This window comes from Hyperolius riggenbachi, chromosome 5, assembly GCF_040937935.1.
Source record: "Hyperolius riggenbachi isolate aHypRig1 chromosome 5, aHypRig1.pri, whole genome shotgun sequence".
Classification (NCBI taxonomy): Eukaryota; Metazoa; Chordata; class Amphibia; order Anura; family Hyperoliidae; genus Hyperolius; species Hyperolius riggenbachi.
In genome coordinates this window covers 373,475,947-373,548,035 of record NC_090650.1, presented here as the reverse complement: position 1 = coordinate 373,548,035, position 72,089 = coordinate 373,475,947, and the positions used below count along the sequence as shown (strand labels likewise).

Genomic DNA, 72,089 nt, shown 5'->3' with positions numbered 1-72,089 from the left:
ATGCAGCCCAAACTGCAGAGGCTTTCTACCAAGGTCTGTTTGCATATGGCGGATGGGGCAGCATAAACTGCATAGCAGGTAGGTGTCTGTAGGTGTATTGTTGTCATTTGAAGACCAGTGTATTTTGCTTCTGTTTTATACAACATAATCCTTTTTTATGCATACAGAATATTATTCATTCTGAAATTATGCATCCTGCAACTATAGATTTCTAGGAAATAGAAATCTATCCAGACAGGTTTTAATGATCGCTGTGTAGAGTGGGCTTGTGCAGGGCCACCATTAGCAGGCCATGATAAGCATGCCCCAGAGGTGTAGCTGGAGCAGGCTTTCTCAACAAGTGTTCCTTGAGTACTCTGCAGGGGTTCCTTGGCATTTTACCCCATCATGGGGGAAGTATAATAGAGAACATTATAATAGGGGGTACTGTAAAAAGAAGCACTACATTGGGTGTTAGAATTATGATGAGCACTCTAATAAAAACACTAGGATAAGGAGTCCGTATAATGAGGGGCATTGTAATAGGGGTCAGTGAAATAAACAGCCACACATACTTTTAAAGACCATGCCTCCTGACAAATAAATGCAGGGGTTCCCTGTGATCCAAAAATAGTTTTCAGGGGTTCCTTTAGATCCCAAAATTATTTGCAGGGTTCCTCCATGGTTAAAAGGTTGAGAAGGGTTGAGCTACAGAGTGGCAAAGGGGAACAAATGTCCCCCGGCAGAGCAATGTGGAGGCGCTCAGCTACTGCTGCTGGTTTGCCTGTTCCAGGGGCGCTTCTAGCCATCTTGGCACTCCAGGCGAGAAAACCTGTGGTGCCCCCCCATGGTGCCCCGACACGCTCCCCCATCCTTCCCCTTGTGGTGCCTCCCTTTGAAAATAATCGTGATGCGGCTGCGTTTCACTGGAAAATAATCGTAATTCAGCTGCCGCCCTGCTCTGCATGCCACAGACCCCACGGGCTGAGTCCTAGGTTTGAACATTGGTTAGGGCAAAATCTGCATGGAGTTACTATCTTCCCCAGGAATTCATTTAGGCACTTCATATTCCCCAACATCCCTAAAACACACTAACAAGTCAACTGGTTTCCCCCAAAACAATCCTATATTGAGAATATTAGACTTTAACTATGGTGGGATTAGATTGTGAGCTCCTCTGAGGACAGTCAGTGACATGACTATGTACTGTGTAATGTGCTGCAGAAGATGTCACTGCTATATAAATGAATAATAATAATAATAATATAGTAGGACATTAGACTATGACTATGGCAGAATTAGAGTGTTGGCTCCTCTGAGGACAGTCAGTGACATGGCTATGTACTCTGTAATGTGCTATGGAAGATGTCAGTGCTATATAAATACATAATAATTATATAGTAGGACATTAGACTATGACTATGGTAGGATTAGAGTGTGAGCTCCTCTGAGGACAGTCTGTGACATGACTATGTACTCTGTAAAGTGCTGCAGAATATGTCAGTGCTATATAAATACATAATAATAATAATAATATGGTAGGACATTACACTATGACTATGGTAGGATTAGAGTGTGAGCTCCTCTGAGGACAGTCAGTGGCATGACTATGTACTCTCTGATGTGCTGCAGAAGATATCAGTGCCATATAAATATACAGTATAGTAATAATATGGTAGGACATTAGACTATGACTATGGTAGGATTAGATTGTGAGATCCCCTGAGGACAGTCAGGGGCAGGACTGTGTACTCTGTAATGTGCTGCAGAAGAAGTCAGTGCTATATAAATACATAATAATAATATGGTAGGACATTAACTATGACTATGGTAGGTTTAGACTGTGAGCTCCTCTGAGCACAGTCAGTGACATGACTATGTACTCTGTAATGTGCTGCAGAAGATGTCACTGCTATATAAATACATAATATGGTAGGACATTAGACTATGGCTAAGGTAGGATTACACTGTGAGCTCCTCTGAGGACAGTCAGTGACATGACTATGTACTCTGTAATGTGCTGCAGAAGATGTCACTGCTATATAAATACATAATATGGTAGGACATTAGACTATGGCTATGGTAGGATTACACTGTGAGCTCCTCTGAGGACAGTCAGTGACATGACTATGTACTCTGTAATGTGCTGCAGAAGATGTCACTGCTATATAAATACATAATATGGTAGGACATTAGACTATGGCTATGGTAGGATTACACTGTGAGCTCCTCTGAGGACAGTCAGTGACATGACTATGCACTCTGTAATGTGCTGCAGAAGATGTCACTGCTATATAAATACATAATATGGTAGGACATTAGACTATGGCTATGGTAGGATTAGATTGTGAGCTCCTCTGAGGACAGTCAGTGACATGACTATGTACTCTGTAAAGTGCTGCAGGAGATGTCAGTGCTATAAAAAAAAAACGTAACTATCACTTGTATATGAACAATTATCCATTATTGTACCTTTGTAAGAACCTTATAAACCACTGGGAGATCTACTGTACAATTACCAGCATTTCTTTGTGAAGATGAACTATAATTCCATACATGACACATACATAATCACAGTAGGACATGCTGGTACCTGTAGTTCCCCAGTGTGCACTGCAGTCTATGATTTGGTCAAAGAATAGGCAGCCTGATCAGCATCTTATACAGCAAGTCACTCTATTCACATCCTGATGACCTGCTGTCCCGCTGTGCTTCCCCCTGCCCCCCCCCCCCCCCCCGAGCTGCAGCCAGAATTTAACCTTTTGTGTGCTCAATCAGTGACTAAAGCTTTTCATTTAGCTAGTAGTCCTGCTATTCACACGGTACCTTATCAGTCTGGAAGCCATCACATTCAGGTGATAGGGTCCGGTGAGGAAATACAAATGTCCCTAGTGCTGCAAAGTCAGTGCCCAGTAACGTAACTGTCTGGGGATTGATTTTCTCTAGCTGGAGCTCTGCACTCCTGGCATGTCTTGCATGCCTTGTTATTACCTCCTCCAAGGCTCCAACAGACATGCTCTTCTGCTGTGTTTACTTTTCCTCTTTGGCACAGGGAGGGGCGGGAGCCTCCAGCAGTCACACAGACACTCTAGATCTGGCGATAACACTAACATTAGGAAATGCCATACAACATGTTGTAGACAAAAGGTTTGTAGATTCCTTATTTGAGGCTGAGCAGCAAAGACTTTCGTTAGAACTTTTTATCTCCGTTCCCTAATTTTTCAGTCTCTAAGGACAGGAAAAATAAACTTTTTCTTCCCTCAAAGCGCCTGCAATAAATCTGGCGCTCTAGGCAATTAGCTGGTCAGCTGGTCTCTAGGAGCGCCTCTGGCCTGTTCCTATAGGCGGGATTAGTGCACACTGCTGGAGTTGTTGCATTAACTCATCTCTCCAATCCACGGGCCGCATATACTTCCTGTTTACGGTAACAGTGCCTCCTATGATGACATCACAGGGGGCGCTGTTACTGTGATAGGGGATACCCATAAACAGGAAGTATATGCAGCATGTGGATTGGAGAAGTGAGTTCATGTAACAGCTCCAGATGTGTACACTCCCCCGGTCCGCTATCTGGGTACAGTGGGGGTCTCTGGTTACCTAAAGGGGGGGAAGGGGCCTCATGAGCTAACTAAAGTTGGGAACTCTGGCTATCTAAAGTGGTCAGCTCTCTGGCTACCTAGGGGGGAATTCTCTTGCTACCTAAAGGAGGAAACTCTCGGGCTACCTAAAGGGGAGGGCCTCTCTAGCTACCTATAGGGGAGAACTCTGTGACTACCTAAAGAAGAGGTTCTAAACCTACCTAAATGGGGGCTTTCTAACCAACTAAATAGGGATGCTTAATCAGGGGCTCTCTGGCTACCTAAAGGGAGGGCTCCCTGGCTCCCTACATGGTGGCCTCCATGACGTCACCCACATTCTGATACATGGTCATGCCCATTTTGTGCTCGACAACTCCCAGGGAGAGCATAAACTGTTTTTGTCCCCATACACTAAAAACCCTAGCTACACCTTTGGCAGGCCCTGGACTGTAATTTGTATGGGGAAGAAGGGCGCTCAAGAGGGACCTAAAGTGTACATATATGGGGCCCTAAAAATTGTCATAGCTTTTGATGGCGGTCAATAGCCTGCACCTATGGCCTTTATTTATAGAAGTTGGAGAACAGTGGAAAGCTTGTGTGATCCCGAAAACTTGAACTCCATTATTTTTAAAATGATCTCCTAACAGGTGGCAAAGCTTTACATCCCTTACTCATGCAATATTTATCATAGTGAGAAATACTGTTCACGCACGAGTGTGCGTAAGAGGGCACTTGCGCGTGCGCAGTACGGAGAGGCCCGTCTTTGGAAGCCCGAGTGCTTCCGAACACACCCAAAGCAAACCCAATGCGGAAGAGAGCAGTTCACGACCGAACGGTTGTGGACTGCTAATGGGGGAGCCTGCGGGAAAACGAGGACACTGGGAGGAGAACAGGAATGCTCTATAGGACCCAGATCCTTCCCTCTCCTTAGGTGAGTATCTGTTTTTTATTTATAAATTTGCTTTACGCTCCCTTTAAAATATGTTTTATTGGTAAGGCATCAAAATATCTCCTGTGAGAAATCTCAAAAGAAAAGTTAATTGAATAGGGGTACTTGTTGCTGTTGAAAAAAACCTATAATACACATTAAAAAAATCAGTCATTGCAGAAAAGTAAGTCCTACTAATTTAATGAATCATTCTTCTCAGTATTCCACTTCAGCTTGATAATGTTCATGCCAAAGTCAAAGGTTTTAAGCATAACAATGTAATCCTTACAACCCACCTAGATTATACAATCCATCTGTGCCTGCGTAGTAGAATGGACCTGATCGGGCTTGGCAATTTCTGCTGGAGCCCATCTAGAAGCAGCTGCTGTGGTTGCACCCACCTCTTCCGGGGTCACAGCACTGGATCCCCTCTAGTTAAGAGAACAGGGGAAGCTTTTTTAGGATCCAGAGACTTCCCTCTCCTGAGGTAAGTACCGACCAGGGGCACTTTTTTCCCTTCAGGTGCACTTTAATACTGCATTTATAATATGATACATCAAAAAGCTTTGAATTTTTATCTTTCCACATTTACCAGTTTTAAGTAAGTAAAGATCCACCTTTTTTGTCCCAATTCAGATGTGCTTTAAAGTATGGTAATTAATTAAATTGACCAGTATGTGTTTAATAATAAATATTTGTAAAATCAATTTTTTAAAGAGACACTGAAGCGAAAAAAAAATTATGATATTATGATTTGTATGTGTAGTACAGTAAGAAATAAAACATTAAGATCAGATACATCAGTCTAATTGTTTCCAGTACAGAAAGAGTTGAGAAACTCCAGTTGTTATCTCTATGCAAACAAGCCATTAAGCTCTCCGACTAAGTTAGTCGTGGAGAGGGCTGTTATCTGACTTTTATTATCTCAACTGTTCCTGGACTGTATACAGTGATAGTGCAAATCTGCAGATTTGCACTATCACTGTATATAAGTTCAGCACTCCTTGTCTTTCCCCAGCAATTCATTACCTTCTGTGAAGGGTGTTGGTATTACTACTGTGTAGACCTATACAACTGCGGACCACGAACACGACCGTGGATCCCTGCAGTGTTATATATTGCCTGTAGACACTTTGCCCACTTGGGTTTTACTGTGTGCCCCAATTTGAATGGAAATAGCTACACCTTGCACCGGGTTTCACATAATTGCCAGTGTGAGCCAGGTAGCAGGGGGGGATCACTCAGCAAAGACCTCCCAGAAACGGAGCACATAATATACTGACCACTGATTGGCAGATTTTGGAGTATGGCGTCTTATTATTGACCATACCCATTCTATTGGTATCTGACCTCTCATGTGTCAGTACTATCTGTTACTTTCAAACATTACTCACTCACCTATAGTCGTGCAATAACGACAGGTGGTTGAGAGTGACTGGATTCTTGTCACTTTTAAGTACATTATAGGTCAAGTCCGATTGGACACGAGTTTGTAATATAATTCACCTGTACTGCACTCGGTTTAGTGTTCTTTGCAATAATAATAACTGACTGAAAGACCCCGCTAGTGCTTGCCAGTAGGCCGGCTTGTCAGGGGTTGGAGTTCAGCAGCCGTACCGCTTGGGGGAAGAAGGTGTTCTTCCTTCAGGTGGTTTTGCATGGTATAGACCTGTAGCACGGCCCAGTGGGAGGAGCTTGAAGTACCGGCTGCCAGGGTGGGAGGGGTCACGGGAGATCGCTGTGGCCCTCTTTTTCTTCCTGGCGGGGTGGAAGAGATCAAGAGGTGGAAGAGGAGTCCCGATGATTCTCTCTGTGTCAGTTATGACTCTCTGCAGTTTCTGTTTATCGCTGGCCGTTGCGCCTGTGTACCAGACTATGACTGAGGAGCAGAGGATGGATTCTATAGTGGCAGTGTAGCAGCTGGTCAGCAGCTCCCTGGGCATGCCAAATCTCTTCAGTTGGTGAAGGAAGAACAGCCTCTGCTGGGATTTCTTCTGAATTTTGGTGGTATTCTACTCCCACTTCAGGTTGTTAGTAAAAGTCGTGTCGAGGAACCTCACAGATGTCACCCTAGAAACTTCGGTTCCCCCAATGAGGACAGGGGTAAGGGTTCCTCCTGAAGTCTATGACTAGCTCAACAGTATTTGCGGCGTTGAGTACTAGGTTATTGTCTATGCACCAGTTGCAGATTTTCTCGACTTTACTGCGGTACTCATGCTCTCCGTTGCTGCCAATTAGGCCGATGATGGTGGTGTCATCTGCAAATTTGATGACTTTCACAGAGTCCGTGGATGATGTGCAATTGTTGGTATAGAGGGAGAACAATAGTGGTGACAATACACAGCCTTGTGGAGCCCCTGTGTTGGTGATTCTGACGCTGGAGTAGCAGTTGTCGAGTTTCACCTGTTGCGTTCTGTTTGTCAGGAAGTCCTTGATCCATGTTCGAAGGGTGCGATCTACTCCGAGCTGCGTCAGGTTAGTGAGCAGGCTGTCTGGGCAGATCGTGTTGAACGCTGAGCTAAAATCCAGGAACAGGATCCTAGCGTAGGAGGCAGGGTTTTCCAGGTGCTCAGTAATGCATGCCAGGCTGGCATTGATGGCGTCCTCCACGGATCTGTTAGCTCTATAAGCAAATTGGAGCTGGTCGAGGGGGGCATCCGTGTGTCTCTTCAGGGGGGCAAGAACCAGCCGCTCTAGCAGCTTCATGATGTTGGAAGTTAGGGCCACTGGTTGGAAGTTGTTGTGCTCAGTGCTGCCGGGTTTTTTGGGGACCGGTACATTAGTGAACCGCTTGAAACAGGAGGGGACTATGCCGTCTGATAATGACCACTCGAATAAGGAGGAGAGCACAGGATCTAACTGTTCGGCACAGGTTCTCAGGCAGATCGACGACACTCCATCCGGGCCAGAGGACTTCCTGGGGTTCAGCTTATGGAGGTACCGGAGCACCTCTAATTCATGGACAGCAGCAGGAGCCAGGGCGCCGAGTTCACCTGAGGGAGGGGTCACCTTAGCCATGGCTGTTTGGACCATGTGCTGGTCCGGTTGTTGCTCGAACCTGCAGTAGAACTCATTGAGCTCCTCCGCCAGCCAAAGGCTCGGGGTCGCAGGCTGAGGTACGGGTTTGAAGTTCGTGGCTGCTCTCATGCCCTTCCATACCTCCCGTGTATTGTTTGATTGGAGGAAGAGCCCCAGTTTGTCGGAGTAGGCCCTCTTTGCTGATCGCAGTTCTCTTTTCAGGGCATACCTGGCCTCTCTGTAATTCTCAGGGGAGCCAGACCTGTGCGCTTCCTCCTTGCGTTTCCGAAGTCGGCGGAGCTTGTCGTTAAACCAAGGCTTGTTGTTGGGGAAGACCCTGAACGTCTTGGATGGAACACACGCTTCTTCGCAGAAGCTAATGTAGGAGGTGACATTTTTGGCCCACTCATCAAGAGAGGGAGCCTCCAGGGTCTTCCAGTCGGTGGTATCAAAGCAAGCTTGGAGTTCCAGTTTTGCCTCTGCTGTCCATTTTTTGATGGTTTTGACGGTGGGCTTGGAGGTCTCCAGGAGCCTCCTGTAAGTGGGGATCAGGTGGATTGTGTTATGGTCGGAGTTTCCTAGAGGGGCTCTTTTAATGGCCTTGTATGCGTTCTTGTGGACCGTGTAGCAGTGGTCCAGGGTGTTACAGTTCCTGGTAGGGCAGGTTATGTGCTGCTTGTAGAGGGGCAACTCGTGTCGTAGGTTCGCCTTGTTAAAGTCGCCCAGGATGATAAACAGAGCCTCAGGGAGGGATGTTTCCCACCGCGAGATGCAGTCACTGAGGGCTTGCAGAGTAGTCTTGGAGCATGCGTAGGGAGGGATGTAGACCCCAACGAGGACAAGGGAAGAGAACTCCCTGGGGGAGTATTTAGGCCTGCAGTTTATCGCCAGAAACTCAACATCTGGGGTGCAGGTCTTGTTGAGAGTGGTGATGTTGGAGCACCAGGAGGTGTTGATGTAAAAGCAGATACCCCCACCTCTCATTTTCCCAGAGAGGGCTGCGTCGCGGTCAGCTCTTAGGAGGTTGTAGCCTGGTACATGTAGAGAGTTGTCGGGGATGTTGTCGCACAGCCAGGTCTCAGTGAAACGGAGAACAGGGGTATTCTTGCTGATCTGGGGTTTGCTACCGAGTAGGAGGAGCAGCTCGTCCAGTTTGTTGGGGAGTGAGCAGACATTTGGAAGTAGGATGGCGGGGACGGGAGTGCGTAGTCCTTTTTTTTTTTAGTCGGACCTGCGCCCCAGCCCTCCTACCTCTGTGACGGCGTTTGTTCGGTGCTCGCTTGGGAACGAGGTAATTGATGTGGGCGGTGACAGCATCCCACAGGGGGGGAGCCCTGTGGAGGCTTGGGGCTGTCAGGGGGTTCCCATTTGAGGAGGGCCTCTCTGGATAGAGTGGCAGTGTTTTGTGACCGATCAGAGCCCATGGCCCAAGTACCGCAAGTACCACAGTAGGTACGGGTGGCTCAGTAGATTGTAGGGAGCAGGCAGCACGGGATATGGTCCAGGTAGGTGTTGTGCAGCAGATGGCACAGCGCAGTATGGGGCAAAAGTAGGTGGTATTGAGCAGGTAGCGCAGTGTATGGCCCAGGTGGATGGTAGGAGGCACAAATAGGTGGTATGGAGCGGGCAGCAAAGTATGTTGCACCAAGGATGGTATGGAACGGGCAGCTGGCACCGTATGCAGCGCGGCACGGTAAATGGCACAGTAGATGGTATGGGGCAGGCAGCACCGCACAGTGTATGGCCCAAGTAGGTAGTATGGAATGGAGCCAACCGCACAGCGCAGTACAAGGCGCACGTAGATGATATGGAGCGGGCACAGTAGATGTTATGGGGCGGGCAACTCAGCACAGTAAGTGGCCCAGGTAGGTGGTATGGGGCGGTCAGTGCAGCACAGCATGTGGCCCAAGTAGATGGTAAGGAGCAGGTAGCACACACAGCACAGTATCAGGCCAGGGTAGATGGTATGGGGCAGGCAGCACAGCTCAGTATGAGGCACAAGTAGATTGTGAGGGGTAGGCAGCACAGCGGGATGGTATGGCGGGCAGCGCGGCACAGCACAGCACGGATGGCACAGTAGATAGTAGGGAGCAGGCAGCACAGCACAGAATATGGCCCAGGTAGGTGGTATGTAGATGGTGTGGAGCAGGTAGCATAGCACAGTATATGGCCAGGGTAGATGGTATGGAGCAGGCAGCACAGCACAGTGTAAGGCCCAGCGCAGCACAGAGGGATGGTATGGCAGGCAGCATGGCTCAGCAGGATGGCACAGTAGGTTGTAAGGAGCAGGCAGCACAGCACAGTATGAGGTACAGGTAGATTGTATGGAGCAGGCAGCGGGCTGAGCAAGGACAGTATAGTATAGTGGGTCTCAGACCCAGTAGTGAGGATACCAGCAGTGGGACTCACCATTGGAGAGAAGTCACGAGCAGCCACAAGCCAGAGGATCTACAGCTGCTGGAGGTGTGTGGTTCCGGGGGCCACGGGTCCTGGAGACTGGAGCCTGTAGGGCAGTGGTGTGCAGGCACGTGGGATCAGCGGAGGAGACTGCCACAGGAAGAGAAGGGCAGGCCGGGCCCTGCCTAGAGTTGCGGTGCAGTGGCGATACCGGGGACCCGAGGCGGGGCCACGTGGAGTGAGGGCGTCAGGTGATCAGCCGGAGCAGGAGTTGCAGCGGTGGCGTCCGGGGACCCGAAGCAGAGGGCCGGTGTTCCAACATTTTTGCATACCCGACAGAATAGCATACATATGCTACTGAGCATGTGCAAAGTCATTCAGGGCATACATTAACCCCATATTACCCATCAGCAGCATTAACCTTTTCAACCCCAGTTAGCTGCCTGTGTGCTGATGTGCAATCTCCACTATCCAAGTGGACATAGAGTTAGAATAAAAAGTTGTCCGAGCGAAACGAGGACCGAGCCCGCAGCCCAGCGAGCGAAGCGAGCGGGCAAGGGGACACTGATTCTACTAACAAGGGGTATATCACTTTAAATGTATGCTATTCTGTCAATGTATGCTAGTTAGTTGGAACACCGTCGAGGGACCACGTGGTGTAATGGCGCCGGGTGAGCAGCCGGAGGCAGGAGCTGCAGCGGTGGTCAGGAGCTGGGATGTTTCCGATGCGGCAGGAGCAGACGTCCGCAGACTGCAAAGCAGCAGCAGGTGAAGAGCGGTGGCAGCAGTCGAGTGGAGCTGAGGGCCGGTGTGGGACCCCGTGGTGTGGTGTAGAGATGGGAAGTTCGGATCTTTTCAATGATCCGGATGATCCGAATCTCGGATCATTTTACAAGGGAAGCATTCGGGGGGTGAAATGACTAGCAGGGCAGGAGAAGGAGAGGGGGGTGGACACACAGAGAAGGGGAGAAGATGGACAGAGGGCAGGGAGTGGACAGAGAAGGGAGGAGGGACGAGCAGAGAGCAGAAATGTTTGCTTGCACACAATACCCACATGCTGCAATCATATGCTTTACATGTATTTCATCTATATGTTTATCTGTATACCTTGAATGGAAAGTCGCACAGTGAAAGAAAGCAATTCCCAAAGCATTCCCAGAAGATAAGTGCAGCTGTTTAGAGCGAGTGCAGGAGGATCATATTACGCTGCAATCACAGTGCCTGCAAAGTTACTGAGCTGTGCTGAGCTGAGCCAAAAGCTTCCAATGTGTTCACTGTGCACAACTACGGAACAGACAGCCTGTATTGAGCAGCACGTTATAGCCAGTATGTGTGCTCTACACATATCTAGCAGTGGCACCGATGTCCCCTCTCTCTCATCTACCTGTCTCCCTGCAAGGCTGCCTCCCCTCCAACAGAGCGATCCATCTCAGCTCTGCTTCCAGGACCCCGCTGCCCGCTGAGAGGGGGCGTGTCGCTCCTGGCCCCGCCCCTTTTGCGATCCAAATCACTCATTTTTGATAATTCGGATGATTCGACTCACAAAATAGATTCGGATCAAAGATCCGAATCGTTCATGATCTGGACATCACTAGTGTGGTGAGCAGCGTGCAGGCATCAGGTGAGTAGCAGCCAGAGACTGCTACCCTAACTACAGAACTAAAAACTAACTAAACTAACTACAACAACTGAAGCACAAAACAGAAAACAGTCCAATGGAGCTGGAACTATGAAAAAAACTACATAATTACAGGAGCCATGTGACCGAGGTGACCTGCGGGGGCGCCTTCTTGGTCGGTCAGAATGACATATAGTTTAACAAGTGTTTCATTACTATTTTCCAGTTTAATTAATAAACCGGGTTATTTTCTTAAACTAGTCCTAAGATTAACTTTCCCAACCTCATCAACTGGTTTGGTCAGCACTGCATTTTACATACACAAAAGAGTGTTTAATGAATAAGCCAAGTTACTCTTTTAAGTAGTTCTGAGCTAAATTTTCATTTCCCCATCACTTGGCATTGTTACTAAAACTAATAGCAAGATGATAAGATCACAGGCCTCTGTCCCGACAGATGGAAAGGTTCATTTGAAAAGGTGTTTGGGCTTTTTTGACAGTGTGAGTTTTCTGGTGGGCGGTATTGTCGGTGCTGGGATATTTGTCTCACCTAAAGCAGTCCTGGAATACTCTCAGCTTAATGTCGGGGTAGCACTGTGCATCTGGGCAGCTTGTGGAGTGGTGAGCACCATGTTCAGCCTTTGCTATGCAGAGTTGGGTTCAGCACTGCCGTTCTCAGGAGGTGAATATTACCACGTCAAGAGAGGACTTGGATCTCTGCCAGCCTTTATCACTGTCTGGACTTTGCTGTTTTTTACCTCACCAGCATCCAATGCCGCAAGAGCTCTGACGCTTGCAGAGTACATCAGCCGCCCAATTTTTGCCGACTGTCCCCCGCCTGACCTTTTCAAGAAATCTTTAGCTATTGGCGTTCTTTTGGCATTGGGTGTCATAAACTATAAAAGTGTAAAGATGGCCGCCTGGGTGCAGATAATATTTACAGTTCTTAAAATGATGTCGTTATTCTTCATTATTGCTTATGGACTCTTTGAGTTGGGAACTAATCCAGATGCTTCAAAACCCTTCCAAGATGCATTTAGTTCAGACGTCCCAAATGCAGCCCAAACTGCAGAGGCTTTCTACCAAGGTCTGTTTGCATATGGCGGATGGAACAGCATAAATTGCATAGCAGGTAGGTGTCTGTAGGTGTATTGTTGTCATTTGAAGGCCAGTGTATTTTGCTTCAGATTTATACAACTTGATCCTTTTTTATACATACAGAATATTGTTAATTCTGAAATTATGCATCCTGCAACTATAGATTTCTAGGAAATATACTGTAAATCTATCCAGACTGGTTTTAAAGATTGCTCTATGGGGTGGACTTATGCAGGGCCACCATTAGAGAGCCCTGATCAGCAGGCCCCAGAGGTGTAGCTAGGGGGTGGCAAAGGGGAACAAATGTCCCCTGGCGCAGCAATGTGGGGGCACTCAGTGACTGCTGCTGGTTTGCCTGTTTCTAGAGGCGGGATTAGTGCACACAGCTGGAGTTGTTGCATTAACTCATCTCTCCAATCCACAGGCTACATATACTTCCTGTTGTGATGACAGGGGATGTTGTTACTGTGATACGGGATGCCCAGAGTTAATGTAACAGCTCCAGATGCGTACACTCCCCCGCCCGCTATCTGGGTAAAGTGGGGGTCTCTGGCTACCTAAAGGGGGGGGGGGGGGCTCATGAGCTACCTAAAGGTGGGAACTCTGGCTACGTAAAGGTGGGAATTCTCTGGGTATGTAAAGGGGTCAGCTCTCTGGCTACCTAAAGGGGGGAATTATCTTGCTACCTAAAGGAGGGAACCTAAAGGGGAGGTTCTCTACCTACCTAAATGGGGGCTTTCAATCCACCTAAACAGGGGCTCTCTGGCTACCTACAGGAAAGCTCCCTGGCTACCTACATGGTGGCTTCCATGACCACGTCCATATTCTGATACATGGTTATGCTCATTTTTTGCACGACAACTCCTGGGGATAGCATAAACTGTTTTTGTCCCCAGACGCTAAAAATCCTGGCTGCACCTCTGGCAGGCCCTGGGCTGTAATTTGTATGGGAGGGCTCAAGAGGGACCTAAAGTGTACATAGCATGGGGCACTAAAAATTAACATGGCTTTTGATGGAGGTCAATGGCCTGCACCTATAGCCTTTATTTATAGAGTTGGAGAGCGGTGGAAAGCTTGTGTGATCCCGAAAACTTGAACTGCATTATTTTTAAAATTATCTCCTAGCAGGTGGCAAAGCTTTACATCCCCACGGCAGAACAAGGTATCCCCCCCCCCCCCCCCCCAAAAAAAATAAATAAAAAAATCCGAGGCAAAATTCCATGACTTTCCAGATCATAGATTTTGATGCCCGGGTGAGGCAGAGCTTTGCGCTGTAGCTCTGCCTCCAGTGCAGTCAATCTCCGCAGATCTCCACTTCTCCCTGCCCCTCTCAGTGAAAGAAGACTGAGAGGGGCAGGGAGAGGCGGAGATTGAATGGAGCAGAGGCAGAGCTACTGTGCAAAGCTCTGCCTCCTCCGGGAAAAAAGGGAGAATTTTGCCCCCGGGGTTTCAGGGGGGTTAAATACACCGTTCTGCCGTGGGAATGTTGCAAATCAGCTTTAATTTTAATGCTTAACATAAGTGGGCAATAGAAAGAGCTAATTTATTTGGCTTCAGACTCTTTTTAAAGGAGTCATCAGGGGAAATATGCTAAAATAAGTGGTACTTACCAGGGGCTTCCTCCAGCTCCAAGCTCCCAGGACGTCCCTCGCCGCAGCTCTGCCCACAGCCGTTCGCCGCAGGTCCGTCCCGGTCCCCGGCGATGACGTCGTTGCTCTGTGCTGCGCCTATCGTCGCTGTCAATCACCGCCACGTGGGCCGGAGCGGACTGCACAGGCGCAATACTACCCTGATGACTCCTTTAAGGCAGTGACATTCTGCCCAGCAACCACCAGAGCCTGGTCATACTAAGCTGAAGGGTTGATTTTGGCAATCATTCAGCTTACTAAAGTAAACCTGAAGTGAAAATAAACTGTAGTGCAACACAATCCGAATGTCGGTACAAGGGAATACATTATTCACACTAGGTCCACAGGACTGAGCCCTATACAGTAAGTACTTATGCGTATATTATGCAGATTCAAATATAACTTTTATTTGTAGCACATTGTCCTGGCTCAGGACACAGGGTAGATAAAGAAGGGGGTCATTGGTGGCTGATGGTGTAATGGTTAAGGGCTCTGCCTCTGACACAGGAGACCAGGGTTCGAATCTCGGCTCTGCCTGTTTAGTAAGCCAGCACCTATTCAGTAGGAGACCTTAGGCGAGTCTCCCTAACACTGCTACTGTCTATAGAGCGCGTCCTAGTGGCTGCAGCTCTGGCGCTTTAAGTCCGCCAGGAGAAATGCGCAATATAAATGTTATTTGTCTTGTCTTATCCCCCCACTGCTCCATTCATCTATTAGTATGGATGGGGTATAGCTCTCCCTTTTCACAAGGGTTACCCTCGTTCCATCAGAGGCAGCTTAGCAATGAAACTTTTTAACACAAGGATGCTTCATTCTTACTTTTTGTATACTTTTTTTTAGTACTGTATGGATGAACAGCCTCATACTTGTGGTGTAAATCTTAACAGTGTGACCCAAGTGAGCACAGACACAGAGTGACCCAAGTGGCAGTAATTTGGGTGCCGAATTGTCTTACCCACAGTCCACGGTGGGCTTGGAGGAGGAATAATAATTAACGCCGCCGGGACTTTAACAGTAGTGGAGTGAGCTATTTTTCAACTTCATCCTGCACCCATATTTCCTGACGCCTTAATTACGTGTACACGTCTAGTTCAGTCTCTTGATGCAAAATCTAAAGGAGTATTTTCTGGTAAATGCTTTAGAGCAGTGTTTCTCAACATTTTATAAGTGTGTACCCCTTTTAAAACCCTGTACTCATCGAGTACCCCTTAGCATAGTAAGCATGATCACAAGTACCCCTTGATAAGTACATGATAATTGGTTCTAAACAATGTGCAAGCATTTATTATTGCTTTTAATAAGCTAAAATACTAATTTGGTGTTGTTTAAATAAGAATTATAATTTTCTATATCTCTAAATTTGTTATTCTTGGTTAAGTATATCAAGCCCGAGTACCCCCTGGACCCATCAGAAGTACCCCCTGGGGTACGCGTACCGCATGTTGAGAACCTAGGCTTTAGAGGATGCATTTGCTCAAGGAGCTTACTACCATATATGGTGTGAGTGTCTAAAAGCCAAGAGATTGTGGATAAAGGTTTATCAGCGGATTTATACAATGGTAGGATTCTCCACGCAAAGACCTGGTTTAGGTCCTCTTATGGAAAAAAATAGAGGGCATGACAAAGGCCCAGGAATAACTTTTATTTTAGTTTTCAGTTTTACTGCAGAAAAACGAAAATAATGACCACTTGGAAGCAACCATTTTTAATATTCAAACACAGTAAAAATAGATTAGGACAATATACAGTATATTCTTTGAGAAACTGAAAGCTATTATGAATGACACAATGAACAAATTCCAAAAGGCTTGGTCTCCACCAATTGAAAACTATTTTGGGAACATTGAAGGGAAGCAGGAAATGTGGGTGCTGGTGGATAGTGACATCCTTTTTTCTACTATCCTACAAGTTCCTAAACCTATCGTAGTGTGCTCTGGCTTACTGCAGCACTTTCTACTATCGCCGTCTCTGTAATAAATCAACGTATCTTTCCCCTGTCGGATTTGTCGCCCTGTGTCTGGAAGGTTGCCAACTCTTCAGTGTTGTTGATCTGTTATGCACGCCCCCCCCCCCCTCCAGGCCCCTTCTATGCATACTCCTGTGTGTGTTATTTACATTAGGCAGTGTCTCTGCTCTCTTGTCAGTGAGAGAAGAGAGCTGCCTTTTACAAGCTGGATACAGTGGGTTGCAAAAGTATTCGGCCCCCTTGAAGTTTTACACATTTTGTCATATTACTGCCACAAACATGAATCAATTTTATTGGAATTCCACATGAAAGACCAACACAAAGTGGTGTACACATGAGAAGTGGAACGAAAATCATGTATGATTCCAAACATTTTTACAAATAAATAACTGCAAAGTGGTGTGTGCATAATTATTCGGCCCCCTTTGATCTGAGTGCAGTCAGTTGCCTATAGACATTGCCTGATGGGTGCTAATGACTAAATAGTGTGCACCTGTGTGTAATCTAATGTCAGTACAAATACAGCTGCTCTGTGAGGGCCTCAGAGGTTGTCTAAGAGAATATTCGGAGCAACAACACCTTGAAGTCCAAAGAACACACAAGACTGGTCCAAGACAGGTCAGGGATCAAGTTATTGAGAAATTTAAAGCAGGCTTAGGCTACAAAAAGATTTCCAAAGCCTTGAACACCCCAAGGAGCACTGTTCAAGCGATCATTCAGAAATAAGAGGAGTATGGCACAACTGTAAACCTACCAAGACAAGGCCATCCACCTAAACTCACAGGCCGAACAAGGAGAGCACTGATCAGAAATGCAGTCAAGAGGTCCATGGTGACTCTGGACGAGCTGCAGAGATCTACAGCTCAGGTGGGAGACTCTGTCCATAGGACAACTATTAGTCATGCACTGTACAAAGTTGGCCTTAATGGAAGAGTGGCAAGAAGAAAGGCATTGTTAAAAGAAAGCATACGAAGTCCCGTTTGCAGTTTGCCACAAGTCATGTGGGGGGCACAGCAACCTTGTGGAAGAAGGTGCTCTGGTCAGATGAGACCAAAATTGAACTTTTTGGCCAAAATGCAAAACGCTATGTGTGGCGGAAAACTAACACTGCACATCACTCTAACCACACCATCCCCACTGTCAAATATGGTAGTGGCAGCATCATGCTAGGGGGGTGCATCTCTTCAGCAGGGACAGGGAAGCTGGTCAGAGTTGATGGGAAGATGGATGGAGCCAAATACATGGCAAACTTGGAAGAAAACTTCTTGGAGACTGCAAAAGACTTGAGACTGGAGTGGAGGTTCACCTTCCAGCAGGACAATGACCCTAAAGCCAGGGCAACAATGGAATGGTTTAAAACAAAACATACCTATGTGTTAGAATGGCCCAGTCAAAGTCCTAGATCTAAATCCAATCGAGAATCTGTGGCAAGATCTGAAAACTGCTGTTCACAAATGCTGTCCATCTAATCTGACTGAGCTGGAGCTGTTTTGCAAAGAAGAATGGGCAAGGATTTCAGTCTCTAGATGTGCAAAGCTGGTAGAGACATACCCTAAAAGACTGGCAGTTGTAATTGCAGCAAAAGGTGGTTCTACAAAGTATTGACTCAGGGGGCCGAATAATTACGCACACCCCACTTTGCAGTTATTTATTTGTAAAAAATGTTTTGAATGATGTATGATTTTCGATCCACTTCTCACATGTACACTTTGTATTGGTCTTTCATGTGGAAATCCAATAAAATTGATGCATGTTTGTGGCAGTAATGTGACAAAATGTGGAAAACTTCAAGGGGGACGAATACTTTTGAAACCCACTGTAAATCGTCCTCTGTTAGGCTGTGAAAGGAGCTGACTGGGCTGTCACATACTGAGGAATTACAGACACTGGCAGAGCTGTCTGCAGGAAGAAACAATTAGCCTTTCACTCTTCAGTGGATGAGAGCTGCAGGGGAAAAGAAGGTAAACACACAAATAATCTCTTGAGATTCAAAAGGAGGGCTGTATACAGCTTGCTTATGTATGGATGTATTTTCTATGTGTGGACATACTGTACATCAACCTACTTCCTGTTTTGGTGGCCATTTTGTTTGTTTATAAACAAACTTTTTAAAACTGTTTTTGACTACTTTTAATGCGGCGGGGAGCGGCAAAATTGTGACAGAGGGGAATAGGAGATGTCCCCTAATGAACTGGTATGTTTACTTTTGTGTGATTTTAATAATACAGATTCTCTTTAAGCCCCCCATAGGCACTAATGCAAATATTGTTAATACGGCGCCAAAGCAGAAACTCGAGTGCCAGATAAATATCGTTTTCAACATTAGAACATTAAAGTTTTTGAAATAAGTTATGGTTTTGAAACTTGCAACGTTATAGTTTTTGTCATATTATGTTGTTTGTGTGTACAAATTTTACGTTCTCAAATACGTTATTGTTTCTACATTTGTAAGGATGTTTGTGCAGGGGGGTGGTTAGAGTTAAGGTCCGTACACAATAGTCCGGCGTGTGTACAGTCTGTCGGCGGACTGATACGGCTGTTTCTGAGCGATCCGCCCTGCCGTATCAGTCCGCCGACAGACTGTACACACGCCGGACTATCGCTGGAACGCCCACCCAGCGGGAGGTGACGACAGACCCGTCGTTGCCTCCAGTCCGGCGTGTGTACGGACCTTTAGGCACCACCAGGGGGAGGTCTCAGGGTTAGACACCCCCAGGAGGGTCTTAGGTTCAGGCATCACCAGGGGGGTCTTAGGGTTTGGCACCACCAGGAGGGTTTTAGGGTTAAGCACCACCATAGGAGGGTCTTAGGCTGGATCTGCACTATAAGCACTTTTCTGAGCGCTTGTGATTGTTGAGTGCTTTCTGAGCACTTTTTAAAAATCACTCCCATTCACTTTCATTAAAATCGCTGTAAAAATCACGTAAATATCGCCGCGATCGCCCAAGTGCATATGCAGCAATTTTTACGTTATTTTTACAATTTCTCACTACCGAAGTTGTGTACAGGTAAACAATGTTATTCACACTTTGCCATGCAGGCTTGACCTTTATGTACAATACAGTTTATTAAACCGTTTCCCTGTTAGACATGCAAGTGTGTTTTATACATATATACAGACTCAGGGACTGGCTGGACCTAGCAAACTGACACATTCATTGATATGTAGCATTTGGCAATGCACCGGTTTGTTGGTGATGATCCATTAGTGGAATGGGCCTGCGAGGGTCTTTGCTGATCCCCCCCACAATTAGTATTATAGTGGGGTGTAGCTAGCTCGCAGTTGATCCACCCTTTATGGTCCCCCAAAAGATTGCCACCAGTGCAGTTGCTAACAATGTGTGGTCAGATGTGACCGCTAGGTAGAAAAATACATGTGTGCATGCGTTATACGTCAGCACATATACACTGTTGCGTGTCTAAAATTATATCAAAACGTCCCCATTATATCAAAACGTCCCCATAGGGGACATGATTTCCTTCACAGAAGGTGGCTGGGTGGAATGGTGGTCACCATCAGGGTGTTAGCAGTGAAATAGATTGAAGCAATAAAAGTGCCACTTGAGTGGCACTTTTATTGCTTCAATCTATTTCACTGCTAACACCCTGATGGTGACCACCATTCCACCCAGCCACCTTCTGTGAAGGAAATCATGTCCCCTATGGGGACGTTTTGATATAATTTTAGACACGCAACAGTGTATATGTGCTGACGTATAACGCATGCACACATGTATTTTTCTACCTAGCGGTCACATCTGACCACACATTGTTAGCAACTGCACTGGTGGCAATCTTTGGGGGGACCATAAAGGGTGGATCAACTGCGAGCTAGCTACACCCCACTATAATACTAATTGTGGGGGGGATCAGCAAAGACCCTCGCAGGCCCATTCCACTAATGGATCATCACCAACAAACCGGTGCATTGCCAAATGCTACATATCAATGAATGTGTCAGTTTGCTAGGTCCAGCCAGTCCCTGAGTCTGTATATATGTATAAAACACACTTGCATGTCTAACAGGGAAACGGTTTAATAAACTGTATTGTACATAAAGGTCAAGCCTGCATGGCAAAGTGTGAATAACGTTATTTTTACCGCAATTTTAATGAAAATGTATGGGAGTGATTTTTAAAAGCTCTCAGAAAGTGCTCAACAATCACAAGCGCTCAGCAAGCGCTTATAGTGTGGATCCAGCCATAGGGTTAGGCACCACCGGAAGGGTCTTAGGGTTAGGCACCACCTAGGGATGGTTCTGTGTGAGAGTAGGGTTAGGTTAAGCTGTATTTTTGAATAATGAAACGGTTTTTAAAGTAAATATCTTTTCGTTTTCATTTCCTTTCTGTTTTACAATGATACGTATCGTTTACATGTTTTCGGCTTCACTTTGCACCCAGTTGAAAACAATCTTTATCGTTTATTACAATTTTGTTATCCACCAGCGCTCATTTTTCCTTGCGCCTCTATTTCATGCACTCCATTGAAGACCCTGGGATGATTTATATTGTTGATTCTCCCCATATAGTTAATGAGGAATGATGCCCCCCCCCCCCCACATCCCCGGGTGGCAGCCGGCCGCTCTCTTCTTCTCTTACTCTTTACGGTTCTTCATCTTTTCACTCTTCATAAGTGATCTCCTATTCTATTGAAGCCTGATTCAAAAGGTGTCAACTCTATTGGCCTTGGGAACCCTTCCCGTCTTAAACTACATGAAATTGGGTAGATAAGGATAAACACACTTACTTTTGTTTCCTTGATATGAAAGTGACTAAAATATGCCTTCTGTTCTCAGGATAGCAGATGCAAATGGCGCTACCTCTAGCTTTCCCCGTTGCACCCACGATAATGAAAATTCATATGCTATGCACTAAGTGTATCTACAACTTCACGCCATAATCCAATAGACCTCATGTTCCAAAATTCAGGGGACTGAAAGTCAGCAATTTCTGTGTAACTATATTACAGACAGCAAGGTGGTGTAGTGGTAAGCACTCTCGCCTTTCTGCACTGGATCACCAGTTTGAATCCCAACCAGGGCACCATGTGCATGAAATACAGTAATATGGAGGCGTCCCAGTATACAAACTTCTGAATTCTCAGAAGGAAACACCACTGCTGTGCCAGGCAATATCCTTAGACTCCACAAATAAGCAGTAAAGAAATGATGCCACAGTGCTAGGTGATCTAACTTTCAGGCATATAGTAGATGCATTCCACCTCCAGAGATCCCTCTTGTTACAACTCCAGAGTCCAGACCTGCTAGTGTAGGCTCAGTGCACAAAGAGATAAAGAGGGATACTGTCAGTGGATTGATTTAAAATTCCTCTTTATAATTAGGCATAAAAACATCAGCCCAAATACAGCAAGGTCCACTTACATCTGGAGGGTCCTATGCCAGTTAGGACCCTCTCCAGTACAAACACTTCCCACCCTTGTGGTACTCAATAGGATACTTGTGTACATAGCTTTGCCCGCTCTTATCCCTGGGATAGGCATAGGACCCTCCGGATCTCTGGAGGTGGAATGCATCTACTATATGTCTGAAAGTTGGATCACCTAGCGCCGTAGCATCATTCGTTTATCATCTGCATTGTGAGGGATCAGCTGCAAATGGTGAGTACTCAGCGGGAGATACCAGCACAGACAGGTGTATTTTCCAAAACAACCAATAGTTTATTGGACAGCAGGCTTCTTAGACAGCAGTCTTTTGGCAGTTTGTAAAGTACAGTTCAAATGAAAACAAAATGCCAGTCCAGGCCAGCAGCTTACATTCAGCTTTCCATATCAGGAACTAGTGTTGGGCGAACAGTGTTCGCCACTGTTCGGGTTCTGCAGAACATCACCCTGTTCGGGTGATGTTCGAGTTCGGCCGAACACCTGACGGTGCTCGGCCAAACCGTTCGGCCACATGGCCGAACTAAGAGCGCATGGCCGAACGTTCCCCGAACGTTCGGCTAGCGCTGTGATTGGCCGAACGGTCACGTGGTTCGGGTAAATAAATACCCGAACCACGTCATATCTCCGCCATTTCTCTGTGGGTTTAGCTTTGGGTAGGCAGGCAGGGTAGTTCGCTCTCCAGCCACGCTAGCCAGGGTCCCCCCCAGTCATTGTGTGTCGCTGCTGGGAACAGTAGTACACCGCTCGCTCAGCCACACTATATATATAGCATTGTTTACTGCCACTGTGTACCTCGCTCAGCCACGCTATATATAGCATTGTGTTTTCTGACACTCTGTGTACACGGCTTAGCCTGGCTATATAGCATTGTGTGTACTGCCACTGTGCACCTCGCTCAGCTACGCTATATATAGCATTGTGTTTTCTGACACTCTGTGTACACGGCTTAGCCTGACTATATAGCATTGTGTGTACTGCCACTGTGCACCTCGCTCAGCCACGCTATATATAGCATTGTGTTTTCTGACACTCTGTGTATACGGCTTAGCCTGACTATATAGCATTGTGTGTACTGCCACTGTGCACCTCGCTCAGCCACGCTATATATAGAATTGTGTTTACTGCCACTCTGTGTACACCGCTCAGCCAGACTATATACCATTGTTTACTGACACTCTGTGTACACCGCTCAGCCAGACTATATACCATTGTTTACTGACACTCTGTGTACACGGCTCAGCCTGACTATATAGCATTGTGTGTACAGCCACTGTGCACCTCGCTCAGCCACGCTATATATAGCATTGTGTTTTCTGACACTCTGTGTACACGGCTTAGCCTGACTATATAGCATTGTGTGTACTGCCACTGTGCACCTCGCTCAGCCACGCTATATATAGCATTGTGTTTACTGCCACTCTGTGTACACCGCTCAGCCAGACTATATACCATTGTTTACTGACACTCTGTGTACACCGCTCAGCCAGACTATATACCATTGTTTACTGACACTCTGTGTACACGGCTCAGCCTGACTATATAGCATTGTGTGTACTGCCACTGTGTACCTCGCTCAGCCACGCTATATATAGCATTGTTTACTGACACTCTGTGTACACGGGTCAGCCAGACTATATAGCATTGTGTGTACTGCCACTCTGTGTACACGGGTCAGCCAGACTATATAGCATTGTGTGTACTGCCACTCTGTGTACACGGGTCAGCCAGACTATATAGCATTGTGTGTACTGCCACTCTGTGTACACCGCTCAGCCAGACTATATAGCATTGTGTGTACTGCCACTCTGTGTACACCGCTCAGCCAGACTATATAGCATTGTGTGTACTGCCACTCTGTGTACACCGCTCAGCCAGACTATATAGCATTGTGTGTACTGCCACTCTGTGTACACCGCTCAGCCAGACTATATACCATTGTTTACTGACACTCTGTGTACACCGCTCAGCCAGACTATATACCATTGTTTACTGACACTGTGTGTACACCGCTCAGCCAGACTATATAGCATTGTGTGTACTGCCACTGTGTACCTCGCTCAGCCACGCTATATATAGCATTGTTTACTGACACTCTGTGTACACGGCTCAGCCAGACTATATAGCATTTTGTGTACTGCCACTCTGTGTACACCGCTCAGCCAGACTATATAGCATTGTGTGTACTGCCACTCTGTGTACACCGCTCAGCCAGACTATATAGCATTGTGTTTACTTCCACTCTGTGTCTGCTGGGCCTGGGAACAGTAGTACACCGCTCACCTGCCACTGTATAGCATTGTGCTCTGTGTCGCTGCTGGGAATAGTGGTACACCGCTCACCCGCCACTGTATAGCATTGTGCTCTGTGTCGCTGCTGGGAATAGTGGTACTGTATAGCATTTCTGTACTGCCACTGTACTGCTGCCAGTCAGCGTGTACTGTAAGGATAAGTGAAATGAGGAAGAAATCCGGTGAAAGAGGAAGGGGCAAGGGAAGAGGTGTTTCCCCTGACGGTTCACGTACAGGCCACAGGGGAGCACCCAAGAAAACCCACTCAATACCGCCCATGTTGTCCAGGACAACAACCCTCACAGATCCAAAAGAACAGGACCAGATAATTACTTGGATGACCTCTCAAGCGTCCAGCAGTGGGTTAAGCAGCACCAGCACATCACGCACGAGGTCCGAGTCCTCAGCCAGTTACAAGGAGCCAGTGGGCACAAAGCTGACACAACCGGCAGCAACACCACGCACACAACTGCCAGATAACCAGTCCGATGAATTACCTCAGGACACAATGGGGTATTCGCAGGAGCTATTCCCAGCCCAACAAACTTCCACCTTTCAAAGGTCAATGGAGGAACAGCCAGAAATGTTGTGCCCGGATTCACAACCATTAACTGTGGGAAATGCACCGCGCACTGAAATACAAGGCGAGTCCGAGGAGGACTCGGAAACCCAAATCCCAGAGCAAGTTGGGCAGGAGGGGTTGCAATTGCAGGAGGTCGGCCGACAAGATCTGGAAGACGACGTTGGAGTGAGCTGCGCAGAGGTTGTTCTGGGGAGCTCTACTCCACGGCGGCGGCCCCCCACAATGACATATGACGAGTTTGAGGAGATGGAAGAGGAGGGTATGGACAATGTGGACATAGACCCAGATTTTGTTTCTGAACGAGAACATCGCCGTCGTAGCAGCAGCATAGATGAGTCTGTTGAAGAACCCACTGCTGCACGAGTTTGCCTTGTGCCACAAGGTAGGCGGCGCGCAATTTTAGGCACCACAAGCGTGGAAGTTCAAGTGAGAGGCAAAAGAGGAGCAAACAGAAATCGCCAGCAAGGAGGCAGGTGCTCCAAAGTCTGGGCTTTCTTTGAAGACTGCACTGAGGATGTTACCATGGCGATTTGCAAGGTGTGCAAGACCCGCCTGAGCAGGGGGAAAAGTATTAACAACCTCTCCACCACCAGCATGAGCCGCCACATGCTATCCAAACATCCCACTCTGTGGGCAAACGCGGCAGGACAGGGTACCAGCAACACTGCCTCCCTTGGGTTCACCAGACTCACCACCAGACCCGCCTCAGCAGCAGCAGTAGCCCAGCCATTGCGTGGTTCACAACATTCACAAACATCAGACGACGCTGACACTGTCACTTTCCGGAGTAGTGCTCTTGAGGTCTCCCAGTGTTCATCAAACACAACAACCAACAGCCCTTCCGTGTGCAGCGCTACGGTTCAGTTGTCTGTGTCGGAGATGTTTGAGCGCAAGAGGAAATTGCCAGCAAATGACCCCCGGGCCGTAGCAGTAACAGCCAGCATAGCCAAGCTTCTGGCCTGCGAAATGCTGCCATATCGAGTGGTGGAGACAAACAGCTTCAAGGGCATGATGTCAGTGGCCATCCCACGTTACGTGGTTCCCAGCCGCTACCACTTTGCGCGCTCTGCAGTGCCTGAGTTGCATGAGCACATGGTCAGCAAAATAACCCGAAGCTTGAAGAATGCCGTTGCCTGCAAGGTTCACCTCACCACTGACACTTGGACGAGTGCGTTCGGACAGGGTCGATACATCTCCCTTACCGCGCACTGGGTGAACCTTGTGGAGCCTGGCAGCGATTCCTCACCTGCTACGGCGCGGGTGTTGCCCACGCCGCAAACAGCTGCACCGCCGTCCCTCCCACTGGATAACAACAGCAGCACCTACCTCTCTGACTCCTTCTCCTCCAACGCATCTCAAAGCTGTACCTCATCCGGAAACGCTAACCCAGCAGCAGTAGGATCGTGGAAGCAGTGCAGCACAACTGTTGGCATGCGTCAGCAAGCGTTGCTGAAGCTGATCTGCCTTGGGGATAAGCAGCACACAGGGGAGGAAATTTGGAAGGGAATAAAGGAACAGACGGATTTGTGGCTGGCACCGCTGGACCTGAAACCGGGCATGGTTGTGTGTGATAATGGGAGTAATCTCATTCGCGCTTTAAGGTTGGCTAAGCTGACACACATCCCTTGCCTGGCGCACGTGATGAACCTAGTAGTTCAGCGGTTCCTGAGGACATACCCAGGCGTGGCCGATCTTCTGTTGAAGGTGCGTCGAGTGGCCAAACATTGTAGAAATTCCAGTACTGCTTCGGGGGCACTCGCCAAGATGCAGGAGCGCTTCAATCTCCCCCACCATCGCTTGCTGTGTGATGTCCCTACGCGCTGGAATTCTACGCTGCACATGCTAGCACGCTTTTGTGAGCAGAAGAGTGCAGTGGTCCAGTACATGACGGCGCAGTACCGAGGCGCATCCGGACAGCTGCCAAGCTTCTGTGGATCCGATTGGGCCAACATGTTGGACCTCTGCCAAGTCCTCCAAAATTTTGAGCAATCCACGTTGCTTGTGAGCAGTGACAACTCTTCAGTCAGCATTACCATACCACTGCTGTGTTTACTGAAGAGGTCAATGTTGAAAATCAAGGAAACAGCTGTCATGATGCAACTGGGGGAATCTGAAGGAGAAAACGATCAGCGTGATGGTACCAACATCAGGCCATCTGCCTCAGGGAACGCTGGCCCCAGCAGCTATGACGAAGAAGAGGAGGAGGAACAGCTGGAGTTGGAGCAGGAATTTCATGCCACCACTGACGAGGGCCAGAGCGGTGCACGTTGGACTTCCACAATTCAGCGCGAGTGGTCAGCAGAAGCAGACCAGGAGGAAGGTGACGACTATGATGCATCACAACAACTATCACAACGCTCACAAGAGGATGATGAGGATTCTGGTAGGACTCTGGCACACATGGCTCAATTCATGCTAGACTGCATTGAACGCGACCCACGCATTGTGCGCATTCTGGACAACACCAATTACTGGGTTTATACCCTTCTGGATCCACGGTACAAACACAATGTTCCAAAACTGCTTGAAGAAAGAGTCAGACAGGTCAAAATGGAAGAATACCAGCAGGCCCTTGTGGAGACTTTAGAGAGGAGATTGACATCCTCCCCCTCCTCTAGCCAGTTGTACGCCGACAGACTGACTTCCGCAAACCCAGGACGACCAGGAGGGCAGCAAACAACGCAAGCCACAGCTAGTGCCCAAAAGGGAATGGTATCGGCAGTGTCCTTGGAGTGGGAAAATTTTCTGACACCCATGCAGCATCAGCCCACTGAACAGCAAGCGTGCAGATCCACCTCCAACACAGATCGCCTGGAGAAGATGGTCAAGGACTACATGTCAGATGACGTAGCTGTGTCGAACAATCCATCTGCACCCTTCAACTATTGGGTATCGAAGCTAGACACCTGGCACAAACTGGCAATGTACGCAATAGAGGTGCTGGCTTGCCCGGCAGCCAGCGTTATGTCGGAACGCTGTTTCAGTGCTGCCGGAGGCATCGTCACAGATCGGCGTATCCGCCTCTCCACAGAAAATGCAGACCGTCTGACTCAAATTAAAATGAATCAATCCTGGATTGGAAATGACTACGCAACACTCCAGGACCCCAACCAAGTAACATGACCAATGAACATCTGGGATGGTGTAGCGTTTCCGGTCCCTGTTTATTGAACCTCTCATCTGTATTACATTTATGACTGCATGGCGGCAAAAAGCATTGCTGCTATATCCGCACGCTTTTTGTCCTCATGCAAGGCCTGGGTTGTTGTGTCTCAAAAAGCATGGCCTTCTCCTCCTGCGCCTGCTCCTGTTCCATCACGTGTGCTGCTGCTGCTGCTGGGTTAGCGTTGCCGGTCCCTGTTTATGGAACCTCTTATCTTTATTACATTTATGACTGCATGGCGGTACAAAGCATGCTATCCGCACGCCTCTTGTCCTCATGCAAGGCCTGGGTTGTTGTGTCTCACAAAGCATGGCCTTCTCCTCCTGCGCCTCCTCCTGTTCCATCACGTCTGCTGCTGCTGGGTTAGCGTTGCCGCGTGGTCCCTGTTTATTGAACCACTTATCTTTATTACATTTATGACTGCATGGCGGTACCTCATGCAAGGCCTGGGTTGTTGTGTCTCACAAAGCGTGGCCTTCTCCTCCTGCGCCTCCTCCTGTTCCATCACGTCTGCTGCTGCTGGGTTAGCGTTGCCGCGTGGTCCCTGTTTATTGAACCACTTATCTTTATTACATTTATGACTGCATGGCGGTACAAAGCATGCTATCCGCACGCTTCTTGTCCTCATGCAAGGCCTGGGTTGTTGCGTCTCACAAAGCGTGGCCTTCTCCTCCTGCGCCTCCTCCTGTTCCATCACGTCTGCTGCTGCTGGGTTAGCGTTGCCGCGTGGTCCCTGTTTATTGAACCACTTATCTTTATTACATTTATGACTGCATGGCGGTACAAAGCATGCTATCCGCACGCTTCTTGTCCTCATGCAAGGCCTGGGTTGTTGTGTCTCACAAAGCGTGGCCTTCTCCTCCTGCGCCACCCTCCTCCTGTTCCATCACGTGTGCTGCTGCTGGGTTAGCGTTACCGGTCCCTTTTCCTGGAACCTCTTATATGTATTACATTTATGACTGCATGCCGACAAAAAGCATGTTACCTGTGCAAAGAAAACAGACATTTCCCGCATTTAAAAGACAGTTTTCCCTTTGAAACTTTAAAATCGATTTTCTCAAAAACTATAAGCTCTTTTTGCTAATTTTTTTTTTCCTCTTGTACCCACTCCCAAGGTGCACATGCCCTGTAAATTTGGGGTATGTAGCATGTAAGGAGGCTTTACAAAGCACAAAAGTTCGGGTCCCCATTGACTTCCATTATGTTCGGAGTTCGGGTCGAACACCCGAACATCGCGGCCATGTTCGGCCTGTTCGGCCCGAACCCGAACATCTAGATGTTCGCCCAACACTATCAGGAACACACCAAACTCCATGTGCAGCCTGCCCTTTCTCTCCAGAGCAAAACCAGCTTTCTGGAATCAAACGTGAAGTCTTTCTCAGCAGACTGTCAGACCTTGCTGGTCACACACTCTCTCTCTCCTCCTACTCCAGCCTTTCAAAGCTGCTCTGTTAACCCTGTGTGAACTGACTCCAGCAGAAGCCCACATACACAGAGCAAACGATCCACCCAGGATCTGGCGACCAGATGCGCCCGCCCACTCTGCATCTGGTCAGCTCCGGACCCAAGTAAGGTTTTTAACCTCTGTCCATGTGACAGACAGCCAAAACCTTTTTATTCCGGAGCTGCTACTGGATGTAGCGTCTGATCCCAGGTGGAATGTACCTCCCATCCAACACAACCTGGGACAAATCGATTACCTCCTGGGTATCGACTTTGTCAAATACTCCCCCCCTCTGTTCGATCCCGTGGGATCGGACACAGTCTGCGGCAAGACAGAATACCCTTGATAGAGCATCTGCATTGCCATACAGTCTTCCAGCTCTGTGCTCCACAGAAAAATTAAAGGGCTGTAATGCCAGAAACCAGCGCGTTACCCTTGCATTTTTCTCTTTGTTTTGAGACATCCATGTGAGAGGAGCATGGTCGGTAATGAGGCGAAAGCGACGGCCCAAGAGATAGTACCGTAGAGCCTCGAGTGCCCACTTGATGGCCAGACACTCCCGCTCCACGATACTATATCTTTCTTCGGCTGCGGTCAGCCTTCGACTCAGATACACAACTGGGTGCTCCTCTCCATTGACGATTTGGGATAGGACTGCTCCTAACCCCACAGCTGAAGCATCTGTCTGTACCAGAAACTCTTTTTTAAAATCAGGCGTGACCAAGACTGGACCCCTGCACAATGCCTCCTTAAGACCTTGAAAGGCTTCTTCAGCCTCCTGTCCCCATGGACCCATGGAGGAACTTTTCCCTTTTGTGAGGTTTGTAATGGGAGTGGCCAAAGTGGCAAAATTTGGAATGAACCTCCTATAATAGCCCACCAAACCTAAGAAGGTCCTGACCTGCTTTTTCGTGGTAGGCCTAGGCCAGCCCCTTATGGCCTCCACTTTCTGCACTTCGGGCTTAATCAGACCTCTTCCAATTGTGTACCCCAGGTAACGAGCCTCCTCCAACCCTACTGCACACTTCTTGGGGTTCGCTGTCAGCCCCGCCTTTCTAATGGCATCCAGGACCGCCTGGACTTTCGGAAGGTGGCTTTCCCAATCTGTACTGAAGACGACCACGTCGTCCAAATAAGCCGCAGCATACCGCTGATGCGGCCTGAGGATCTTATCCATCATCCTTTGAAAGGTGGCTGGGGCCCCTTGCAACCCAAACGGCATCCTGACATACTGAAACAGCCCTTGGGGAGTCGAGAAGGCTGTCTTCTCCTTGGCTGATTCAGTTAAGGGCACCTGCCAATATCCCCGGGTCAGATCTAAGGTGGTGACATATCTTGCGGGGCCCAGCCTTTCGACTAACTCATCTACTCTTGGCATAGGGTAGGCATCAAATTTTGACACCTCATTCAATTTTCTGAAGTCATTACAGAAACGAATGGATCCGTCAGGCTTCGGAACTAGCACTATGGGGCTATTCCATTCACTGTTTGACTCCTCAATAACCCCCAGTTCCAGCATTCTTTCTACTTCCCCTGCTATGGCCTGTCTGCGAGCTTCAGGTATTCTATAAGGTTTAAGGCGGACCTGTACATGGGGCTCAGTCACAACATCATGCCTGATGACTTGGGTACAACCTGGAAGTTCCGAGAATACCTCTCGATTCCGTAAGAGGAACTTTCGGACCTCCCGTTTCTGTGAAACAGACAGCGTCTCAGCCACCTGTACCAGCTCTATTCCACCCTTGGTGGATTCTTGAGTAACCTGGGAAGCTGCAAGGGCCACCCTCTCTTTCCAGGGTTTCAGTAAATTCACATGGTATATCTGTTCTGGCTTCCTCCGGCCAGGCTGGTAAACCTGGTAATTCACCTCCCCGACCTTTTCAATAATCTCATATGGTCCTTGCCACTTAGCCAAAAACTTGCTTTCAACCGTGGGTACCAACACCAGGACCCGGTCCCCAGGACTGAAAGCTCGCACCTTTGCTGACTTATTATAAACACGAGACTGAGCCTCCTGGGCATGTTGCAAATGCTCTCTGACTAAAGGCATCACTGCTGCAATCCTATCTTGCATACCAGACACATGTTCAACAATACTTCTGTAGGGGGTGGCCTCTTGCTCCCAGGTTTCTTTGGCTATATCCAGGATTCCCCGTGGGCATCGCCCATACAACAACTCAAACGGCGAAAAACCTGTGGAAGACTGAGGGACCTCCCGAATTGCAAACATTAAGTAGGGCAAAAGGCAATCCCAATCTTTGCCGTCCTTGTCCACTACTTTCTTTAACATATTTTTTAAGGTTTTGTTGAATCTTTCCACAAGCCCGTCCGTTTGAGGGTGGTACACTGAAGTACGAATCTGATCGATCATCAGTTTACACACTTCTTTCATCAATTTAGACATAAATGGGGTACCCTGGTCTGTCAAAATTTCCTTTGGCAAACCTACTCTGGTGAACATGTGGAACAACTCACGTGCAATCACTTTAGACGACGTATTTCTCAGGGGAACCGCTTCTGGGTAGCGAGTGGCATAGTCCACTACCACCAGAATGTATTGGTGACCGCGCGCTGATCGAACCAATGGCCCCACTAGGTCCATGGCTATCCTTTCGAAGGGCACTTCGATAATAGGCAAGGAGACGAGCGGACTTCGAAAATGGGGAGCCGGAGCACATCTTTGGCATTCGGGACAGGATTCACAGTAAGCTTTTACATCTCCATGTACCCCAGGCCAAAAGAATCGCTGTAGGACTCGGTCCCTAGTTTTTTCGGTACCCAAATGTCCCCCCAGGGCATGTTTGTGCGCTAGGTCTAGGACCATTGTGCGATACGACTTAGGCACTACGAGTTGTTCCACAACCTCACCCTGAATTTTACAAACCTGGTACAGCAAGTCTAATTGTACCGCCAAATGAGGAAATGCTTTTTCAGCCCCGACCACTTGGGGTTCACCGTTCAACACCTTGACATTTTCCCACGCTTTTGCCAGCGTAGGATCCCTTAGCTGGGCCGTCCCAAAGTTATCCCGAGAAACCTCCAGCTCTGGTAGGACCGAGCCCTCAGAGGTCTCCGGGGATAACTCAGAGTCCCCAGCAAACACCTCCAAGGGAGAATACATTTCATTACCATCAATGTCTGTATTATTTTTAGATTCCAGCTCTCTTGAGCCTCCACAGTTATCCCCTTCCCACAAGTTCCAGAACAGTGGAAAGTCCCTCCCCAGAATGACACTATGTGCCAAGTTCGGGCTCACCACTATTTCCTGAGTGGCAGGTCCACAGTTTGTTTCAATGGTGAGAAGGGCGGTGGGGTATTGTTTAGAGTCCCCGTGAACACATTGTACTGTGACCCGACGATTCCCCAGCCAGGCCGGGTCCACTAAACTGGAATGCACCAGGGTCACCAAGCTACCAGAGTCTAAGAGAGCCTGGACAGTTTTTCCAGCAATTTTTACCACCGCCAAATGAGAGTCACAGCTTGCGATATACACAGGTCGCGCAAACAAGGACCTGCGACGAGTGTAATCGCACTCCATGGGTTCAACTGCCTGAGGACAGTTAGCAGCAATATGTCCCCACTCTTTACATTGCCAACATTGTACCGGGGATCGACTTCTTACCATTGTGCCTGGTCGACCTCGGCCTGCAGAGCTTGGCTCACTGACCACACCCCCCACAAAGTCAGCTTTTGTCTTACCAGTTCCCTGGGATGCTGCCAGTCTCCGGGTAGCTGAGCGCTGTCCTGTGGCCCAAGCCAAAGAGTCCTCTGCAGCCAGATAACGTTCCAGCAGCGCAATGAGTTCATCAGCTGACTGTGGATCTGCATGACTCACCCACCTTCGCAAAGCCGGCGGTAGGGAGCGCAAGAAACGGTCAATGGTAACTCTTTCGACGACCTCCGGAGCTGTTAACTTCTCAGGTTCCAACCACTTCTTTACCAAGTGGATTAGATCGTGCATCTGGGACCTTGGAGAGCATCCGGCTGAATAGGACCACTGGTGAACTCGCTGGGCTCGCACAGCCGGGGTGACACCAAGTCTACGCAGGATCTCCTCCTTCAGCTTGTCGTAGTCTTTAGCATCCTCTAGGGCAAGGTCGAAGTAGGCCTTTTGAGCATCCCCAGTCAGGAAAGGCGCTACCAATCCTGCCCATTGCGTTTTAGGCCAGGCTTCCCTCTCCGCTGTCCTCTCAAAGGTATGGAGGAACGCCTCAACGTCATCATGAGGAGTCAGCTTCTGCAAGAAGTGGCTTGCGCGGATGGTGCCTCCACTGCCAGGTACCAGCAGCTGTCCCTCTTGGTTCCGAGCCACAAGTTGTTGCACCAACTCACTCACTGCTTTCCTGTCAGCCTCAGCAGTCTGACGATCGGCCTCCGCAGCTGCAGCCAGACTCTCACACAGGGCAACCGCTTGCTGCTGTACTGCCTCTGTATGTTGTTGTAGGGCTGTGTTCGTTTTCCGCTGCTCAGCATTAGCCTGTTGCAAGGCCGCATTCGCTAACACCAGCTGCTTCACCATTTCATCCATGCTGCTGTTCAAAATTTTAAATCTTGCGCCAAACACACTGTCGCTGTAGGCATGCTAAGTTGCCCGCATCCGAGCACCAATTGTGAGGGATCAGCTGCAAATGGTGAGTACTCAGCGGGAGATAGCAGCACAGACAGGTGTAGTTTCCAAAACAAACAATAGTTTATTGGACAGCAGGCTTCTTAGGCCCCGTTCACACTTGCGGTTTTGCGAAAACCGCACCGGATGTCCGGACCGCACCGGAGCCGGATCGGACCAGAACCGTACGGTTCCTGTCCGGATCCGGTCCGGATCCGGTCCGGTTGCATACGGTTTCCGTGCGGTATGAACACGGTTGCGGTCCGGATCCGGATTCTTAAAGAGATAACAACCTGTATAAATACCTGGGGTTCTGGGAGGTCAGCAGAAGCTCTGGGGTCATTGTTGGAGACAGCTGGACGTGTGGAGACCATCCTTGGATACAGAGACAGCAGTTGGGACCATGGATCCAGTCATTTTTTACGCTTATTACCTGGGAATTCTCTCCTTCCTGTTGTTTACCTACTACTATGTGGGGAGAAGGCGTGCTCCTCGCAGGAGATGGTGGGTGCACCCTCTACTAGCCAGGAGGCAGAGGAAGGGAGAGTTCCAGGCCCTCTACCGGGACCTCAGACGACACCCACAGAAGTTCTACAGCTACACTCGGATGTCTATTCCCCTGTAAGTATATAGGCCTAAATACACCAACCCCCACCATTCCTAAACACCCCACCCTCACCCCCACAACACCTCATCCCTGTATACCTAGCTAAACACACCACCCTGACCCCCACACCCCTGTATACCTAGCTATACACTACACCCCCACCCTCCACAACACTCCCAAACCTCTGTAAACACACCTCCCCCATCCTCCACCCAACACCTTGTCCCACAACATACTTTACAGCTTCTTCCTTTACATCTCCTGACAGGTTTGATACCCTTTTGGAGATAGTGAAGGATGACCTTAGGAAGAAGGATACCACGTTCAGGAGAGCAGTCACACCACAAGAACAACTACTCATCACACTGAGGTATGTAAAAACAAATTTTTTTATTGCAAAAACAACCACTTTCCAACATGGAAACATTCTTCCAACATGGAAGACAAAAAAATAACATATCTATGGTATAGCCCGGTCAGTTTTAAGGAACACCAACCACCAACTTTGTGCTGGAAGAGTTGCAGGGCATAGCTGCCCAAGTGTCTTTCGGGGACACCAGGCCCTAATAAATTGAAGTGCTTCAAAAACCTAACCACTGGCACAGGACCCTCTGAGCCATGGATGAAGGACACAGGTCAGTGAAAAGGCTAGGCCTCTCACCGACCAGTCAAGGTGTCCTTCATCCATGGCTCCAAGGGTCTTGTGCAAGTGATTAGGAACAAGAACAAAGTGAGGAGCAAGAGGAACCGATGGCAGAGGAGCAGGACTACAGGTAGTGTCTTTCGGGGACACCAGGCCCTAAATTATTAGTGCTTCTAAAACCTAACCACTGGCACAGGACCCTCTGAGCCATGGATGAAGGACACAGGTCAGTGAAAAGGCTAGGCCTCTCACCGACCAGTCAAGGTGTCCTTCACCCATGGCTCCAAGGGTCTTGTGCAAGTTATTAGGAACAACAAAGTAAGGAACAAGAGGAATCAAAGGCACAGGTGCAGGACTACAGGTGCAGTGCAACAGGCACAAGGTTGTGACCCAGGTAGTGTCTTTCGGGGACACCAGGCCCTAAAGTTCAAGTCCAGCAAAACCAAAAGTTCCCTGACATGGTCATCTGAACACCTCTGAACCTTGGTTGAAGGAGATGGGGCAGGGAAAAGGTTGGGCTAAAAAGCCCTGTGATGGTATCCTTCCTCCGAGGATCGGAGGTATTCAGAGGAGCATGTCCAGGAACAATTTGACTTTTTTTTTCAAATTGTATCGGCACCACTACTAGAAAAGGTGGGAGTTGCTGCCTGGAAATCTGGACTCTCTTGGGTGCTGGTCGTGGATGAGCTGGACCCTGACAGCGGTGGCCCATATTGACTGCCTCTGTAGCCGGTGTACATCTGTGATGATTGCCAGGTGGGCACCGCTGTTGGTTGTGGGGGTCTAAAAATTGGTGGTTGCAATAATGGCGTGTCCATGTGTTGTTTGATCACCTCCAGCAAAGTGGAATGGCACGCCATCATGTTTTGGGAAGGCACCTTTTCCAAATATGGTATTAGAGACATCACAGTGTGAAAACACGGGTGTGCCTGCAATTTCAGTAGTTCCTTGCTTTGTTGATGCATTTGCTGCATCATGTTCTGCAGCTGGCCCACCGACTGATGATGCTGCGCACGCAGTTGGTCGATTTCTCCTCTGTGCATCTCATGCATCATTTTAAGCTCGTCCCTGTAGTGCCCATGTACAGCGTCGAGCTCACATTGCAGTGAAGTGATGTGGGACTTGTACTGCTCCATGATATGGCCCCTGTCCTCATCTTGCAACTGCCGGGTTATGAGAGTTTGGTGGCTCTGAAGAATCCCGAGAAGTCCGGAGACAGCCCCGGACATCTCGGACTCTGTCTCTCTCCTTGTTGGGGGGAGGGTACCTCGACGCCTCACTGGTGCGGTGGTCCATACTGGTGGTGTGGCAGCATCTTCCCGTCCTCTGGCCTGTGTCGGGGTTGCCCTGCGCGCTGGTTGTGCTGCAGTCTCTCGGTGCTCCTCACTTTGTTCTTGTTCCCCTGGAGCTTCCATAGCGGTCGATTGTGGAGGTGCAGCTTCTTCCACACTCGGTCCTGCAACCTCAACATCCAAGCTCTCTTCTCCCAAGTCATCATCAAAGGAGAGAGCTGGGATAGCTAAGGACTCCCTCCTCCTACTCCTCTCCTCGGGGAAATAGGTAACATCGGCGACGTCATCATCCACCAAGCTCTCCTCACTGCTGAACCGTGCCTCCTGGGTCGGTTCCTCTTGCTCCAAATTGTCTTCAGTCCTGTAGATAAAAACAATATTTATTGGTGTGCCAAACAGCATGTGGCGTCAATTCACAGAGCTAGCAAACACTAGCAAACACTTTATCAACCGTTTCCACCAAACATTTGATAAAGCTTGTGAGAAAAGTTCGCTAGCCATGGGAATTGAGGCCAGTTTATAGCAATACATGGCCGAAGTCATGGTAGTTGTCTGCTAAAATGAGCTCTCAGTTCCTGCCCACAGTAGTGGTACTTACAGTCTAGGTTCCAGGCTTGCATTGATGAAAGACAATTGCTTGGCAAATTGGTAGTCTTTTTGTCGCTTTCCCCCGCCACTGCCACTTCGTTCGGCAAGTTTTTTCTTCCGTAGCCATTTCACGTATGCATCACGTATATTGCGCCACCTTGTCTTGAACCTTTCTCCTGTAACGACATGAAAAATTGATTTCGATTATTTCTCTTGTAGGTACATCGCAACTGGACAAACATATACATCGCTACATGTCACATTTCGTATTGGGAAGAGCACGGTGGCAGGCATCGTCGTGAGGACTTTGAGGATCCTTTGGACGCGACTGAGGGCCAGATACATGCCTGTGCCGGACACCACGAAATGGGAGGAGATCGCCCAGGGCTTCTGGACCGAGTGCAAGTTTCCTAATTGTGTTGGCGCACTGGATGGGAAACACATCCGGATTCAGAAACCCGTGGGGAGTGGCAGCCATTATTTCAACTATAAAAAATACTTCAGCATTGTTCTAATGGCAGTGGCAGATGCGGACTACAAGTTTGTGTACGTGGACGTGGGGTCGTACGGTAGTTCCAATGACTCTGGAATTTTCCAGCGTACGACCCTTTGCCGGCTGATGGAGGAAGGCAGACTGCGTCTCCCCCGTGACAGACCCTGGCCTGGGACAAGGGCACCAGCCTACCCCTATGTGTTTGTGGGGGACGAGGCCTTCGCCCTGTCCGACCATGTAATGCGTCCGTACCCAGACAGGGGACTTGATGCCAGCCAGCTACACTTCAATGCTCGGTTGAGCCGTGCAAGGAGAATGGTGGAGTGCACATTTGGGATCCTGGTGTCAAAGTGGAGGGTGTTCCACACGCCCATGCTGCTGAAACCGGGCAACGCAGTTGTCGTGGTGAAGGCAGCATGCATCCTCCACAACTTTGTGCGGCAGGAGGAAAGAGAGACTCCGGAACCCCCAAATGTGCTTCCACTAATGCCCCTGCGGAGGTATGCAACCAGGCCAAGGGTAGTGTCACTGCGGAACAGGGACCAACTGAGACTATTTTACCACACCACCAGGACGAGGGTGAATGTTTGGTTTTTAATATGTTTTGTTGAAATGTGTTTATTTTGGAGTTTCAAGTTTTTAAGTGATTTTAAATGTCTTAATTTTTTACAATAAATTGATGTTTAATAATTGGTCATTGTGTATGTTTTATGTGCACAGGTGGGGTACATCGCAGGTGGGTGGGAGACATCACAGGTGGGTGGGATACATCACAGGTGGGTGGGATACATCACAGGTGGGTGGGATACATCACAGGTGCGTGGGATACATCACAGGTGGGGTACAGGTGGGTGGGATACATCACAGGTGGGTGGGATACATCACAGGTGGGGTACAGGTGGGTGGGATACATCACAGGTGGGGTACAGGTGGGTGGGATACATCACAGGTGGGTGGGATACATCACAGGTGGGGTACAGGTGGGTGGGATACATCACAGGTGGGGTACAGGTGGGTGGGATACATCACAGGTGGGGTACAGGTGGGTGGGATACATCACAGGTGGGGTACAGGTGGGTGGGGAACAGGTGGGTGGGCCACGGGTGGGTGGGCAACACGTGGGTGACACAAATCCATAGCAAAAGTGGAATAAATCACAAGCTAACCACAAGCCCCCCCAAAAACTTCTAGTCAACATACCCACTGTGCCTTGCTGTCTCTTGCTCAAGTGCTCAAAGTCCTCCACATACAGCTTGGCAATTTTTTTCCACAGGCCTCTGCATTTTTTGATGTTGCTGTGGTCCGCATCCCCCTTGTCCCACAGGGCTGGTACCTGCTGCACCTGTAGGATGAGGTCTTCTGATGTGTAGGGCCTCACCCCCTCGTTATCAGACATATCGTCAGACATGTTGCTGCCAAACAGCTCCAGCATGAAGTCACTACTGCTCCACTCTGTGAACGCTGGTGCCATGTGGTCCCCATCCAAAATGGCCACCATACCATAGAGTCAGCATAGGAAGTGTGGTATAACATCCGGTTTTTATAGCCAGTGTGTTGTGCGCTCTCCGGTTCTCATTGGTTTCCATTGGCCGGATGCAACATTCCGGCTCCGGTCCGGATACGTCAGCCGGACCAGCCGGACCAAAAAATAGCGCATGTTGGAACGGACGCCGGAGTCCGGATCCGGTCCGGCTCCGGTCCGGACGAAACGGACGCATGTGAACGGTCGCATAGACTTTCATTGCTATGCCGTGCGTCCGTTTCGTCCGGTCCGCATGCGGTCCGGCTCCGGCACGGCTCCGGCACGGCGATTCCGGATAGCAACCGCTAATGTGAACCGGGCCTTAGACAGCAGTCTTTTGGCAGTTTGTAAAGTACAGTTCAAATGAAAACAAAATGCCAGTCCAGGCCAGCAGCTTACATTCAGCTTTCCATATCAGGAACACACCAAACTCCATGTGCAGCCTGCCCTTTCTCTCCAGAGCAAAACCAGCTTCCTGGAATCAAACGTGAAGTCTTTCTCAGCAGACTGTCAGACCTTGCTGTCACACCCTCTCTCTCTCCTCCTACTCCAGCCTTTCAAAGCTGCTCTGTTAACCCTGTGTGACCTGACTCCAGCAGAAGCCCACATACAGAGAGCAAACGATCCACCCAGGATCTGGCGACCAGATGCGCCCGCCCACTCTGCATCTGGTCAGCTCCGGACCCAAGTAAGGTTTTTAACCTCTGTCCATGTGACAGACAGCCAAAACCTTTTTATTCCGGAGCTGCTACTGGATGTAGCGTCTGATCCCAGGTGGAATGTACCTCCCATCCAACACAACCTGGGACAAATCGATTACCTCCTGGGTATCGACTTTGTCACAGCATGTAGTTTGTATGTTCTCCCTGTGTCTGTGTGGGTTTCCTCCGGACACTCTGTTTCCTCTCACATCCCAAAAACATACAGATAAGTTAAATAGCTTCCCCTTAATTGGCCCTAGACTACGATACACACTATATGATACATACATAGACATATGGCTATGGTATGGATTAGATTGTGAGCCCTCTGAGGGACAGTTAAGGTAGCCATACACTGGTCAATTTGCCATCAGATCGACCAACAGATAGATCCCTCTCTGATCAGAGAGGAATCGTATGGCTGCCTTTACTGCAAACAGATTGTGAATCGATTTCAGCATGAAACCGATCACCATCTGTGAAGCTGCCGCCGACCCCCCCGCCAGCTATACATTACCTGCTCCGGTTGGCGTGAGTCCCCCAGTCTTTCCCGGTCACTTCTACGTGCTCGGCTCCTCCAGCTTCACTGTACTTCCTGCCGGGGAAGTTTAAACAGTAGAGGGCCCTCTACTGTTTAAACTTCCCTGCCGGGACAGGAAGTTCAGTGAAGCTGGAGGAGCCGAGCACGTAGAAGTGACAGTGGAGACCAGGGGACACGCGCGGGCTGGAGCAGGTAATGTATTGCCGGTAGCGTCGGTCGTTGGGCATTCGAATGCTGCTATCAATGCGATCGAGCGAAATCTTCCGCACGGACAGATCGACGGGAACGATTGATTTCGGAACGTAAATCGATCGTTCTGTCAGCGTTTGCACAACGATTTCACAGCAGATTCGATCACAGTGATCGAATCTGCTTTATATTGGCGGGAAAATCGTTAGGTGTATGGGCCCCTTTATACTCATAGTGAACTAGCTACATTGTATGCTGCTCTCTGTATGCATAATGTGCTTTTAAACTGTTCTCACTGCATTGACGGTAGGGACCTGTCTTTCTACACTCCTTATAACTCTGAAGATATTATCAGCCGTACGGTAAACAATGACGTCTCAATACAGATAGAAACACAAAGGGCCTGATTCACAAAGCGGTGCTAACAGTTAGCACGCTGGTGAAAAGCCCTTTATCATGCCTAAACTCAGTTTAGGCATGATAAGTTTAGGTATGATAAGTTTAGGTGTGATAAGTTTAGGCATGTTAAGTTTAGGTGTGATAAGTTTAGGCGTGATAAGTTTAAGCACCAAGGCCTCGATTCACAAAGCGGTGATAACCCAGTTATCACGCCTAAAAGACTTTAGGCGTGATGACCTTTTCACCACTGAGTTATCACCGATTTTTCCTGCTCTTCGCGCGAAGTTACCGCGCGTAAGCGCGTTCGCGCGTACGCGCGTGAGTGCGCGCGCAAAGTCCCATAGGGCTTAATGGGAGCTTCGCGCGAAGCGTCGGGTGTTGCGCGCGCACTTACGCGCGTACGCGCGGCAACTTCGCGCGAGTTTCTTCTTATCATGCCTAAAGTGACTTTAGGCGTGATAAGGGCCTTTTCACCACGGTGCTAACACTTTGCACCGCTTGGTGAATCGAGCCCCAAGTGGGTTAGCACCGCAGTGCACAGCTGATCAAAAGTTTTGCGCTAGCAAAGTCTGGTGCACTTCACATAGAGTTTAATGGCGCTGCTTTGCGTGCGGGACTCTGCGTGCGATCTAAACTTATCTAAACTTAGCATGCCTAAACTTATCATGCCTAAACTGGCTTTTCACCAGCATAGTGCAATGGTTATCACGCCTAAAGTCTTTTAGGCGTGCTAACTGGGTTAGCACCGCTTTGGGAATCAGGCCCAAAGTCTTCCTGATCGGTGAATAAGTACAGAAAGAACAGTGCAATAAATGAAACTGGTTGCTGCTAGAAGATGGGGGCAGGTTCCAAGCCCCAATGGGTGAAAGATTTATAAAGAATGTATCTCAGCGCATACAGGTAGCATATAATCCTATTGGACAGGTATGCAGTGTATGGATATCACAGCAGCCGCTAGTAAGTCACATAAGTTTCCTGCTTCAAAGATTAAAAAGAGCAATACAGTACCTCCTTGCGCGCTGATTGATACTTCGCTTCTTTCAAGTGCCTTTGATCTTGATATAATCCCGATATCCCGGGCGAGTGTTAACTCAGTCCAAACGTAACAGCGAGACAAACCTCCGCACTCTCCGGTCAGCTGACGTCGCGTCTTGGATCAGCTGAAACCCGGCTTCCTGCTTCCGGTTTCTCCTTGCGTGTCACTGTAGTTCCTCACCCGAACCAGCCTGTAGAGGCGCAATCAATGCTTCCAGACATTTCAGGTAACAAGCGTTACACTTACCCTTTCCTAAATAGATGACAAAAACATTTTTCCTCCAGGCACAGATCATGTCACCTAGTCCTTTGCACAAGCCTAGGGACATGCTATCCCCCATATCTCTATAGTTGGCAGCATACTTGTAGTCTTTACAGAATCCACAAAAACTTGCTTGGACCAAAAGAAGCATTAATCAACTGGAAAGATAAAGGACTGCACTGTTTTCTCAGACATGTACCTTTTCCCAGTCAGAACAATCATTCATCTGCTGTCAGCCAGTCTAAAGCCTCATCTACACACGTAGATGAGGCTCCGATGTGTGTTATCAATCGAGCCACTGCTGCGGCTCGATTGATAAGATCCGACAGGTCGGATCTTGCTACCGCCGATTCCCTGCTTGTTTCCCGCGAGGGGACAATGGCAGGGAATCGAGCGGAAGATGCGCGGCGCGGGGACAAGCGGGTATCGAGTCCGGCGCGGGCGAGCGGTGACCCGGCGGGCACGCGGAAGAGGCTATCCGGCGGCTAATCGAGCCACCGGATCGGAGCCTCATCTACGCGTGTAGATGAGGCTTTAGCTTCTGCACATTTGGCTTGGCTGAGCATGCCGCCATGGAGAGCAGTGGAGTGACAGGAGACATCAGGGGACAAAGCCCAGCATGAGGATTAAATTTGCACTTGCCCATAAAATTGGACACGACAGAAGGAAAGCAGAGAAATGCTCCCTGTATGTATTTAGATAGTTTACCCTGGCTAATTCCCACTCATATGTGACTAATCACCACTGTAATTTGATCTCTCAGCTGTGTCAGCTCAGGAATCTCATCTGCCACGGCAGAGCAGCTAATCAGTAACCACAGGAAATTAACCCTATGTCTGCTTCCATGAAAGCAGGAAGTACATATACTGCACATTTATTGCAGGACATTTATCAGCTGTAACAAAAATGTTTTTCTTTAAAGGTTTTTATGCTGTATCTTATCTTTTTAAGCAGAGAAAGCAGAGAGGAAGTTCTGAGTTCAGGTGTGCTTTAAGCTGGACTAGCCCATATGGCTCTCCACAATCAGAGGGTACATTTTGAAAGGTGATGAGGTGACAAAGCAGGGATCCCATCTGCCAGAATCCATGTTGAAAAAAAAAAATAATCTTTTTGCTGAAAGTAAAAAAAAAGCGGGTTTAAAAAAAAAATTCTCACTCCGACATCTGTTTTTTAATATCCTGCTGTCTGTTCTTGCCACCAAATGACAAGAAACCCAAAGTAATGGTGCCCACACACGGTGCACTTTTTTCATTTTTTTTATTAGATAATTTCGTTCAGTTTTCCATTAGTTTGAAAAATGTGCATAGTTGTTTTCGATGTACCATACACGAACGTTCGATTTGTCAGGAAATCCAGAAAAGACTAGATTTTTCCAACATGTCCGATTGGATTTTTATTGAAAAAATGGGGTAATCGTTCGTTTTTCTTGATCAGAAAAAAAGATTATTTTTGGCATTCATTCGATTCCATTGTTTTGGTCGAATAAACAGGAAAATCGAACATTTTTATTGTACCATTTATGGGCACCATTAATACGCTGGATCACCTTAGATCACAATGTTACACAAGTCTGGGGATGGCAGAATGAGGATAGTCTTGTTGAGGCTAATGCTGGGGACACACCTTGCCATTTCCCGCTCAATCCCGAGTTCGATCCTGGTTGATTGATTATTTCAGACATGTTCGATCTGGTCTCGATCGATACAGCCGTCGATTTACTCATGTGAAGTATGCAAAATCAACGTCTGTATCGATTGAAACCCGATCAAACATGTCGGAAATAATTGATCGACCAGGATCGATCCCACCAATCGAGCGGGAAATCGCAATCTGTGTACCCAGCATTACGTTTACATCTATGGATATGTGGAACCAACAATCACTGTTTTATCAGAGGTGTTATGTTCATCTGCTTGCTTCAGGTGAGTTTGAATCAGGGCCGGATTTATTATAAGGCACTGTAGGCACATGCCTGCAGGCGCCTGATGATGGAAAGGTGGCTCACTCCCCTCTCTTAGTGCCTCCCTCCCTCCTTCAGTATGGCGAGTCCCGAGCAGAGCTTAAATGAGAAGTTACTCACCCAGCTCTCAGCATTCCACTGACAAGATCTCCCTTCAGTCGGGGGCACCACAAGCTACTTAATACTGAGGGTACCTCTGGCTACCTTATACTAAGAGACACCTGTAGCTACCAATGACAGATGAGGAAAGTAAGAGAGAAGTGACAGCGGGGCCAGCCAACACTTGCAGTGATTGTAGGTTCATGAAGGGTGAAGTCTAGGGTGCCAGGACATCTGTGCCTATAGGCTCCCGTGATGTAAATCCGGGCCTGGTTTGAATCAAAGTCCATTCCATTTTTCTTCAGAGCTGTGAAAGCCACAGCTGTATACATCACAGTGCATGCAAGCCGGGGGTTTAGAGAGTGTTTGATATTTTCTACATTCACTCTGTGGTAGAGATTGTTATCATTGTTGAATAGGGCAAAGGATTATTTACTCTGGATTACATCTCTAAAACCATGACCCCTTATTTGCTCTGTCAGGTAGAATAGTTACCGAATGCTAAGTATGTGAGAAATTCACAGGAGGTATTGGCCTCAATTCACTAAGATCATGCTGGAGATAATAAGGCAAGAGAAAACGTACCTCCACATAGGCGTCAATTCACCAGAGGTTACCAACCTATTTATCTCTTGGGAGGTAATTTACCTCCTGTGATATCTCCAAATAGCAATTCTCCAGAAGTATAGGGGAAAATATCGACAGAGAGAAATGCAAGAGATAAATGTGAGATAAGTATGAGATAAATAAGTGATGGTTTGTAGTTAGTTTTTCTCTAAATCACAATTCACCAGGGAAGAAAGGGGGTGTGGCCATTCGTTATTTTTTCATCTCTTTATCCCCTGAATGAACCTGGAGATATCGTGGTTTTCACACAGCAGCTGCTGCTGTGGAAGATGGAGCCTTTTGAGCTTACTCTGTTAGGCCTGGTGCACACCAAAAACCGCTAGCAGATCCGCAAAATGCTAGCAGATTTTGAAACGCTTTTTCTTATTTTTCTGTAGCATTTCAGCTAGCATCTTGCGGTTTTGTGAAGCGTTTTTGGTGTAGTAGATTTCATGTATTGTTACAGTAAAGCTGTTACTGAACAGCTACTGTAACAAAAACCGCCTGGCAAACCGCTCTGAAGTGCTGTTTTTCAGAGCGGTTTGCATTTTTCCTATACTTAACATTGAGGCAGAAACGCCTCCGCAATTCCAAAATCTGCAGCAGCCCGGGAGTATGCGTTTCTGCAAAACGCCTCCCGCTCTGCTGTGCACCAGCCCATTGAAATACATTACCCAAGCGTATCCGCAGCCGCAAGCGGATCGCAAAACGCAGCCGAACCGCTCTGGTGTGCACTAGGCCTTAGAGCTTGCTTCTATTATGAGGAGAAAAAGGCGCAGGAGGAGGGTCTGTTTAATCGCCCCTCATATTTTTCGTGAGAGAACAGTTCTTGATAATTTTACCGAGACAGAGGTGGTGAAGAAGTTCAGACTCACTCGTGATATGATTTATGATATGATCCGGCAGTAAAAGGCGGGAATACTCTGGTCACGTAGTGGTAAAACTCCGCCTCCTACCCACAATGCTTCACTTTCAAGCTTACAGAGAGGAAAAGTATCCCATGTAAATCATTAATACCGATTACCTAATTATCTGCTTTCTCACACTTTCCTCATGCATATCTCTCCATTATCCCCTGCTATCGAACATTTTTCTCTCTGTCCTCTCACACTGGTGAATTGACTCCAGAGTGTTAAAATACCTCATGAGATAAACTACCTACCTTTTTTCTCTTAGTAAATCCTCTCTGGTGAATTGACGCCATAGTGAGAGAGTTATCTTATCTCTTCATTCCTTACGTTACCTCTTCTGTAGTTAATTTACCTTCTCTGTAGTTAATTTACCTCCTCTGTAGTAATTTACCTCCTCTGTAGTTATTTTCACATGCAGTTAATGAACAGCCTGTCTTTAACTCTGGAGTTATTTTAAGGATTGAAAAGTTAACTTAAAGACAGAAGAGTTAACATTAGGTTTGCCTGAGGTAAAATGTTTCCTGAATACTACATGCCTTATCACCATGGTAACAACTCTAGAAGCGTTATTAAAGACAGGAGATAAGCTTAGTAAATTGAGGCCTTTATCTATTTGCCCTAAATATTTTTCATGTTCCATTATATTTAAAGTAAACTGAGCACCAGGGAGCGCCTGCGTTCAACAAACTTATCAGACGAACTTCCTCTTAGGAAGGATTGTAAATGGTGTGCTGGCTTTTCGGATTAGTGAGCATTCACTCACCTATGGGGGGCTGCTACGTATGAAAAGGGTCCTCAGTGTTACGTATGGGGGAGGGTTAAAGAGAACCTGAACTGAAAATTAAAAGTCAAAATAAACATACACAGGTCATACTTACCTCCCATGTAGTCTGCTCATCAATCTCTTTCTCCTCTCCTGCGTCTCATTTGTCCACTGTGATCAATGGAATTCTCTGTCCTCCATTTTAAAAAATGGCCATTACCACATAACAGCTTCCGTGTCAGCACACTGTTAAACTGTTATATCGTCCACTTGAGCCATAGGGAAACATAGACATTACCTTCCACATTCAGTTGTAGCTGACAGCAGCTGATACATAACTGACAGCAACTGGTATATTTCAGTTCTGACAAAATCTTGTCAGAAGTGGAAGGGATCACTGTAAGAAGAAAATGGTGAGCTTCTGAGAGAAACTGATGGTGAGGTAAGTATGTCATATTGATTTGCAGCTACATCATGTATTTATTTTAAATATATTTACTCAGTTCAGGTTCCCTTTAAGGTTAGGCACCAACAGGAGAGTTTTAGGGTTAGGAAGCGCCGTGGAGGATGGATCTTTAGCGTTAGGCAGTGTCAGGGGGATCTGTTAGTGTATCAGTGTCATGGGTCATCTGTAAGTAATCACAAGTGTAAGTTGAGCACTCAGCTGTGTCAGCACAGAAATTCGGCAGTCCTAGGCAGACACAGCTAATATGTAAACACAGGATGTTAACCCTTTGTCTGCTTCCATGAAAGCAGGAAGTAGACTCAATGCAGATTTATTGCAGAAGTTCTGTAAGCTGTAACAAAGAAATGTTGTTGTTTTTTACGGACTAGTTCACAATGGTCAGTTGCAGAACAATCCTGCATGTCAGCTCACTGCCCCTAGAATTGTATGGACCTGTACACAGTAACTGATCGCGTTATTCTAACTCGCTACATGCAGGCTTTGTATTGTAGTCTATGTCCAGTCTCCATTGCAATTCACACTCATTAGAATGTGTGTGTTATGCAACTGACCACTGTGAACTTTGCCTAAAGGTTTTTATACTGTTGCTTGTCTTTTAGAGCAGAAGGGAAGTTCTGAGTTCTGGTCCGCTTTAAAGGGAACCAGAGGCCCCAGAAAGAAGATTTTATACATACCTTGGGCTTCTTCCAGCCCCATACGCATGGATCGCTCCCACGCCGCCCTCCTCCGCTTCCTGTATCTGGCGGTACCCGGTCCCGTAGTTTCGGCCAGTCGGCAGCAGCACGCTAACAATTGTCCGCATCACAGGGGCTCCCAGCATACCCGTACGTGTGCAGCTGCATACTGCGCAGCCGCACGCGTAAGGGTATGGAGGGAGCCCCTGCTCATGTGGACATTTGGCCGCGTCCGCCGGAAGTGACGGGACCCGGTACCGGCGATCCAGGAAGCGGAGGATGGCGGCGTGGGAGCGATGCAGGCTTATGGGTCTGGAAGAAGCCCAAGGTATGTATAAAATCTTTTTTTCTTTTTAGGATTCCGGCGTCTCTGGTTCCCTTTAAGGTATGGTTTGGTAAGGTCATAGTAAAATATCGGTAAACATTGCCAATATGTTACTATTGGAATTAAAGAGAAACCGTGACCAAGAATTGAACTTTATCCCAATCAGTAGCCGATACCCTCTTTTACGTGAGAAATCTTTTCCTTTTCACAAACGGATCACCATGGGGCTCTGTATGGCTGATATTGTGGTGAAACCCCTCCCACAGGAATCTGTGAGGAACATGGTCCTGGCAGTTTCCTGTCTGTAAACCTTGTTGCATTATGGAAATTAGCTGTTTCCAACTGGCAAAAAAGCAAGCAGCAGCTACTTCCAGTGACATCACCTGCCAGCAGTAAAAATGTCACCATGTGATAAATGTCAGAATGTAAATCAGGGAGAGGAAAGATTTTACAATGGGCAAACACTGACTAAATCATTTATACATAATTATTGTAAAAATAAAGCACTTTTTTAAATGCATTATTTTCACTGGAGTTCCTCTTTAACTAGTAGAGTATCAGTAATTTCACCTATATTCTGATAGCAGCTGTCTTCAATGCCCCTTTGACGGGGGACTTTTTTACATATATAGATACACTGCTTCGTATACTATCATCAATCCACGGGCCTTCATCTTTTTGGTCCCTGTGTCAAAGCTCAAAGTACCCGTGGTGATGTAAGGTGGCACAGATCGCCATAATGCATGTGGGAGGATGTAGTTCATAAATGTGATTAAATCTCCTGATTAGGAGTGCAATGTCAAACATGTAGCGAAGCATTTAGTATGTTGACAGTAAGCTTCACTGTCACAACGTGCATGTTGTCTGGTAAATGATTTTTGCACCTGGGCCCACTTGCTCCCTGTTTAGATACAACACCATGAGCATCTGCTCATGCTTGAAAGATACCCAAGGTGACATGTTACATGATGAGATAGACATGTGTATGTACAGTGCCTAGCACACAAATAACTAGGCTGTGTTCCTTTTTTTCTTTCTCTGCCTGAAGTAGTTAAACATCAAGTATGTAAGTGGCAGTTCCTGTCTGAGTGAGGGCTGGGTCAGACTACAGTGTGACTCTCACTGATAAGAAATTCCAACTATAAAACACTTTCCTAGCAGAAAAAGGCTTCTAAGAGCTGGAAAGAGATAAAAAGGGTCAATAGTTCATAGATTTTAGCTCTGGCATACTTTAATGAATGTGTCATTGAGCAAAAACAATAAAACAGTAAAAACTTAAAAAGTATATTTAAATCCTCTATAATAAAACCCCTGTATCCCTGTGTAGTGCTGTCCCTGCGGAGCTGGGTCCATGCTTTTTGCTACTGCGCATGAGCGCAGCATGGACCCGGACAGTAAAAACAGACCTAGAGCCCATTTTAACCACTTGATGCCCACAGTGTTAACACCCCCTAATGACCAGGCTCTGTTTTGCTTTGCTGGGCTGTGCAGTTTCTTCAGCCTCCTGCACGGCCCAGCTATGGAGCCCAGCGATCGGACTCACCTCTTTATTTTGTCCCTAAGGGGACATGTCACCGGAGGGGTCCGATCGCTGTGGCAGCAGTGTTTTGGTTTTTTTCCAGCCTGAATAGGCTGTTTCACCCTCCCTCCCCTTCCCTCCTCCCCTCCGTGCACTCCATTTGAACAGGGCGGTGATCCATCCTGTTCCGCCTTTCATAGGCATCAGCCTATGAGAGGACGGCGATCCCCGGCCAATCAGAGGCTGGGGATCGCCGATCTTGTACAACGCTGCCGGAGACCGCAGTGTTGTACAGTTGTAAACAAAGGGGATTTCTTTCCCCTTTCGTTTACAAACAGCCTGCTAGCCGCGATCGGGGGCTGCCGCCGTGGTCCTGGGGCTGCCCATTGGCGTGAGGCGGTCTTGAAGTAGTTAACACGGGCTTGGGTCTACTAGTATGAAATAAAACTGTTGAATATCTTAAAAAGTCATATTTAAGAGAAGGAAGATAGATACAATTTTCACCTCGGGCGTCTTTTAAAGTTAACTCGGCTCACCTGCTTTGCTTTTCTCTTTTCTGGTAAATCATTTCCTAGACTAGACATTGAAAAGGGTTCCTCTGTCCCCAGATAACCCGACAGCAGCTGTTAATGAGCCAGTCAAGTTAATGTGTGTTCTGTGGTGCAGCTCCTGTTCTAAGCCTTTGATCCAGGCAAAACAGGATACCGGTAATCTTTTGTCAGTGGATGCCATGCTTCCAGTGCACCCCTGCTTGCTTTTAGCCCGTGCAGCATTGCAATTTTCTTCTACCAATAACGGGAGCACCACTTTTCCCTGCACGGTGGAAGTGAACACATTTACCAGTTCCTGCATGGACTATGCCACCGCCCACTTCTGCCACGTTCAATTCGCTTTTTCTCCAAGCAGATTATTTTTCATCTTCGGTTACAAATAACTTTTCAGCACTCTTCAACTGAAAACGAACGAAGTGGGTGAAAAGGTGCTATCAAAATTGTTTTGCATTAAAATTATTCTGAGTATTCCTTTTTTTTGCTGGTGGCTTAAAAGACATTTTATTGATAAGGTGGGAAAATATCACATTCTTTTCTACTAAGAAAACTTAATAGCAAAAAATGAATTAAATAAGGATGATTGGTGGTTGATTAACCTCCCTGGCGGTAAGCCCAACCTACGCTCGGGCTAGCCACCGCAGAGGATCACATGGCCCCGGGAGGATTTTTTTTTTTATAAAATCTGCACTATATGCTAAAGCTAGCACTTGGTTAGCTAACTATGTCCCCCCAAGTTTTGCCGCTCTTCACCGATCCCTCCCGATTGCCGCCGTAATACGTACTCCCCAGGGATCCCGCTATGGCGCAGCCTCCCTATCAGCTCCAGGCTTCGCTATGGGGAGGATCGGGACTGCGCATGACGTCATGTCGATCGTCACCATATCGACAAGTGAAGCTGAATGGTGAAGCTGCAGCTCTCGCGGGATCACGGAGGGGCAAATATTGCCAGCGGCGATCGGGGGGTTTAGTTAGGTGCGGCGGTGCTTGGGGGAAATAGTTAGCTAGCGAAGTGCTAGCTACAATATAAAAAACACATTTTATTTTAAAAAATCCACCTGCGGACGCAGCCTATGAAACTGCGTACCGCCAGGGAGGTTAACAAAACTTATCTTAAAGGGATTCTGAGCAGGTAAAAAGAAATTGGTACTTACCTGGGGCTTCCTCCAGCCCACCGAAGGCCACGAGGTCCCCCGCCATCCTCCTGGCTCCTATCCCGGTCCTGTTAGCGGCTCCATTAATTGGCGACTTCAGCCTGAAGTCGTCACTACGAGTACCTGCTGCGCATGTTTCGCGTCATCACGCTGACCCAGGTAAGCACCAATTCTGTTTTTCTTTTTACCTGCTCAGTATCCCTTTAAAAGGGATTGTCATCCACAAAATCAAATTTCATATACCCACTGCTATGTGTTTAATATGCAGCATGCAACGTTACCTGCATTGCAAGCACTCCAATGTATTTAGAAATGTTTTAGCTGTAATAAACCTTATCTCAGTCAACCTGGCTCTATTTTTGCAATTGCTGACAGAAGGAAGCTTGTCATCACCCTCCCACATTCCTGCTTCTCACTGATTGGCTGAGGGCAGTTCAGTGAGCTGCTGAAATCTCATCTGTGCTGTGCTCACATGTGTTTACAAAGCAAGCTAGCTATGACAGTGCAGTTTCGAGGAGAGAAACAAGTAAGGGAGGAAATGACATCAGGATTGGCTTCAGTCAGAGGGAATCAAGAGGGCAAACGCCATGAACAGAATTATCTTTATTTACTATGTAAGATTCACTGAAGTCAAAATGTGGTCAGTACAATACATACACATGTTATGCAAGTAGAACAAGTAGTTATCTACTTATATACATATAGTATAGTACAGTGGGATGCAAAAGTTTGAGCAACGTTGTTAATTGTCATGATTTTCCTGTATAAATCGTTGGTTGTTAGGATAAAAAAATGTCAGTTAAATATATTATATAGGAGTTGCACACAGTGATATTTGAGAAGTGAAATTAAGTTTAGCAGCTGACGGCTGACATGCTGTTTAAAGATTAGTTCTTTTGGATTCCTTTACTTTCTGATTGGTAAGCCCTTGTATAAAAGAAAGGTGAGCACCTTCAGTTATCATCTGTGATAGCTTATGCTGGGCTTGTTCCTGAGACTGCGCTCACACCAAGGGCTCGATTCACAAAGCGGTGCTAACCCAGTTAGAGACTTTGGGCTCGATTCACAAAGCGGTGCTAACCCAGTTAGAGACTTTAGGCGTGATAACCATTGCACCACGCTGGGGAAAAGCCAGTTTAGGCGTGATAAGTTTAGACGTGATAAGTTTAGGCGTGATAAGCTTAGATAAGTTTAGATCGCGCGCAAAGTCCTGCACGCAAAGCAGCGACATTAAACTCTATGCGAAGTGCACCAGACTTTGCTAGCGCAAAACTTTTGATCAGCTGTGCACTGCGGTGCTAACCCAGTTGGTGCTATAGTTATCACGCCTAAACTTATCACGCCTAAACTTATCACGCCTAAACTTATCACACCTAAACTTATCACACCTAAACTTATCACACCTAAACTTATCACACCTAAACTTATCATGCCTAAACTGAGTTTAGGCGTGATAAAGGGCTTTTCACCAGCGTGCTAACTGTTAGCACCGCTTTGTGAATCAAGCCCCAAGGGCCTGATTCACAAAGCGGTGCTAACAGTTAGCACGCTGGTGAAAAGCCCTTTATCATGCCTAAACTCAGTTTAGGCATGATAAGTTTAGGTGTGATAAGTTTAGGTGTGATAAGTTTAGGCATGATAAGTTTAGGTGTGATAAGTTTAGGCATGATAAGTTTAAGCGCCAACTGGGTTAGCACCGCAGTGCACAGCTGATCAAAAGTTTTACGCTAGCAAAGTCTGGTGCACTTCGTACAAAGTTTAATGGCGCTGCTTTGTGTGCGGGACTTTGCAAGCGATCTAAACTTATCTAAACTTATCATGCCTAAACTTATCACACCTAAACTTATCATGCCTAAACTTATCACACCTAAACTGGCTTTTCACCAGCGTGGTGCAATGGTTATCATGCCTAAAGTCTCTAACTGGGTTAGCACCGCTTTGTGAATCAAGCCTCTAGTGTTTGTCTTGCTGCAGACTTCTGTCTGTCTCTTGACCAAGCTTCTTGCAGATTGGGTTACCTGTTACCGACCCAGCTTGTACCTGACCATGCTTCTCTACTAATCACCTGTTACCAACCCGGCTTGAACCTGACCTCGCATCTCTATTGGATTTCCCGTTGCCAACCTCTGGTTGTTAAAGGATTTGCATGAATGCTGCCTGGACTGACTCTGGCCTAATTGACCACGCATCTGTATTGTGATTACACTTTCGTCTGGATTGCCTAAGCCCATAGGCCTCAGGTGACTATTCAAGTTTATTGTGTTTGCATTGCCTTGCTGTGTTTGGTGATTGCTATTTGCCAGGTTGTATGCTACATCTACCTGCAGGGTTTTTATAGTATTGTTATTAGGCAGGAGTTTACGCAGGTGTTAGAGCTGGGTTATTGGTCAGTCATATGGGCATACAGTCTGACTTATAGCAAGTAGCCAGACCAACACTGTACTTGTTCCTCTGCATGAATGCCTTAGTGGATTTTGAGCAGTGTTTAGGGTCGTTGTCTTGTTGAAAGATCCAGCCCCGGCGCAGCTTCAGCTTTGTCACTGATTCCTGGACATTGGTTTCCAGAATCTGCTGATACTGAGTGGAATCCATGTGTCCCTCAACTTTGACTAGATTCCCAGTCCCTGCACTGGCCACACAGCCCCACAGCATGATGGAAACACCACCATATTTTACTGTAGGTAGCAGGTGTTTTTCTTGAAATGCTGTGTTGTTTTTTTCTCCATGCATAACGCCCCTTGTTATGCCCAAATAACTTAATTTTAGTTTCAGCAGTCCACAGCACCTTATCCCAAAATGAAGCTGGCTTGTCCATATGTGCTTTAGCATACCTCAAATGGCTCTGTTTGTGCTGTGGGTGGAGAAAAGGCTTCCTCTGCATACAGCATCTCCTTGTGTAACGTGCACCGAATGGTTGAACGATGCACAGCGATTCCATCTGCAGCAAGATGATGTTTTAGGTCTTTGGTGCTGGTCTGTGGGTTGACTATGACTGTTCTCACCATTCGTCGCTTCTGTTTATCCAAGATTTTTCTTGGTCTGCCACTTTGAGTCTTAACTTGAACTGAGCCTGTGGTCTTTCATTTTCTCAATATGTTCCTAACAGTGGAAACAGCCAGCTGAAATCTCTGAGACAGCTTTCTGTATCCTCCCCCAAAACCATGATGGTGAACAATCTTTGTCTTTAGGTAATTTGAGATTTGTTTTGAGACCGCCGTGTTACTACTCTTTAGAGAAATTTAAAAGAGGAGGGAAACTTACAATTGACCCCCTTAAATACTCTTTCTTATAATTGGATTCACCTGTGTATGTAGGTCAGGGGTCACTGAGCTCACCAAGCCAATTTGAGTTCCAATAATTAGTTCTAAAGGTTTTGGAATCAATAAAGTGACAACAGTGCCCAAATTTATGCACCTGCCTAATTTTATTTAAACAATTATTGCGTACTTTCCGTAAATGCAATAAACTTCATTTCACTTCTCAAAAATCACTGTGTGTGTCTCCTTTATGATATATTTAACTGACATATTTTATCGTAACAACCAAAGATTTATGCAGGAAAATCATGATGAACAAGGTTGCCCAAACTTTCGCATCCCTCTGTATGTGTATTTTTTTCCTGGGATAGTATAGCTGTCCCTGCTGCTTTAAGAATGATCTCACCTTACTTATTAACTCATAATTTATCTCTCCTTAACTAAATTAACTTATGATTTCTCTCTACATATCTAGCTTAACTCATGATTTATCTCTTTTTAACTGAATTAACTCATGGTTTATCTAATTTTCTCTTGTTTTTTAGAGGAAGTCAAGAACCCGGGTAAGATTATTCCTCGCAGCATAATGACAGCCATAAGTTCTGTAATTGTATTCTATTTATTGGTGAACATCTCGTACCTCACTGTGCTGTCACCCAGAGAACTTGTTTCCTCAGGTAAGGCCATTTCTCTTTTTTTCTGTTACAAAATGGAAGTTGGATGGATGAGATCATTTGAAATGGTTTAACTGCCAAATGTGACAGCAATGGCAAGCTGTGAATAGAGATGTGGCGAACATCTCTAAATCCATGGGGCTCTTACTACTTCCGGGTCGCTCTGACCCGGAGTAGTACGCCTGCGCTGCCCGGCGGAACGCGTCCTAGATCGCGCTCCTGTTGCCGGGCACTCTCTGCGCATGTGTGTGACGTCATGAGTGACATCACGCTCATGCGCAGAGAGTGCCCAGCAACAGGAGCGCGATCTAGGACGCGCTCCGCCGGGCAGCGCAGGCGTACTACTCCGGGTCATTGCGACCCGGAAGTAGTAAGAGGCCCAGAGAGGTTCGCCAGGCGAACGGTTCGGCCCATCACTAGCTGTGAATAGTGTGCAACCCTTATGTCAGTATCTGGTGCTCTGGAGTGTGGAAGTATTGCTCCAAACTGGATCTGTTGTTCAAGTCAGTGTTTACACACACACACACACACACACACTCACACACACATATATACTGTATACATACATGGGAGTGCATGCATGAAGTAGGGGCGCTATGAAAGAGGGCGCAGGGTACAGCCAAATTCCTTATTTTCAAATAAGTATAAAAATATCGGTTTACAAATAAATTTTGTTTTAAATTATCAGTTTGTTTAACCACTTAACCACTATAGTCGTCCAGATAAATACCGCTCAAATCTAACTGGACGTGTATATGTGTATATGCGTGGTGCATGGGCGCGCGACCCCCGCTCTAACCTGGCAGCTTTTCCATGTGAGCAATTGGTGAAGGGAACTGAGGGTTCCCCGAACCAATTGCAGTGCCTGGAATAAAAGGACATGACCTCGATCAGGGGCCATGTCCATTCATAAATATGTAACAAAAAGAAAGTAAAAAAAAAAGTAGTGCTAACTCTAACACCCCCCAAAAGTATAATTCTCAAAAAGAATGTAAAAATGGTTAAAAAAAAGTAAAATTACATTTCAAAATGATAATTAATTCTCCCATCGCCATCACAAGCAGTCTCTGGTTCTTAAGGGGGCAGAGACTGCTGGTACGGAAGTAGTTAAAAAACTGAACATATATCACTATGCTGAATATATTTCTTTCTGCACCAGTGGCGTAACTAAGGAGCTTGGGGCCCCAATGAGTGTTTTACTTGGGGCCCCAACCACAAAATCAATGTGGAGCCCCAAAACCAACCAAGGACAGCTGCAGTGTCAGAGAGGTGTACTTAGAGTAAGGAAGGTTTGTTAAGGATTTCCACTATTCAATTCACATATAGAGGTGTTTATTACCAGCATAGCACCAATGAGAAGCTAAAAAGATGGATGAAGCAGGGCATTTAGTGGGCCCCCCTGGTCCAGGGCCCCAGTGTGGTCACAACCACTGCATACCCTATTGCTACACCACTTTTCTACACATTTCTAGCACTACTTCTGTTCTCCTCCAGCTTCGAAGACATAACACAAAAGTTGTTTAGGTGATACCTTTAATGACTAACTGTACAAGATTTCTTTGCAAGCTTTGGAAACTTAACGGCATGTTTCAGAACTGGATCAGAACCATACGGTATGGTTCTGATGTGAGTGACTGCTCCCCCCCCCCCCCCCACACACACACACACCACACCACACCACCTACACCATGGGGGCTATTATTGCACCTTTGGTTCAGCTACAAAAAAGCTTTTTGGCTTCTATTTACTTTTACTTTGCTTTCACTTTACTTTTCCGGTAGAGCTGCAACTGCCTCGTGTAAAGCACTGGGTTTATTATTTTAATTTATTTTAAAAAATGAACGCAGCAAAATCCTAAACAGGCTTGTTACTGTATGAGCCCATGTTTTTCTGATCATGTCTTATGTCAGGTACACTTTAAGTGGAAAGGTAGTTTGTAATTAAATAACAATTGGTGTAGGATTGATATATACATTTATATTTTATACATATATAATTTTTTTTTCAAAATTTAATTCACCCTTTAACTGTAAATTTAATCTGCCCTTTAACTGAAAATAAAACATAGAATGTTATGGTTGCACTTACTACACCATTCTTCTCTACTTGCAGCTGCTGTGTCTGTAACCTGGGCTGACAGAATGATCCCAACATGGGCCTGGATTATGCCAGTCTCAGTGGTTGTCTCCATATTTGGTGCTCTCAATGGCGACATGTTTACACTTGGGCGTTTAAACTACGCCGGGAGCAAAGAGGGACATTTGCCGGCCCTCATCTCAATGCTTCATGTGCATTATCTGACCCCAGCTCCAGCAATGATCATCTCCACCTTGACGGCTTTTGTATTTGTCATACCTTCTGACTTGATTGCTTTAACTAACTATCTGAGTTTTGCCTCTCAGCTTTTAACTGGATTAGCTTGTGTTAGCCTGATTGTTCTTCGCTACCGGGAGCCTGATCTGGAGCGCCCCTACAAGGTGAGAAAAGCACGAGGTGTAGATTCCTGGACAGATCAGATCTACTGTATGCACCTCTTATGGAGGTCTCAAGGAAAAGCCTCAAATTGTTAATGTGTTGTTTAGTTGCTTTTTAGTGGCACGCCAGGGCCCTCTATAATCTACTGCCTCCCGAAGCTTGCCCAAACTGATGTTTAATGCTTCCATGACACAATCTAGGCATCTAATTTTTTGCCACCCCCTCTTTTTGCACTCAAGTTAAGTAAGATAAGGAGAGATAAAGCCAGGGGCGTAGCAATAGGGGGTGCAGAGGTAGCGACCGCATCGGGGCCCTTGGGCCAGAGGGGCCCCGAAGGGCCCTCCCTTAACTACAGAATTAGCTCTCTATTGGTCCTATGCACATAATAATGACTTCTATAGATACTTTGAATAGTGGTAATCCTTAACAAACTGTTCCCCATCCCCTTCTTGCACCTCTGACACTGTAGTTGCCATTGGCAGATTTTGGTGCGTCACCGTGCGTCGTATAAACTTGTTATGTATAGAGTGCTTGGGGGGCCCCATTGTAAAACTTGCATCGGGGCCCACAGCTCCTTAGCTACGCCACTGGATAAAGCATGAGTGCAGTCCTTTCAGGAGAGATCAATTATGAGTTAATAAGTAAGGTTAGATAATTCAACAAAAAAGTTTGTGATTCAGACTCAATGGCCCATATGCAATTCACTTTTTCTCCTGAGTTTTCTTCACGGTGATATTTTCACACATTGTCATAAAATGCCTTCCAAACCACCAACAAGCAAGAAAATACTAAAAATAATTTTGATAGCTGTTTTTACCATCTTTTGGGAACTTTTTCAAATGTAAAATGTGTCCAAATGATTTCAGCTTCAGCATTGCTCCTTCCAATAAACAGCCAGGGTTAATTTATTTAAAGTGAATGGGAACCGCATTTAAAAAAAAAATGAAGCAAATACTTACCGAAGGAGAGGGAAGGCTCTGGGTCGTATAGAGCCTTCTGTCTCCTCTCTCGGTGCCCTCTATCCTGTGCTGGCTCCCCCCCCCCCCCGTTTCAATCCCCCACCGAAAGGGTATTTGGAAGTCCTTGGGAGCCGTGTCCTTCCGAAGACGTGCGGCTCCATACTGCACAGGCGTGAGCGTGCAAGAGAGCGTGCTTGCGCAGGCACAGTACAGGGCTGCCCTTCTTCAGGAGCACTCGGGCTCCCTGAAGACTTCTGAAGCCTCCTTCGGCCGGGTAAAACAGTTTTTGACTAAATTAGTCATATACTGCTACCGGGCGAGCCAGCACCGGAACGAGGGGACCAGGAGAGGAGGCTCTATAGGACCCAGAACCTTCCCTCTCCTTGGGTAAGTATCTGTCTCATTTTTTTAAATGTGGTTCCCATTCACTTTAAGGATTGACTGATCAGATCTTCTTGTAGTCCAAGGGAGTCTCAAAAGTCTTCTCCAGCACCACCATTGAAGGCATCAATTCTTCGGTGCTCAGCCTTTCTTATGGTCCAACTATTTGTTGCTACTAGCAACATATTAAATTATTATATTTAGATTATTTTTAAAAATTATTGGAAGCTAGCGGTTTACTATAGGTTATAAGAATACTTGAGGCATAATTTATAAAAATTGAGACCATGATAAGTGAAGATGGTCAACGAGATTCAAATAATTACAGCTTGCATGCAAATAAGATTTTCATATTTAAACAGGTAGTGGGAAGAGTCTGGATGGTCCAGAGGCTTCCCAGATCCTCTTTGAGCGCACCGTTGCTGCCCGGAACCCTGTCCTTTTTTGTGGTTGTGCTCCCCTCTCTGTACGAATGCTTCTGTGCTGCACCTGTGCTAGTATAGTCTGCACATGCCCAGTAGAATGAAGCTGCTCGTGTACGGAGGAAAAAGCTGTGCACAAGTGGCTATATTGTACTACACATGTGCAGGCCATACTTACACATGCCCAGTAGGTATGTGCTCGTATAGAGACAGGAGAGCAGCTACGAGAGCAAATTCAACAGGCTCTTCTTTAATATGTTCAAAGTGATCCAACTCTTGAACAGAGAGCTCAAAGAAGATCAGAGAATCCTCTGGACGATCAAATGGCTTCCTACTACTGAGGTAAGTATCTAATTTCTAACTTTTAATTTGCTTCAGGTACACTTTAAATTTGCATGAGTCATAATTTTTTGCATCTCTTTTAACGTCCCCCTAGTCATGAATGGTTCTAACTCTATAAATAATGGTATATTCACTTTAGATACAGGTGCTCACCTCAATTCATAGCACTCACTTCTTTTTTTTTTTTTAAATGATGACTCTATTTTGTGCTAGTTTGATAATCTCTATATATTTTTTTGCCCTTTAGGTCTTTCTTCCAATTGCTTTTATAGTTGTTGGAATTTCAGCATTTCTGGTCCTGGCTCCGATAGTGCAATCTCCGAAAGTCGAGTACTTCTATGCATTGCTGTTTATGCTAAGCAGTCTCATTATTTATATACCTTTCATTCATTTCAAGCTGAAAATCCCATTTTTTGATAAGCTTACCTGCCATCTGCAGCTGTTGCTTGAGGTCTCACCATCTGATTTATATGAAGATCCCAAGTCTGAGTAAAAATGTTTATCTTCCAAAATATATCTAGTTTATGCAAGATTACTGTAAACAATAAAAGCACCTAAAGGGGAACTTTAACCAAGGATTGAACTTCATTCCAATCAGAAGCTGAGAAATCTTCACCTACTCTCGAATAGATCACCGGGAGGGTCTGAATGGCTGATGTTGTGATGACCCCCCCTCCAAAGTGGGATTTCATTATCATGGTAGTGATGTCATGATCCTGACAGTTTGCTGTCTGTGAACCTCGTTACATTGTGGGAAATAACTGCTTTTTCCAACTGCCAAACAAGCAATATCTCCCTCTGTGCGTAGAACTCTCATTAACGAACTATCAGTACAGATCACCTGGCAGGAGTAAGGATGTTAGCACCAGTAATGATTTGAGAATGTGATTCAGAGAGAGGAAATATTTTACAATGACTAAATAATCTATAAATGAATACTGTAAACAATAAGCAATTTTATTCCCTCCCCACCCCCTCATTCCTTTAGAATGTAAGCTCACAAGGTCAGGGCTCTCTCACCCTTTTGTGTCTTGGATTCATTACACATTTTATGTATGCTACTTTTGTCACTGTAATTACCAATTCTGTGACAAACGATAATTCCTTGCGCTTTCAGACCAAAGAAAACCAGTCACATCCAAAGAACTGTCAGTCCTTTCCTGTAATCATGCACAGTGCTGATCCAATGTGGGAAAGTGCATAAAAAAGGAACGCTCTAAGTGCCTTTACCATAAAATTTAGCTTTATTGCGCAAGTAAAAAAGTGGGTACTTACAAGATGAATGTTTAAAATTTGCCTATCAGCGGTAAGGCCAACCGCTTCGTGCGATGACGATATATTTGTGTTGTAAATTAACCACGTCATCGCACGCGCTGTGAGCCACCAAGCAGTGAAGCGAGCGCGCGTCTTTAGCAATTCCTGTAGAACAAAAAAGTTTATTGATAGTTCCAAGCATCAGGGTACCGTGACGACGGCCCCGAATGCAGATAAATGTGCGTTATTGTGCGCGTGACGTCATCTGATGAAGGCGCAGCGCGCCGAAATGCGTAATGACATCACACACACATCAAGACTAGGTCGCGCCCACCACCTCGGAAGACGAGCCTCCCGGGTGATCGTAGACCGTACTGCTGGCCACAGCGCGTACAGCCGCAGAGGGGTGAAGCGGTTGGCCTTACCACTGATAGGCGAATTTTAAGCATTCATCTTGTAAGTACCCACTTTTTAACTTGCGCAATAAAGCTAAATTTTATGGTAAATGCACTTAGAGAACTCTTTTTTTCACAGATGTTAATTACCAATTCTGTATTTTGTAACCATTGTCTATTTTGTATATTGGTGTACACTATTGTCTGTATTATTTTTACCCCATGTTTGTTTCTTACTTTGTACAGCCCCACGGAATATGTTGGTGGTTTATAAATCAATAATAATAATACTTTATTTGTATTATTTGTTCACTTATCCTTTACAATGAAACTCTACATCTGTCGAGGAATAAGCGAATGCTGAATCCAGATCCACATATTGTTAGAATGATTACGTTAGTTTTGTGCATGCAAAACACAGCTATTCTGTACTGATCCTAAAGGCGGCCAATGGCCATCCACTTATCGATGTTTCTCATCCAAATCCAGCATATTCGATTACTCTGAATCGCCAGAAATTAATGCTACCAATGATGCCTGATAGATCGATTTGCAGCAAAAATTAATCGAACTGTTGGCAGGTTGGTAGAGCGGCAGTAGCGATGTTCAATTATGGGACGGCCGACGTATTGGCAGCAGAGCTTACACTCCACTGGAGTGTGTCTTCTCTCCATTCCTGACTTTTCCCTCCCAGGGCACCTGTGTCATGTGTCCAACACTGATAGCCAAATACTAGAGGCCTTTTATTGATCATGTAAGGTACATGCCACCAGGCGTCTAGTGTTTAGGGTCACATGACACAGGCACCCAGGGAGAGAAGACACAGGGTGGAGTGGCCTGGACAGTGGTGGAGAGCAGACATGAGCCGGTGGATACGTGAGTGTGTAAAGTCAGCTACCCACACTCTGCACGGCCTGGGATCTGATCGGGAGCTATCTGATGGTTGAATCTGGTGGTCATCTGTTAATGTATGGCCACACTGACAATAAGATTTGGAGTGTCTAAGCTGCTGGCATGAATTAAGAAATGGGTTAGTTATCCCTAAAGGTTCCCATACATTTATTGATGATGGGCAGATTCGACCAAGAAACAAATCAAATCTCACTCTGATCGAATCAGATTGGAGAGAGATCTATTGGCTGCCCATAGACAGCAGGCCAATTCCCGATCAATGTCAGCATGAATCGGCCTTGTCTGCCGCATCCACTGTCTCGGCCATTCCCCCCAGTTTATAAATGTGCCCCCAATGTGTGCATTTATAAATCACCTGTCCTGTGTCCCCCACTGCGCAGTGCCCATCCGTGACACACCTGCTAATGGTCTATTTCCACTACACACAATTGCAGAAAACTGACTCCAATGAAAGCCTATGGGCCTGTTTCCACTAAACGCGATTATCCTTATGCAGATTTCCCATAGGCATTCATTGGACTCAGTTTTTCTGCATCCAGAATCCGCCTGTAGTGGAAACAGGCCCTAATGGAGCAGCAGGATTCTGTAGACAGATGGGCACCATGCGGTGGGTGGCACAGGACAGGTGATGTATAAATGCACACACCGGGGGGGGGGGGGGGGACGTTTATAGACTAGTGGGGACAGCACTGGAGGGTTTTGTCATGTCCATCCCTCCAGGGCAGCCATCAGGGGGGGACAACTGACACTGCAGTGAGGGGCCCAGGGCTTCTGGGGCCCCTGGGCCCCCTCAAAGCGATGGAAGGGCCGCATGTGCTGGCTGTGGCTCACTAACCGGCACACCGCGTTCCAGCTCTGAGAGAAGAGTGACATCATCGCTTGGAAGTGGGGAGCAGATGAGTGAGCCCGCTACAAAGGACTTTCTATACTGGCGCACCACCTATATCTGTCTACAGGCTACCTATACTGGGCCACCAACTATACCTGGCTACCTATACTGGGGGCATCTACAGCAGGCCTCTATACTGGGGCACCACCTATAACTGGCTACCTATACTGGGGACACCTATATCTGGCTACTTATACTTATGGAACGTATATACCTGGCTACCTATACTAAGGGGGACCTATGCCTGGCAAGGCAGGGGGACGAGCTGAGACAGAAGGGGACAAGAGATAACACAGAGGGATAAAAGAGGCACAGGGGGAACAGAGGTGGACAAAAGAGGCACAGGAAGAAAAGAGGTGGACAAAAGAGAATGGATAAAGGATAGGAACTGACCTACAAGTCCCTATCTCATTTGTTAACTGGGGACTACCTGTATTTTGGTAGTATTTGGTTCCTCTACAACATACCATGGTCATGTCCACTTTTTGCCGCATAATGCACTTCGCGGACACAGTGGTGGGGTGGCTAGCGGGTGGGCCCAGGGAGGGGGGGGGCCTAGGTCTGATGATGTGTGAGGGGCCCCAAAATTTCTGATGGTGGCCCTGCATCCCTCATCCAGATATCGCTCTCCATCACCGCTGCCTACCTGACCGACCACGATGGCCCGACATCTTGCAGCATGTTTGATACTTGTGACCAATTTCAGCCTGAAATTGGTTGCATCATCGATCTGCATGCTCTTGGCGGCACCGGTTTTCATCCAATTTGATAATAATTATCGAATCAGATGGTCGATTATCCGCCAACTCAAGAGATGTACACTAGCAAGATGTGCAATTCAATGAGGCTCCTACAACTGAAAAAAACTGATATGTATTTATCACACTCATACACATTTAGGGCTCTTTTCCTCTAGCAATCGCACGTCACAAAGCCAGTAATCGCGATTTTTCATTAACTTTGTTATGCGACTGCGATTTTTCATACGCAGTACATTTGCATTGCACAATTGCTCTCAAAATCGCAAAAGAAAACAATTGTGCTTTACAGAAAATTAAATCACGGTAGTGGAAAATACCTACCGCAATTCCTTTGTTAAAGAGAGTCTGAAGCCTAATAAAATACTTCTTTCTACCTGCTACTTTTATTAAGCAATATCAGCAGGGCTGAAATGCTGTATTCCCGCGGCAGCACGAAGGCTTGTTACCAGATCCAGGGGCAAAATTCCACGACTTTCCAGGTCATGGATTTTGCTGTCCGGGGAGGCAGAGCTTTATGCTGTAGCTCTGCCTCTACTGGAGTCAATCTCCATGCGAATCTCCGCCTCTCCTTCTCTGTGAAAGAAGATTGAGAGGGCAGGGGAGAGGGGGCGATCAGTGGAGATTGACTCTTACAGGAAGCGCTCCCTGATTTTTGCTCTGGAGATTTGGGGGCTATAAAGCCCTCATTCTGCCACGGGAATGAGGCGTTTCAGCACTGCTGATATTGCTTAACAAAAGTAGCAGGTAAAAAGAAGTATTTTATTAGGCTTCAGACTCTCTTTAAAGAGGAACCATCGTGGAAATCTTAAAATTTAAGACACATACAAATAAGAAATACATTTCTCCCAGAGTAAACTGAGCCATAAATGACTTTTCTCCTATGTTGCAGTCACTTACAGTAGGTAGTAGAAATCTGACATTACTGACAGATTTTGGGCTAGTCCATCTCTCTATAGGGGATTCTCAGCATGGCCTTTATTCTTTATAAAGACATTCCCTGAAAATGATTAAAACAAAGATGCTGGCCAGCCTCCTCGCTCACTGCACACTATTTTGGCAGTTGAGCAACTGCCATTCACTAAATGCTTTTAAAAATAAAGAAAACCCTGAGAAACCCCCCTATGAGAAGATGGGCTAGTCCAAAATCTGTCGGTTCTGTCAGATTTCTACTACTTCCTGTAAGTGACAACAACATAGTAGATAAGTAATTCATGGCTCATTTTGCTCTGGGAGAAATGTACTTCTTATTTGTATGCGTTTTAAATTGTAAAATTTTCGCGACCATTCCTCTTTAACCACTTGAGGACCCACCCTTTACCCCCCCTTAAGGACCAGCGCTGGTTTGATTGATCTGTGCTGGGTGGGCTCTGCAGCCCCCAGCACAGATCAGGGTGCAGGCAGGGAGATCAGATTGCCCCCCTTTTTTCCCCCCTATGGGGATGATGTGCTGGGGGGGTCTGATCTCTCCTGCCTGCTGTGGGTGGCGGGGGGGGCACCTCAAAGCCCCCCTCCGCGGCGAAATTCCCCCCTCCCTCTCCTACCTGCTGCCTCCCCCGGTGATCGGGGCTGCACAGGACGGCTATCCGTCCTGTGCAGCCAGTGACAGGACGTCCCCTGTCACATGGCGGCGATCCCCGGCCGCTGATTGGCCGGGGATCGCCGATCTGCCTTACGGCGCTGCTGCGCAGCAGCGCCGTACAAATGTAAACAAAGCAGATTATTTCCGCTTGTGTTTACATCTAGCCTGCGAGCCGCCATCGGCGGCCCGCAGGCTATTCACGGAGCCCCCCGCCGTGACTTGACAGGAAGCGGCCGCTCGTACGAGCGGCTGCTTCCTGATTAATTAGGCTGCAGCTGGCGACGCAGTACTGCGTCGCTGGTCCTGCAGCTGCCACTTTGCCGACGCACGTTATGAGTGTGCGGTCGGCAAGTGGTTAAATTGAAACTCTAGCGATTTAAAAATTTGCTAGCATTTTGCAATATGATCACAGTCACCTGCAGAGGAAAAGCGCTCTAACAGCTATCAAAATTGAATTTAGCTGTGGTTAACTTACCTTGCAAGCGAGGAATCTGAGAAAGAAGCAGAAAAAAATCCGATGGCAGCACGCATTTCCCCCACTCTGATGGTCTTTCCAGGACAGATTCAGTAAATGAAAATAATGGAATTGCTGAGCATCACTGATTGACATGTTTGTTTAAGACAATACTTGGATTGGTGACAAAATGGCTATTATCAACTTGCAAACCATTTCGGCAGCATCATGAATTGCATTTGTCTCCCCGGATGAAAAAAACATTGCCTGAAGCAATGAAGGATTGTTTGATTAATTTAAAAGTGACAGCTCTCCCTGCGTGATTGATCTGTTATTTTCAGAAACGTATACTGTATCCATTTGTGGAAGACTATAAAAAACAACAACACATGGATAGAGAGATAGACAACATCTGTAATGGAACTGTTTGGGTTGTTTTATAGAGCTCAGAGTCATAGGCCATATAACTTTCTTCAATCAAAGTCAGGGTGGTATCTCCAAGCCACTGCTGCAACTGTCTACAGTGATGGTTAAATGATGATATATTGTAAGGACACCCTTCAGACAATCAGGACTTAGGGCAGCTGATAGGCAGTGAAAAGACTGTCGAACTCTAACAACTGCCTGGTAACTGCTTGGTGCTTCTTGGTAACTACTCGCTGCTGGTAACTGCTCACTGAGTGCGCAAATCAACTGTCCATGGGAAAGGGCCCTTACTGGGGCCACGGAGAGAATACAGGGAGTGCAGAATTATTAGGAAAATTAGTATTTTGACCACATCATCCTCCTTATGCATGTTGTCTTACTCCAAGCTGTATAGGCTCGAAAGCCTACTACCAATTAAGCATATTAGGTGATGTGCATCTCTGTAATGAGAAGGGGTGTGGTCTAATGACATCAACACCCTATATCAGGTGTGCATAATTATTAGGCAACTTCCTTTCCTTTGGCAAAATGGGTCAAAAGAAGGACTTGACAGGCTCAGAAAAGTCAAAAATAGTGAGATATCTTGCAGAGGGATGCAGCACTCTTAAAATTGCAAAGCTTCTGAAACGTGATCATCGAACAATCAAGTGTTTCATTCAAAATAGTCAACAGGGTTGCAAGAAGCGTGTGGAAAAACCAAGGCGCAAAATAACTGCCCATGAACTGAGAAAAGTCAAGCGTGCAGCTGCCAAGATGCCACTTGCCACTAGTGATGCTCAAATACCCCTTTTCAAAATTCGAGTTAGGTCGAATTCGAATAGTAAATTATTCGAGGTCAGTCGAATATTCGAGTCGAATAATTTTTACTATTCGATTCGACCTCGGACTTCGAGCTCACTATTCGAGTCGGTATTCGAGCTCACTATTCGAGCTGACTATTCGAATTGGCCTTAAATAGCTTCCAACACTTGTTTTGAGGGTGAATGATGCAAGAAACATCTTTTTTTCCAAGTAACAACAGCAAGTGATTATGTGGGGATGTTCCTTTAAAAAAAAATGTGGAAAGAGAAGTTGTGTCCTTAATTTTGTTCAGTAGTGTTACTGTATATACTTGTTCTTCTTCTTCTTTATCTTTCTTCTTCTTCTTCTAGATCTTCTTCTTCTATATCATCTTCTTCTTCTTCTATATTGTCTTCTTCTTCTTCTTCTTCTTCATCATCTTCTTCTTCTTCTTCATCATCTTCTTCTTCTTCTTCTTCTTCATCATCTTCTTCTTCTTCTTCATCATCTTCTTCTTCATCTTCTTCATCTTCTTCTTCTTCTTCATCTTCATCTTCTTCATCTTCTTCTTCATCTTCTTCTTCATCTTCTTCTTCTTCTTCATCTTCTTCTTCTTCTTCTTCTTCTTCTTCTTCTTCTTCTTCTTCTTCTTCTTCTTCTTCTTCTTCTTCTTCTTCTTCTTCTTCTTCTTCTTCTTCTTCTTCTTCTTCTTCTTCTTCTTCTTCTTCTTCTTCTTCTTCTTCTTCTTCTTCTTCTTCTTCTTCATCTTCTTCTTCTTCTTCTTCTTCATCTTCTTCATCTTCTTCATCATCTTCTTCATCTTCTTCTTCTTCATCTTCTTCTTCTTCATCTTCTTCTTCTTCATCTTCTTCATCTTCTTCATCTTCTTCTTCTTTTTCATCTTCTTCTTCATCATCTTCTTCATCTTCTTCTTCATCTTCTTCTTCATCTTCATCTTCTCCTTCTTTTTCAATATCGTCTTCTTCTTCTTCACGTATTTCTCTTTTCAATTTTTTTTTTAAAGAAATGCAGCTATTTTTGAGCGTAACAAATAGCTGGTGGGCGCACGCATGTTGGAAGCGCCATTGTATGTGCTCCCTGGCAGTGGAAACACAAAGACAGCAGGAGGTAAATTCAGCAGCAGGAGGAGGAGGATGAGTGTGTGGCAGCAGGCAGTCAATGAGGCAGGCAGCTCGCCGTGACATAATAGCCCTGGTACCTAGCGGTGATACCAGGGCTGTAAATAAACACAACAGGAGGTCCCAGACAGCGGTCGTGCAGCCCACATTGTGTCCAATACACAACTGGGACAACACAGTTTTCAACCCGGGCACCTCAGAAAAATTAAACCTTTTTTTTTTTTTTTAATGGTTTGTTTGGTTTTGGTTTTGCAACCAATATAGCTATTGTTTGACGTAATAGCTGGTGGCAGAGTGGCAGCAGAAGGTAATTCTGTGTACCCTGGCAGTGGGAAACACAGACAGACAGCAACAGCAGCAGGAGGAATGGAGGAGTAATGTGAGCAGCTATTGTTTGACGTAATAGCTGGTGGCAGAGTGGCAGCAGAAGGTAAATCATCTGTGTAGTGTACCCTGGCAGTGGGAAACACAGACAGACAGCAGCAGCAGCAGCAGGAGGAGGTATGGAGGAGTAGTGTGAGTGTGGCAGCAGGTAGGCAGCGTGACATAATAGCCCTGGTACCTAGCGGTGATACCAGGGCTGTAAATAAACACAACAGGAGGTCCCAGACAGCGGTCGTGCAGCCCACATTGTGTCCAATACACAACTGGGACAACACAGTTTTCAACCCGGGTACCTCAGAAAAATTAAACCTTTTTTTTTTTTTTTTTATGGTTTGTTTGGTTTTGGTTTTGCAACCAATATAGCTATTGTTGACGTAATAGCTGGTGGCAGAGTGGCAGCAGAAGGTAATTCTGTGTACCCTGGCAGTGGGAAACACAGACAGACAGCAGCAGCAGGAGGAGGAATGGAGGAGTAATGTGAGCAGCTATTGTTTGACGTAATAGCTGGTGGCAGAGTGGCAGCAGAAGGTAAATCATCTGTGTAGTGTACCCTGGCAGTGGGAAACACAGACAGACAGCAGCAGCAGCAGCAGGAGGAGGTATGGAGGAGTAGTGTGAGTGTGGCAGCAGGTAGGCAGCGTGACATAATAGCCCTGGTACCTAGCGGTGATACCAGGGCTGTAAATAAACACAACAGGAGGTCCCAGACAGCGGTCGTGCAGCCCACATTGTGTCCAATACACAACTGGGACAACACAGTTTTCAACCCGGGCACCTCAGAAAAATTAAACCTTTTTTTTTTTTTTAATGGTTTGTTTGGTTTTGGTTTTGCAACCAATATAGCTATTGTTTGACGTAATAGCTGGTGGCAGAGTGGCAGCAGAAGAAGGTAATTCTGTGTACCCTGGCAGTGGGAAACACAGACAGACAGCAGCAGCAGGAGGAGGAATGGAGGAGTAGGCGAGCAGCTATTGTTTGACGTAATAGCTGGTGGCAGAGTGGCAGCAGAAGGTAAATCATCTGTGTACCCTGGCAGTGGGAAACACAGACAGACAGCAGCAGCAGCAGCAGCAGGAGGAGGTATGGAGGAGCAGTGTGAGTGTGGCAGCAGGTAGGCAGCGTGACATAATAGCCCTGGTACCTAGCGGTGATACCAGGGCTGTAAATAAACACAACAGGAGGTCCCAGACAGCGGTCGTGCAGCCCACATTGTGTCCAATACACAACTGGGACAACACAGTTTTCAACCCGGGCACCTCAGAAAAATTAAACCTTTTTTTTTTTTTATGGTTTTTTGGTTTTTGGTTTTACAACCAATATAGCTATTGTTTGACGTAATAGCTGGTGGCAGAGTGGCAGCAGAAGAAGGTAATTCTGTGTACCCTGGCAGTGGGAAACACAGACAGACAGCAGAAGGGCAGTACACAGCAGCCCACTGTAGGTGTAAAATGTGTGGCTGCAGGCGACGTAATAGTCAAAGTGAACCAGGCTGGCTTAGTGAGCAGGAGCCAGGAGGTGGTAAAGGGTGGTAAGGCACATTAACGATGGTTCCGGCAGCCAGTTCATGTCCCCCTCTCGCCGACAACAGGGGCCAGGAACTCGCCTTCCACCCACGCCTGGTTCATCTTGAGAAACGTCAGTCTGTCCACAGACTTGTGAGACAGACGTGAGCGTTTCTCGGTGACCACGCCACCAGCTGCACTGAAGCAGCGCTCGGACAGCACGCTGGAAGGGGGGCAGGACAGCACTTCCAGGGCGTACTGCGCCAGCTCGCTCCAGATCTCCATGCGCTTGACCCAATACTCCATGGGATCAACAGGGGCATCGCTGTCAAGCCCGCTGTACGACCCCATGTAGTCAGCCACCATGCGGGTCAGGCGCTGGCTGTGACCGGAGGAGGATGCTGCTGCATGCATCTCCTCTCTAGTCACTGCTGCCGGAGCCTCTACAGTCCTGTAGAGCTCGTGGCTGAGAGACAGCAGGTCTGTGGGGCGCTTGCTGCTGCTGGATGCAGGCACCTGCTGCTGCCTCTGTGCTGGCTGCTGGACAGTGGGGGTGGAAGGCTGGGGGAAGGCTTCCTCCAAGCGCTCAACAAGGGCCTGCTGCAAGCTCCTTATTTGTTGCGCTGGGTCTCCTCCTGCAGGCGGCAGGAACTGGCTCAACTTCCCCTTGAGGCGTGGGTCCAACATCATGCTGATCCAGATGTCCTCCCTCTGCTTCATCTGGATCACCCTGGGGTCCCTGCGCAGGCACGTCAGCATGTGCGCTGCCATTGGGAAGAGGCGGGCCACGTCTGCTGGCACATCGACGTCAGTGCTGTCCTCATCCTCCTCCTCTGCCGCCTCATCCTCTCTCCACCCCCGCACCAACTCAGCTGCGCTGTGCTGATCCCCCTCATCAGCAGCCAGGTCAGGGACCTCCACCAAGTCCTCCTCCTCCTCCCCCTCAGAGGTGGACTGCGCAGCTGGTTGCCGCTCCTGCTGGTCCAAGGCTGCCGCTCCCTGTTCCAGCAAAGCATCGAGGGCCCTGTTCAGCAGAGAAACCAGGGGCACCCACTCGCAGACCATAGCATGGTCCCTGCTCACCATGTTTGTGGCCTGCAGGAAGGGAGCCAGCACAAAGCACACCTGCTGCATGTGCCTCCAGTCATCATCGATGGACGGGATGTTGCTGGTCTTGTCCCTTCTCTGAGCGGCGGAAACAGTGGCCAGGGCAAGGTACTGTTTGACAGCGCGCCTCTGTTCAACTAGACGCTCCAACATCGCCAGGGTGGAGTTCCAGCGAGTCGGAACGTCAAGGATCAGCCGATGGCGTGGCAGATCCAGCTCCTTTTGCACGTCTTCCAGGCTCGCACAGGCTGCAGCCGAGCGCCGGAAGTGACGCACAACATTCCTTGCCGTTTCCAGCAGTTCGCCCATCCCCTGGTAGGTGCGCAGGAACTTCTGCACCACCAGGTTCAGCACGTGGGCAAGACAGGGGATGTGGGTCAGGTTTCCCCTGTCTATTGCGGCAACCAGATTGGCCCCATTGTCGGCCACCACCTCTCCGACTCTGAGGCCTCTGGGGGTCAGCCAAATCCTCTCCTGCTCCTGGAGTTTGGCCAACACATGGGTTGCCGTCAGCTTGGTCTTCCCAAGGCTGACCAAGTGCAGCAGCGCTTGGCAGTGGCGGGCCTTCACGCTGCTGCTGAGGCGGGGGGTTTGGCCAGGTGTGCCGGAGGATGGCAGAGGATCGGAGGAACCTGCTGCAGTTCCCCTGACCCTGCGGGGTGGCACCACCCACTGTGTTGCTGCTGCTGCTGTGCCCGCTGCTGCTCTCCCATCCTCACCCCCTTCCACCAAGCTGACCCAGTGGACAGTGAAGGACAGGTAGCGGCCTGTCCCGAAGCGGCTGCTCCAGGAGTCCATGGTGACGTGGACCCTTTCACCAACCGCGTGCTCCAGCCCTCGCTCCACATTGGCCATCACAAAGCGGTGCAGTGCAGGAATGGCCTTGCGGGCAAAGAAGTGTCTGCTGGGGAGCTGCCAGTCTGGGGCTGCGCAAGCAAGCAGCGCACGAATGTCGCTCCCCTCCTGCACGAGCGTGTACGGCAGGAGTTGGGAGCACATGGCCCGTG

The 72,089-nt window shown here is 47.2% G+C and overlaps 1 protein-coding gene across 1 annotated transcript; it reads left to right on the top strand.

Annotated features, from left to right (window-relative positions):
- Nucleotides 1–12,147: 12,147 nt before the first annotated feature.
- On the top strand, nucleotides 12,148–59,993 carry LOC137517812 (solute carrier family 7 member 13-like). The gene is made up of 4 exons (XM_068234865.1): nucleotides 12,148–12,649; nucleotides 54,793–54,924; nucleotides 57,034–57,398; nucleotides 59,748–59,993. Exons 1-4 carry the CDS (start codon nucleotides 12,148–12,150, stop codon nucleotides 59,991–59,993), a joined length of 1,245 nt encoding a protein of 414 aa, XP_068090966.1.
- Nucleotides 59,994–72,089: the final 12,096 nt, after the last annotated feature.

Bases quoted from the DNA above. Each gene is read 5' to 3' on its own strand.
- LOC137517812 (XM_068234865.1), top strand. From the start codon at position 12,148: ATGTTCAGCCTTTGCTATGCAGAGTTGGGTTCAGCACTGCCGTTCTCA. The intron at 12,650-54,792 runs GTAGGTGTCTGT...CTTGTTTTTTAG, and splicing joins CAGCATAAATTGCATAGCAG to AGGAAGTCAAGAACCCGGGT. The intron at 57,399-59,747 runs GTGAGAAAAGCA...TTTGCCCTTTAG, and splicing joins ATCTGGAGCGCCCCTACAAG to GTCTTTCTTCCAATTGCTTT.